Source organism: Rattus norvegicus, chromosome 11 (assembly GCF_021556685.1).
Source record: "Rattus norvegicus strain SHRSP/BbbUtx chromosome 11, alternate assembly SHRSP_T2T, whole genome shotgun sequence".
NCBI classification, from domain to species: Eukaryota; Metazoa; Chordata; class Mammalia; order Rodentia; family Muridae; genus Rattus; species Rattus norvegicus.
In genome coordinates this window covers 16,519,397-16,591,485 of record NC_141544.1, presented here as the reverse complement: position 1 = coordinate 16,591,485, position 72,089 = coordinate 16,519,397, and the positions used below count along the sequence as shown (strand labels likewise).

The following is a 72,089-nucleotide window of genomic DNA, read 5'->3' as shown; positions in this document are numbered from 1 at the left end:
CAAATGACTTCCTGTAAAATTTTCCATGCACACACACACACACACACACACACACACACACACACACACACAGAGAGAGAGAGAGAGACAGAGACAGAGACAGACACAGAGACAGAGAGACAGATACAGACACAATCACAGATACAGACACACAGACACAGAAACAGACACAGAGGGAGATTACTCTTGTTCTATCATCATTTGCTTCCAGGGCACAGCTCTTAAAAAAAAACCCTCAATATGAAGAATGTATTAAGCCTACAGTTCAAACAAGTTACCTCTGCCAGAAATCAGAAATAATTCTTCTCCAGAACGTAACTTCATACACAGTTCTGTTTCCCCAATCCACACTTGTGGATTCTGTTATAGAGAGACCAGAATCACACACACACACACACACACACACACACACACACAAACACACAAACACACACACACGATTTAAGGGGAGTTTTAAGGCTGAATGCTGTAATATTAAAATAAACTTTATTCCCTGTCTCCCCCCCTCCCAAAAGAATTTATAAAAGGAGAGGAGTTGATTTTGATGTTAAAATTTTATGCAGAATTACTTGGTGACAGAATTAACTGTCTTATTGAGGAATAGTTCTACATACAATGATTTTCTCTATTTTTCTCAAAGCCCTGGCCATGTTCCTGCTCCCTATTGAAAACAAATGGGAACAACTGCTGGGTGAACCCTAGGAAACACAGAAAACACCTCATGGCATACCGAGTCCTCCCACTGAAAGCGTTTATAGGAAATCAGCTCATTTTATGGATCTGAGTTTGTTAGAAGCCAAAGGGATCTAAATTGTGTGTGATCCTAAAAAAACTTACATTTTCCCCTCTTTTTTCATTTAAAAAAAAACAACTGTTCTTTTTACTTATGTGGTCCTATAATAAATAAAAATAAAATAATAAAGAAATATAGTCACCTAATCTAAAAACAGCTGATTATGTTCAGTGTCACAAATGAGTTTTCTCTATGAACCCTGTGTAAACAATAAATATTTAATATATTCATAAACATAAGAAAATCATTTAGGGGTAAAAACCGGCAAATTAGGGTTGCATCAGAGACCAGGTCTGCGGGTCAGTCTACAGGCCCAGTCATTCTGGTGCTATCGGTGCCAGGGGCTTGTACCATTCCTATGCTCGCTGGGAACCCAGCACGGTAGTCTCTGAAAACTGAATCCTTGTATGAAGCAGAACGAGGAAGGGGCCCAAGGGAAGGTGAAGAACAGTTCTGTTCCAAGGAGCATGCTGAAGATGATTCGGCCTCCTGTAGCTGGGTCTCTTGCTGGCAGACAGAACGAGTTGCCAAAAGGCTTGTCCAAAAGAAAGCTTTAGGATGACCAGCTAACATCTGAGACTTTGAGCTGTGGTCCAGAAGCTAATGAAAATAGATGCAGAAGCATCATTCAGGAAGCATTTGATCTTATGATTAAAGAAAACCCATCTTCTCAGTATTGGAGAGAAGTAGTAGAAAAACAGAGCAACGCTCTAGATGAAGCACTTAAAGAGAGGGGGAAACTTCATAAAGAAATTGAACAAAGGGGCAGTGGAATCACCTGTCTGAAAAGGGAGAATGAAGGCGTAGCAGAAGTATCAGAACACACAGTACAAGGCAGAGGTAATCCAGAGACGGAGGAATGAACCGTCAGCGGGATAACACTGAATTTGATTCCGCAGAGGAAACTGTTGAGTATTCTGAAGTGGAAGACTCAGAAACTGGGGCGTGTGCTGAAAAGACTATGTCTTCCTCCCCGGATGCCAAGCCACATGAGGTCCTAGGTACACTGCAACCATTGCCCTTCGGTCCAGCTCTTGGTAAATCAGCTACATGACGAAAGTGCTGGAATTGCGGCTAGAATCCTGGGGATGTTGCTATAATGCAGATAGCATGGACCTTTAATCTGCTTATGGAAATAGCATTTTTCATTTTCCCAGTGTCATGTGTGACATGTATATATTAAGTAAACTTCAATGTCCAGTTGAAAAATAGCAAATTATATATTTATTTTATAAACTACATATATGTATTTATGTATGTGTGTCTATAGGGTTGTGAACACATTTATATAACTGCTGAATTTTAAAATTAAATTTTCATAAGAAGACCCTGTATATATGAATTTATAAAATCACCTGCATTCAGCCTATAGTGCACAAATTCATGATACTTATAAAGTTGATAAATCGGGTTTGAGAATGAACACTCATGCTTGTAATCCCAGCACTCCAAGGTGAAAACACAATTCCCAAGAGCTTGAGGCCAGCTGCGATACTACCTCCCTGTGATATGTGTGGAGTGGCACATTGGTTAACAAAAAAGAAAAAATAATAACTGAACCTGAAAATAAAAATAATTGTTAGAAAAGGTATTGAAGATTAAGAATTTTGTCAAGTTTGTCACTGAAAGAAATATTTTACTTTGAATACTTTTGCATGCAAGCCACAGTACAAGCAGGTACAGATCTATAATTTGACCCTTCATAGTTGTGTGTGTGTGTGTGTGTGTATGTGTATGTGTTTGCACATGCAGGCTCATGTGAGCACATGTGTGTACTCCTGAAGAGCTTCCAATAAATATAATTAATCATAGAGAAAAAGAGAGTGTTTTGTTTTGGTGTAACTTTACTACACTTCTATTATTCCTACAAAGTAAAGAATGTAAAATAAAATATCACTACAGTGTACTCTTCAATAAGAGAGAAACTTAATCTTTTCTTTTTTTAAACCAAAGATCACATCTGGGTCCTTTCAAGGCCACTGCTCTGATTGTTATCCACAATTTCAAAGTTGCAGAGGAAACGACAAACGGCAGAGGCAAATTTAGCATCTCAGTAGTTGGAACCCAGTACTCGGTCATCAAAACAAAGTGAACTATACTGGAGGCCATACGTATGACCAACAAAATGCCGCCTTCTTGTGACCTTTGGAGTTGAACTGGGAATTATGCAGAGCATGTAAAAACGCATGATTTGTCCAGATAAAGTTTTCATCTGAATAATGAAAACTTCTCTCTGCCACCATCTAGGTCTTTTGAAGTATCTGAATCTCTAACTCATAGGCATGAAATCTCACTTCATAGATTCCTACAAAATGCAACACGGATCAGTACACACCTATGTAAAATACGTTAATTTCCTAAGTAATATACAAACATCCTACATTCAATGTACCCAGTTTCTTTTCTTACTCTAAGAGCTGCACTTTCATTTCTTCATGTGTTCAGGACTTGGCACAACACTGACAATCAGAAGGCTCATTGCATCATGTCTGTGGAATGATTCATTTAAATGAACAGGAAACAGTCTAACATTTTGCCTAACTAATACTTTTACTACAGTTCAAACAAAGGAAAGACCAACTCTAAACTTTGTAGAGGGAGCATAAATACTGAAAAAAGCTGGACAATTACACAGCAATTTATTAAATGGAAAATGGATGTTTATACCATAAGCAGTTACGATTCAACACTGAAGATGGGGCAGTCTAACACCCTTAATAATAACCCTGGATGATTCTGAGATGACTTTAGGAACATCATATTAACACAGAACAAAGTACTTACCAGGTGCATTCACTAGAATGAAATATTCTCAAAAGATTTTCATATTTCATGGTATATGTATGTATATATTTTTGTGTTTTGTGTGTGAATTTAATTATGCTAAAATGCTATATTTCTTTTTACAATTAAGAGAAAAATCCAGACATTTGAACAAAATATAAGACTTTTATTATCTAAGAATTTTAAAACCTAAACATTGAAAGATTTTATATTCATTTATTGGCTTGGAACATCAATCTATTGACAAAAAAATAGATATTGTAAATAGTAAGACTGAACTGCCTGTTATCAAAAATACACACGTGCACATACACACACACACACACACACACACACACACTCACACACACACACAACTACAAGAACATAGCATAGTTGGAAGATGGCTGGGTACTCAAGTTTCTGTTATACACATGTTATACACACACACACACACACAACTACAAGAAGATATCATAGCTAGAAGATGGCTGAGTACTCAAGTTTGTGTTCCACACGTGTGTAGGACCCTCAGTGTTATAGACAATATACTGAAGGAAGTACAGCCATTGCCACAGGTGCTTTTGAAAATAGCTTACTTTCAGAGGAAAATAGTCGTGCAGTCAGAAGGTAACAGGAAGAGTTTATGAAACACAATCACTCCAACTTAGTCAACAGTCTCCAGCAAGTGGACAGAGAAATGCTACCAGTAGCCCCAATTTAAAGCATCAGGGGCACTGGGGTCCGAATGTTAAACACTATATATGTAGAAAACTTCTATATATGTAGAAAATATAATTATTATAATTGCTCCTGGAAACAGAAAAGAAACTGTTTTATTAAGCAATACTATGTTTAGAAGACTGCATAAGAAAACACAGAAAAATAGATTACAATCATGTTCAAACCACAAAGAAACCCTTTTACTTTCACATTAGAAAGGATTAGAAAGTTTGCTTTGGAGACAGCTATATCAAACTCCTGTCAGCATGTACTTCTTGGCATCCCCAGTAGTGACTGGGTTGGGTGACAGAATGTGTGGAGAAACCCCATGTGTGTTGTGACAGTCTCTGGATGACCTTTCGTTCAGTCTCTGCTCCACACTTTGTCTCCGTATTTCCTTTGAGTATTTTGTTTCCCCTTAAAAGAAGTGCTGAGGCGTCCACAATTTTGTCTTTCTTCTTCTTGAGCTTTGTGTAGTCTGTAAATTGTATTTGAGTATTCCAAACTTTTGAGCTAATATCCACTTATTGGGGAATACATATCATATGTGTTCTTTTGTGATTGAGTTATCTCACTCAGGATGACATTTTTCTAGTTCCATCCATTTGTCTATGAATTTGATGTAGTCATTGTTTTTAATAGCCGAGTAGTACTCCATTGTGCAAATGTACCACATTTTCTGCATTGAAAGGCAGTTGGGTTCTTTCCAGCTTCTGGCTATTATAAATAAGGTTGCTATGAACATAGTGGAGCACGTGTCCTTGTTATATGTTGGAGTATCTTTTGGGTATATGCCCAGGAGTGGTATAGTTGGGTCCTCAGATAGTGGAATGTTCAATTTTTTGAGGAACCTCCAGGATGTTTCCAGTTTGCAATCCCACCAACAATGGAGGTGAGGGAGCACCCTCATGGAGGTAGGCGTGGTGAGTGGGATGAGAGGTTTCCGAGGGGAAACTAGGAAAGGGTATAACATTTGAAATTTAAATAAAGAAAATATCCAATAGAAGAAAAGGGGAAAAAGAAAGTTTGCTTTGATTTATGTAGGCTATACATGGTTTAAGTATATTTTGCAGGTTTAATTCTCAAGATATTCATCTAAAAATAATAAAGGGATTAATATTTTTGGAAAATCCCTTACCTTCCCAGCCTACCATCTTGCAGTGCACAGGGAAGGCATTTAATGGTTTGAATTCTTTCTGTTTTAGAACTGATCCATATATCTGCATGTCTGGGACATTATATACTGTATTGCTTATTGCAGAATCAATAAGGTTTACATAAGTAGTTGATTTCTCATTATTGTGGATAAATATCCCACACTAGATAGCATGCCATTTTATTTCATTAACATACTTTCTGTTACCTTAATGTAATTTTCCACACCAACATGTTGCTGTGCCATTTTATGTAACACAGCAAAAGCCCTGCTCTTAGTTCCCTTCCTTCCATTGTAAACACTCACCTTTCATAATACAAATGTATGTAATTCTATCAATTGATTGATTTGGTTAGTTATCAGTAAGCCATGCCTATACTACATGATTTAGTATTTTAAATATTAATTTATTTTTATAATATTTTAAATATATAATTTATGTTATGTATATATTTGTATATTTATACTTAAATTATTTAAACATATTTTATTGATACTTTTGTATGTGCATAGAATGAATTTTGATTACATTCCTTACCGTGAATATGGATCATGGTTAGTCTGGAGTATGGTTGACCTACTTAATCTGTCTCCCCAAAAAGCTATCAAATATCCATAGAGCCTCAACTAGTGGTGAAGCTCTTAAGCCCCAACCCTGTTTAAGCTTGAATGTTGACTGACTAGACCTGGTGCTGTGGATTCCTGAGTGCAAGGGTCCTGCCATGTTTAGAAGATACTGTTTTATTCTAGTCCCTCCTGATATCTGATTCTTACAACCCTCCCACCAATCTCTTCTGTCATGTTTGCTGATCCTTGGGGACAGGGAATGTGAGATCTCATATTTGTGACTGAGCACTGCACAGATGCTCTTAGCTACTGTGACATGTGAGTTTCTATGTTAATTACAGTCCACTGTGCAAAGAAGCTTCTCTGATGAAGTCTCAGAGATGCGGTAGTCTATGGGTATAGAAATTAATTTAGGGGGCAGTTATTAGGTCTAATTAGCAGACTAATATGATGAGATAGTATTTTTTAAGTTATTTATTGCTTTATTTTTTATTACCAAGTTTTCTTTACCCTGGACACTTCTCACTTACGTGCCATTTATAAAATGTTGTTTCCTCCTATCCAGCCTGTGCTAATTGCACTGAATGTGCACTGTACTGCTCACCTCCACATTGGTGCTGATGTTTGTGAAAACACTTACCTTTTTTTCTGTTTACAGTAGCACCTGCCAGTAGCAGTTTGAGTGATGTTCTCGGAGTAGACATTTGGCACTGATCTGCTTCACAAATGATGGTTTTGCATGTGAAATTCAAATCAGGTGTCCTCCAGTGATTGCACAGTACACCTTGTCAAAACCTAGAGCCAAACTTCCAATGAACTAACAAATTCTGCTTTCCGTGTGGACAAGTGTTTATCTGCTTGCAAGATTTTAGGGTTCCACTCCTCCTTTGTTGGTGGGATTGCAGACTGGTACAACCATTCTGGAAATCAGTCTGGAGATTCCTCAGAAAATTGGACATTGAACTGCCTGAGAATCCAGCTATACCTCTCTTGGGCATATACCCAAAAGATGCCACAACATATAAAAAAGACACGTGTTCCACTATGTTCATCGCAGCCTTATTTATAATAGCCAGAAGCTGGAAAGAACCCAGATTCCCTTCAACAGAGGAATGGATACAGAAAATGTGGTACATCTACACAATGGAATATTACTCAGCTATCAAAAACAATGACTTTATGAAATTCGTAGGCAAATGGTTGGAAATGGAAAATATCATCCTGAGTGAGGTAACCCAATCACAGAAAAACACACATGGTATGCACTCATTGATAAGTGGCTATTAGCCCAAATGCTTGAATTACCCTAGATGCACAGAACAAATGAAGCTCAAGACGGATGATCAAAATGTGAATGCTTCACTCCTTCTTTAAAAGGGGAACAAGAATACCCTTGGCAGGGAATAGAGAGGCAAAGATTAAAACAGAGGCAGAAGGAACACCCATTCAGAGCCTGCCCCACATGTGGCCCATACATATACAGCCACCCAATTAGACAAGATGGATGAAGCAAAGAAGTGCAGACCGACAGGAGCCGGATGTAGATCGCTCCTGAGAGACACAGCCAGAATTCAGCAAACACAGAGGCGAATGCCAGCAGCAAACCACTGAACTGAGAATAGGACCCCGATTGAAGGAATCAGAAAAAGAACTGGAAGAGCTTGAAGGGGCTCGAGACCCCATATGTACAACAATGCCAAGCAACCAGAGCTTCCAGGGGCTAAGCCACTACCTAAAGACTATACATGGACTGACCCTGGACTCTGACCTCATAGGTAGCAGTGAATATCCTAGTAAGAGCACCAGTGGAAGGGGAAGCCCTGGGTCCTGCTAAGACTGAACCCCCAGTGAACTAAATTGTTGGGGGGAGGGCGGCAATGGGGGGAGGATGGGGAAGGGAACACCCATAAAGAAGGGGAGGGGGAGGGGTTAGGAGGATGTTTGCCCGGAAACCGGGAAAGGGAATAACACTCGAAATGTATATAAGAAATACTCAAGTTAATAAAATAAAAAAGAAAGAAAGTGGGCATCCGTGTACACTAATGTCCATAATGGCGCTATTTAGAATACCTCAAAGGTGTAATTAAAAAAAAGATTTTAGGGTTCCAGTAAGTGGCATGACTATTGGAATGGCCTCTTAGAAGGGAGAACAGGAAGATGTTGCTGTGGCAGCCTGAGGCCTCAGTCCCAGCTACTTTGGGAGACTACTGGAGAATCATTTAACTCCAGAACTGAAACCAGCCTGAGTGGCAGTGTGCAAATTCACCTAAAAAAGAAAAGAAGGAAGAAAATGAAGAAAGAGAGAGAAGAAAGGGAAAGCGGGAGGGAGAGGGAGAGAGGAAGGGAACAAGGGAGGGAGGACAAGAGAGTAAAGAAGGAGGAGAGAGGGAGAGGAAGATGGGGATGGGAAAAGGGCTAGGGAGAGGGAGAGGGAGAGAGGGAGAGAGAGGAAGGGATGCAGAAGAGGAGAGGAATAGCCGTGAAAAATCAAAATTGTAAAAAGACAAACCTCAAATCGGGATCTGTGAGAAAAATGAAACCTAGAATTTATACACTTATACGTGTTTTTTTCTCAGTCACCTCATTATAAAAGCCTTTTGGGATCTGTTTAATTTAAAATGTTTTCATCTGAGCCCAGAGAGGTGATGCGGAAGTTAAGATTCCTTTCTGCTCTTCCTGAGCACAAACACACACACAGACTCTCATATACATTTAAATTTAAAACAAATGCTTTTTTAAAAAAGCAACTGTTTCCCCTCTCACAGGAATCTCCTGTTACTACATTGATGAGGTCCCATTCCCTTTCCATTTTGAAGATTGCCTCTCCTCCTATTTAAGCAGACAGCTATTAGATTTATGCCACCTACCTTTTACACATTTCCAGTCTTCCCTTTCAAGGTTCCCTTCTTTCAGCTCGCAAATGTCTCACATTGTGAGGTTTCACACTAATTTTCAAAGACTACATCTCTCACAATCATTTTCAGTCCTTAACAATGAACATTCCGGGGCCCTGTCTCTCCTTGGGTGACCTGTAAGCGCTGCTCATTAAATATATACCCTGATATACATGATATAACATGACACACCCTGAGTATTACAGTATGCGCTCACTAGACAACTTACTTCTCTGAGTTACCTTCAGAGGTAAAATAAGATAATAATAGCTGTTTACTTTACATGGTTGTATAAGGATTAGCATTGAAGACAAAAAAAAGAAAAAAAGAAAAAATAAGAAACGCTCCAAGCGTTCTCTGAGTGTAATAAGCAGGAGCTCTGTGTCACCCATGTCACGATACAGTGAAAATCCCCGATCACACAAGCATGTCTGCGGATATGTCCTTAGGCTTCCTACCCTCAGCAACTACATATACTTCTCCACTTTAGCACAGGCATGTACATAAACCAACTGATGAGAGAAAAGAAAACTCTCTTGGTTTTTCTGTGTAGACAAATCCTCATCAAAGCTCCCAAAAACGTCGCCTCCAAAGCCCTTATTTGCCATGTTGCTGGAAGTGCAGGCGCAGGGCTGAGCCTTTGCCCTCTGTGTACTCAGAGCACGGGGCTAGGGACAACGCGTTGATGCTCTGTCTTCAGCTCTATCCTTGCACCTCATGCTCACATCTAGACAGGGAGCCTATGGAACCGCCATAAACCTCAGGTCACCACATGCTTGAGTTGCTCTGCCTGTTTCATGTGCCTAAAGTATCTCTCTAGTAAAACTTCTCAGTGATTCCTGGTCCCTCCCTAAATCAGTTATGGGCCCACGTCTTATAATTACCTAAATCTTGTCTCTTCTCACACATTGTTTGTGTGGTCTCTTTCATCCCCTCTCTCCCTTACCTCTCTCCCTCCTTCCCTTTTCCCCCTCCTCTTCCTCCCCTCCTCCCTCCCTCCCTCCTTCTCCCTCCCTCCCTCCCCCTCTCTCCCTCCCCCCTCTGTTCTCTGTCTCTCTCTCTCTGACACACACACACACACACACACACACACACACACACACACGCACACACGCACACACACACACCCTATGTCAGTAACCCTTAGGAAGAATATTGTTTACTAAATTCCTAATGATGAAAACATACAAAAAGAAAAAGAATCACAACTTTTAAATCCTTCTGAAAACCCAAACTTTTTTGTAAAATAATTTAGTATCAGAATTCATGTTAGGAAATACACTCTAAGATTACTCCTCCAGAGGAGCATGCATCGCATCTAACAGAAAGATCTGATGCATGTGAGTAAGAGGGTTAGAGAAGAGGTGCTGGGAATTTCACAGCACTTGGGCTGCTCAAAGCTAAGGCTCTAGGAACACCGGCTGCTGCACACAGTGCTCTCGCTGCCATTGCATCCAGAGCACTCTGAGTACACATTGCCTTCACTAAGACGTGGTTGCTCAACACTGAAATGATTTAATTACTGAGTAAGCTCCTGATAAACCAGATAAAATCCTTGGGTGATAGATGTGAGACAAACCGCCTCACTGGGAGGGTTTCTGTCGTGTTAACTAGACAGCTTCTGGCTTACCTGGAATCTGTTCTGTACCTGGAATAATGTCTCATCAACTGTGCATCTCATCTGCCATTCATCCATTATCGCTTGGTGACAGCACAAAATCTACCTATGGTAATTGCATGCTGGTAATTTATTTTTAATGTCTTTCAGTTGGTTTGGCTAGAAATTTTAAATAGATAATAACAGCATTGAGTCTTACAACAATGTAATTTTCCCCTCCTTTTTAGACACAAAATGATTGCCTCTTTGAAACAGAAAAATAACAAAAAGAACTTTCCAAGATACTTTATCACATTAAGGAAAAAAGATATTCAATAAATCATTTCACTTTGAGTTATAAATACATCCTCTGCCTGCTTTTCATGTATATTTTATTGTGTTTCTATCTTACTGATCCAAATAAAGCACTTTAACATTTTTCAAGTCAATAAAATATGAAATCACGTTGATTTTGTAGAAAGTTCAAATTAAGTAACTTTAATTCTCATAGGCTTATTTTGATGATTTTTGTGTTCTTTTAAAATATACAAGCATACAAAGGTACTCATCGTGAACACATGGGAGCCCAATAAAGACAAATGATTAGGTTAGACGACTAAGTGTGTCTGAAAAAGGATCTATGTATACTGTAATCTGAGACTTATTTATGTATATCACAAACAATTAAGACATTAAAGAGAGCACATCGGGGACTGGAGAAATGGTTCCTTAAGAGTACTTCCAATGGTGGCCCACAACTGTGTAGAACTTCTGTTCCAGTGGATCTTAGTAAGTTGTCTGATCTCCGTGGGCACTGTACACATGTGGTCCACATACATATACATAGTCAAAAATTCTAACACATAAGTAAATAAAATCTTTGTGTGTGTGTGTGTGTGTGTGTGTGTGTGTGTGTGTGTGTGTGTGTGTACCATGTGTATGTATGCGAGATGGGGTGAACTGTGAAGACACTCTAATACTTCTGCAACTCTTACAGAGAAGCAGGCCTTTAGTATTATAACAGAATGTTAACAATTAGCTAGATATCATACTGAATACCTCTTTTATTCACTTCATTTTCTCTGACAAGAACATTTATATCATTGTTCATGACTTGAGTGCACATGTACTTAGCACCTGAAAGCTCCATTTTGATATGCCAGAGGTCATCCAAATCACACAAACATGTGCTAACCTATCTCTTCCTAATTTTCCTATGGTTCTCAGGGACAGCACCCCACACATTGGCTTGAGTTAGCAAACTTAAACAATGTGTCCACCGATCATGTCTTATTAGTTATACTTCCTAGATAATTTGTCTACTCCCTTTTCTCTACTCTTCCCTGTCACCATCTTCAACCAAACCTCATTATCCTGTCTACTTTAGTTCTATTCTGATTGCATTCTGGGAGTTTCCTACTCTGATTCTCTCTTCAGTGCAAAATCCAGGGTGATGTTTCTTTGAACTTTATCTTGGTGACCTGATTTCCTCATAGACTTATTGCTCTAAAATATTTATAAAATCGTATCACACCTCACAAAATAATCCACATGGTGTCTATACATTGCCCCGACATCACATCTGTTTCCTATTCCTTAAATAACTAACATCATGACACTTCAATCATATGTACTGGTTTTTGTCCACTGATTAATTTTCATTCATTTTCAAGTCCAATTATTACATTACTCTTTCAAGAAAAGCCTTTCAAAATATCAGTACCTACTTCTCCCAAACTGTAATGTTTGTAATGGCAAAGAAAATCATGTCAGCAGGAACAAAACACAGATTTCACATTAAAGTCTGGTAGCCGCTCAGCTTACACTTCTACTCTATAGGAAACTGCGGTCACTGAGTGTGGTAATGAGAATTTCAAACAGTTGGCTGGCTTGGGAATTTATTTTGCCTAGTAACCTATGGTACATAGACAACTTCTAATTTTCCTGAGTTACTGACCCATATGCTCAGCCAGCTCTTTCCTAGGTATCTGTGGTTGAATATCAAGATATTTTAACGAGGATAATTCTCAGGAATGGTTAAAAGGAACCAGTATTTTGGGTTATATTTTAAGAATGTCAAATACACAATTCACGAAAAATATATTAAAGAGCTTACAAGAATCCCTATGTCTTAAGCTTTGGTCTCCATGCGAGGCCAGAACACTCCATAGTCTTGAAAATATATTTATTGACTATTGATCATCAAAGAAATGGTTTTCAGCATCCCTTGACTCTGAATCTTTAAACAAAAAATGGCTGCAGTCAGTGCAATGGTGGCTTTTGTGTTTTGATGCTACCAGCATCAGAGAGGCAGCATTTCAGAAGATAAACTGCAGAAGACCCTTGGCTAGAGAAATGGCAATGAACTGGTTTTTCTTTTTCCTTTTTTTTCTGAATTATCTTTTTTATTGGATATTTTATGTATTTACATTTCAAATGTTATCCCCCTTCCTGGTTTCCCCTTCAACATCCCCTATCCCTTCCCTCCTCTTCATGCTTCTATGATAGTGCTCCTCCTCCCTCCCACCCACTCCCACCTCACTGCCCTGGCATTCCCCTACACTAGGGAAAGGAGCCTTAACAGGACCAAGGGCCTCTCCTCCTATTGATGCCAGACAATGCCATGCTCTGCTACGTATGAGGCTGAAGCCATGGTGTCCCTCCATGTGTACTCTTTGGTTGGTGGTTTAGTACCTGGGAGCTCTGGGGTGCCTGGTTGATTGATATTGTTGTTCTTCCTGTGGGGTTGCAAACACCTTCAGCTCCTTCAGTCCTTTCTCTAACTCCTTCATTGGGGTCCTCGTGCTCAGTCCAATGTTTGGCTGTGAGCATCCACCTCTGTATTTGTCAGTCTCAGGAGACATCCATATCAGGCTCTGTCAGTATGCACTTCTTGGAACTGATTTTTCAAATCTTCCCCTTAGCAGGATTGAAAGATGTCCATTCTTGTAAAAACCTACGTATCTGTCATTCCAATGTCCCAATGCCAGTTCGTCTCCATCCTTTAATTTGTCATTTTTACGGTTTAACAGAGTATTCACAAAGAGGAATAAACAGCAACTTATGATGCCAAGCACTTTATACTCTTCTTTTAAAATAATATGGGGCTGGAGAGATAGTACAGAGTCCTTGGTCCTCTTTCAGAAGACAAAACCTCAGTTCCCAGTACCTGCATCTGGCTGCTCACAAACACCTGTAACTCCAGCTACAGGGAACCCCATACCTTATTCTGTCTTCCACAGGCACATCCACACGTCCACATACATATGCATATACCCACAAAATAATCATAAGAATAAAGATAATAATAACAATTAAAACTTTAATATAAATATGCATACATAGTATTTGCTAAGCATGTTCTATGTATTTCCATATTGAACTCGATATTGTTTAAACAAAAAGTGAACTTATAAGTTATAATCACTTAGCTAAATTGAAGATTTACCATATTTTCAGTGAGAATAGCAAATTTATCATATAGAATTCCCTTGTAATGTTTGAACTTCATTTATTCAAAAATTTTTAATGAAATATTGAGCTCTTGTTCCTAATGTTTCAAGAGGAATTTTGACTTAATAAATGCATTTTAGGAAGTCATCTAGGATCTTCTGCAAATGATGTCAGTTGGCATTAAAGGCAGCAGAACATAACTGACATGTGTGCAGACTGTGATTACTGAAATAAAAGTGATATGTCCTGGCATAAAACCAAGAGAAACTATTTCAGTAGAAACTCATTTGCATATGTATATTTTTGGATGCCTATAAAATAGTGGGCTTTCAAATTGCTCTCCCAACCATTGTTACAGAAGCCATGCCCTCTCGTCCCTTCTTTATGTACTGACCCCATTATTCATCCTCTTTCCCTTCTTCATGGCCTCTGCCTTCTGCTCTGACCCACCTCCCAACAGCCTCATTCTAGCTTCTACAGCTACTTCAAGGCAAAGACACAAATCTACACATTAGAAGTTCTGATCCACAGATGACAAAGAAGTCGATTTCTTCCAGTTCAGCAATTTACCTGGACATTCACAAGTAAGTAAAATTCTATTGCGTACCATTTTCATTATCTATTGATAGGCATCTAGGTTGTATCCATTCACCAGATATAATGAAGTCAGACATAATTAACATCATGTACATATATAAAGTTCTCAAATAAATAAAAATATTATATTAAAATGTGGGTTCACCTTTACATACAAAAACAAGAAAACACCTGTTTCTGGCTCAGAATCTGCCAATAGCCAGTGTTCCAGTCTCAGGTAGAGGAGCATCTATATGAGCCCATCTCTGACCCACTTTTGACAATGTTTGAGACTCCCAAAAATATGGTTTCTTCTCATTAAAACAAATCACACTTCCCATTATAAATTTAACTATTAGAAATCAGTCTAACTAGTGATTTGAGAAAGCTCATCCTACAGCTCTTTTGAATAGTCCTGTGGCTTTCTTTCACTTTATGTCACCGTCTCTCACTTATACCAGCTATGGTATGTTTTACAGATGGGTTAGGAAATGTCTTTTTCTTCACATTTTCAGAATAACTTAAGGATTATATATTAGGTTTTTTATTTTGACAGAAGTCTAATGCTACCCCATGCATTTTTTTCTATAAGAAAAACTTCAAAGTAGAGCCCCATTATTTTCACAAAATTCTATTGTAAAAGTCATGATCTACCATCCTTGTTGAATCCATCTGTGTCACCAATAAGAGAAATTGCACTGTCATCATCATCTTTACTCACTACTTTCTTGACACTGCCATGTGGATATGATGTTTTTCAAAAAGAAGAAAAGAAGAAGAAGAAGAAGAAGAAGAAGAAGAAGAAGAAGAAGAAGAAGAAGAAGAAGAAGAAGAAGAAGAAGAAGAAGAAGAAGAAGAAGAAAAGGAGAAGGAGAAGGAGAAGGAGAAAAGGAGGAGAAGGAGAAGGAGAGAAGGAGAAGGAGGAGAAGGAGAAGGAGAAGGAGGAGAAGAAGCCGCCACAAGGTGCATTTAATTTTATTTTATTGCTTTCACATCGAAGTAACTACTGATAGCTGATGTCATAAAATTTAATCAGTTTTGCTTCCTAATGGGACAATTAATGCCAGCTAGATTAAACTAGGATGATGTTCCAGAAAATTCCTTCAAAAAGTATGGATTCGTTGCTTTACTGTATCAAGAACATTTTATAACTTTGACCTTCTGGATTTCATAATTTTGATGTTGGCACACAAAAAAAATGTATAAACTTTAGGTTTTTTTTCAAAATGATTTTAGATAGATATGTTTGCCTTACTCTTGTGATTTAAAATATCTCACAAGAGAAATATGAGCATTTGTGTTTAGAACAAATAGCTGTTTTCTGTAAAACAAGAAATATGTGTTTGGGAGAAGTTCAACTTCTGAGCTTCCTTCATATTTTCAACAATGGATGATATTGGTTTTTGCTTAACAGTTAGGAAGCAAAATGTATTTTGCAATAAACACCTATACTAAGAAACATCATGTGCTGGTTATATGAGTTATTCTCATAAATAAAAGTAGGATAAAAGACACACAAGTGGCTGCTCAGAGCAATGTTTGGCACTGGTGTTTCTCTATTATGTCTGCAGGCAGATTTTATTCCACAGTTGAGATTGATTCCAAGTCTCCTTTTCTCTCTTTAAAGAATATTAAAATACTTAGCTTGTCATTTTATATTTTATTGCAAATACTTTAAACATGCCCATGGTAAAAAAAACACAAATTACTGTTCATCCTTCCTCAAGTTGCTAAAATTATCTATATTTGACTTTCCTTCATTTCACTGTCCATTCCTTAACATGACAATAATTATGGTGAGGGATGGTGGTAATAGGACTTCTTAAGTATTTCATTAAACTGTCTCTTACATTTCTTTCTTCGTAGAAGTTCCCCTTGAGGTTATTCATAAATGATCAAAGCATGAGTAAAACTGTGAACCTCCCTTCTCCCTAGGGTCATTGGCTGCTGGCCCACGAGGTGAAGGGTGCAGAGTCCATGAACAGTGTTTCAGACAGCCTACCAGTAAAAACGGAAATGACGACATTCCCGGGTCAGCTTTGGGGAGATAGATCAACTTTACTCAAGGTGAAATGGGGGTTATATAGTTTTGTGGGAGGGGTTAGGAATATCCAGGATGGGCCAAGGTCCTTGGGTACTGAGATGCCTCATTAGTATGAGAAGGCATTCCAGGACTCTCCAGGTACGAGCTGAACAGGTTTCTCTTACCTGGAGAAAGGAAGGGGAACCTCTAATCTCACCAAGCTATGTGATATTCCACAGGTAGACGGTGTGAGAATTTCAAGCTCCCCAGGTAAGCCCTGCTGACAAAGTCCCCCAGTTTGTACCAAGCTTGGGGCTTTCAGGTAATGTCAGACTTTGACCTTAGCAGCAGGGTTTCCCTACGAGAAATAACTATTCTTGGGGTTGGGGATTTAGCTCAGTGGTAGAGCGCTTGCCTAGGAAGCGCAAGGCCCTGGGTTCGATCCCCAGCTCCGAAAAAAAAAGAACCAAAAAAAAAAAAAGAAAGAAAGAAAGAAATAACTACTCTTAAAACCGTTCCAAGCTACAGTATTGTTATTTATTCCAGGATTTCAAATACATGGAATTATTCAGTATTTACTTTTCTTGTTTTTAGTCTTTTTCAATGTTTCGATGATGAAGTTCATATATGTTGATGTCATTAATTCCATATTGTTGATGACTGTTATTCTTTTCTATATATTCAGAAAAAATATTAATTTTCCTTTGATAAAGGGCATTTTGTGTAATTAGTTTTAGGAAACTTCTAGAAATATTCATGAACAACTTTTTCTTTTTTTCTTTCTTTTCTTTTTTTTAAAGAATTATTTATTTTATGTATATGAGCACACTGTAGCTGTCTTCAGACACACAATAAGAGGGCATCAGACCCCATTTCAGATGGTTGTGAGTCACCATGGGAGTTCAATTCAGGATTTCTGGAAAAGCAGAACTCTTAACCCCTGAACCATCTCTTCAGCCCCACAACATTTTTCTTGAAGATACAAATATCTCTCTTAGATATACACTTACAGAAAGATAATTGGTAAAAGCATAGGTGGTTTTGTTTTGTTTTGATTTGTGTTTTTGTACATGTTCAAGTATATGGATGTGCACAGCTGTGGGGGTGTATGTAGAAACCAGATGTCAGCATCCGGTATCTTCTTCAGTCATTCTCCATCTTACGTTTTTTATTAGTTCTTTTCTGTTTCTACTAATTTACACTGTAATGTTAAATAATTTTTGCATAGTCTTGCTCACTATTTCCACTTGTTATTCAATCTGTTTAATTAATATATTTTCACTGTCCCTGTCTATATTTTCCTATTTTACCACATCTACTCATGTTATTTCTTGCACATTAATTGCTATTAATTTCCTGTTTTAACTGTTTCCCTCAGATGAATATTGGAGTTTGGGCTGACAATACCATGCAGTAACAATGCCTGCTGGGTACTGTGAAGCTTGCTGTTTGATATTAAGTGTACAGAAAAGTAAGAACAATGTTGCACTTTGCTCCTCACTGACAAAGCCACTTACTTCACTTGAACCTGAGTGCTGTGCATGTTTAAGTTAGACTGGTTAGTCTTTGACACTGTTTAATCTCCTAAATGATACTCCAGTCCAACATGCTCTCCTATACCTGTGCAGTCACACAGCATCTCAGACACACAAGAGCTCCAAGCTCATCCAAATGCTTTGCTATCATGTTCTTGACATTTTTCTTAATTTTATCATTGAAAGTGTCTTCCTTATTACTCCATGGTTGAAGACAGTTGCTTTTGATGGCTCGCCAAAAGTTTAGATGGTTGTACACAGTGACAGGGCACATCAACTTGTACAGGGTTTTCCATTAATTAATTAATTAGCAATGGATTAATGTATAGAGAGATAAAATAGGTATTTCTTATGAAAGACTAGTCATATTATTAAGTAGTCTCAGAAGTTATTCAGTCTTCTGTATTCTGTAATCCTAGAAATCCAGATTAAGGAGACAGTCTTGGAATGCAAAGGAACCAAGGTGTGAACTCCAGTCCTAGTAACAGACCTGTTAGCCAGCAGAGTCTGATGGCAGGAGAAGAATGTTCAAGCTGAGGAAAGCAGAAAAGCCCCCCTTTTATTTGGGGCCTCAGTGGGTTGGTGCCAATCCATACTAGCAAGTACATTGCTTTGCTTATTGTAAATACTAGTTTCTCTCAGAAACATCGTATAAGGCACATGTGATGGTATGTATATGCTTGGGCCAGGGAGTGGTACTAATAAGAGGTGAGGCCTTTTTGGAGTAGATGTGTCACTGTGGGTATGGATTTTAATACCTTAGTCTTAGCTGCTTGAAAGTGAGTTTTCTGCTAGCAGCCTTCAGATGAAGATGTAGAACTTGCAGCTCCTCCAGCACCATGCCTGCCTGGGTCCTCCATGTTCCTGCCTTGATGATAATAGACAGAACCTCTGAACCTGTAAGCCAGCCCCAATTAAATGTTGTCCTTGTGGGAGTTGCCTTGGTCCTGGTCTTTGTTCACAGCAGTAAATGCCTAAGTAAGAAAACACATTTAGAAAATTACTGGACAGTTGTCAGCGTGTGCCCTGGCTCATTCAAAACAATATTCTTGATAAAATTAATTGTGTCCCATAAGAAGGCCCCTTTAGGCAAGGCATCATGGTACATACCTTTAATCCCAGTACTCTGGAGGCAAGCGCAAGAGAATTGCTGTTAGTTAGAGATTAGTCTGGTCTACATTACATAGTGAGTTCCAGAGATAGCCAGAACTATATAAAGAGACCCTGTCTGTAAACAAAACAAAACAAAAATCTCTTTAGTCTTTTCTCAAAACAAAAACAAAAAACAGGGAATCACTAATATAACAAACTTACTAGATTACAAATATGCATTTAGGTTAGAAAATAAAGAGTCAGAACTGATAACTCCATGTTTCAGAGCCCATGTTCCTGAAAACCTGGGTTTAAATCCCAACACTAATACGATCCTCACAACAATCATAACTTCAGTTCCAGAGGATCCAACACCCTCTTCTGATCTCCTGGTGGTTCACATGCGTACACGCAGACAAAACCCTCACACATACAGTAAAATATATAGATACAAAGAATTAATATTAAACATGGAAAGGTGTCTACTTTTTCACTTTTATTTAATTTTTGAACTGAAAATTCCAATTTGTTTTCATGTGAATTTTGTTTTCTTCCAGCCCCACCTTTCCCTTCCACTTCCAAATCACAAGCTCTAGCCTTTATTTGACCAGTTAAAATGGAGAGGAGGTTCACATGATATCACCTGAGTACATGATCTATTCCTCATTGGGGCACCTCACATAAGGAAGCAGAATTAACATCAGAAAACAAACACCACCAGAGCAACCCACAACATCTTCCCCCTTGTATATGTGGATAATCAGAAATAGCAACTCATTAATTTTTAGTAACATTAACAAATCCATATGAAGTTATTACTATATACTGTAACTCCATTGATATAGATGCAATGTATACCACATACCTATGCTGCTTATCAATGTAAACTAATCTTTGTTGAAACACTTGTGTGTGTGTGTGTGTGTGTGTGTGTGTGTGTGTGTGTATTTAACATAGCCGAGAATGCTGAGGTACAGACCCAGTGATGAATCAAATCTTTAAGGGTCTCACATTTAAGAGCTGATGGGATTATGATTGATTCAGGAGTTTTTTGTGTCCACTTTTTTTAATTTTTATTTATTTTTATATTTTATTCTATTATTGAATATTTGATGTATTTACATTTCAAATGTTATCTCCCTTCCCCCTTCTCATCTGAAATTCTTAATGATAACCCTTGTTGTTCTTGAAGAAATATATTTAATGCAGTTTTTGATTTTTTAAATATTATAAACAATATGGTATTCAGTCTGCTTAAGGAAAATATTTGGTCGCTATTATAAACAAATACACAGTCTTAAACTTCCTGGGAAATATTTTAAACACATTTCCAGTATTCTGAACTCCAAATCTTGACCAGCAGCATGAGAGGAGCTGCATGGACCTTAAGTAACACTAGAGAAAGACAAATTGATTAATGGTTTGTTATTTATACACATTAAATCAGATGTGGGGTTAATTGTGCTATAGCTAGGAGAGAAACTAATTGCACTTTAATTTCATCTATGTTCTTTCGTACACTAATTCTATTAGGATGAGATAGAGGTCTTCTTACCCCAGCTGAAATGGACCGTGAAGAGTACAATCTCAGTCTCTCTTCCGCTCTTTCTCTCTCCTTCTTCTGTTCTCTCTCTCTCTCTCTCTCTCTCTCTCTCTCTCTCTCTCTCTCTGTTTCTCTCTCTCTCTCTCTCTCTCTGTTTCTCTCTCTGTCTCTCTCTCTCTCTTCCTCTCTTCCTCTCCTGGCTTGACACGATAAAAAAAAAAAGAGTACAATCTCAGGCCTTTCATTTGCATTTAATTATTTTCCTATCATGTTCCTCATTCATTTCCATCATATATCATCTTTATAAAATGTCTCAGTCCACCTAGAGAAGGTGTGTGTGTGTGTGTGTGTGTGTGTGTGTGTGTGTGTGTGTAAAGCTGTATGTGGTTCATTCATATAACTTAATATTCTATCTGTGTGTATACTGACTTCCTTATCCTTAAAACTGCTGATTTTCCCCTTAGCAACAAGATGAGGCTTACCTTACATCTCCAAATTATTCGTTGTCCAGTTGGTGTTATATGGAACTCCTCTAAATCCTTGTATCTCCCTTAACCATTTCTACATTCATTCTCACAATGCTTGTTTAGTTTTTATTCATGCCTTCATGTTTATTTTATTATTTATTTTAATTTGTTTGTGCCTCTTGGGTTTGTTCTCCTTATGTAAAAGTTCTAATTTCAGATTTTTTTTCTAAAATTTTCTTGTCAATATTCTCAAAGGTTTTCAGTTTATGCCCCTTAAAGAAATTGTATTTAAATTCACAAATTTCACCAGCAATGTGGCTTTTCCTTAATGTTTGTGATATTAATGGTATTTCATTAGTCGTGCTTTTAGATTTTCTTTTTATGAGCTGTTTTACACATACATGCATGAGTGTCTGTGGAGTATGTGCACAGGGGGGCAGTTGCCCCTGGAGAACTAAAGAGAGTGTCAAATTCCCTGAAAGAAGAGTGACAGACAGTTGTGAATTGCTTTTCATGGATGCTGCAATAGAATTCATATCCTCTGATAGAACTGGTCCTCATACCCACTGAGACCTATCAAGGCTGTCTTGATATTGATTCAATAGAGAATCAGGATTAAGAATTAGAACCATCGAAATATCTATGGAGTCTGTCTCCATATGCACCCTGGAGCTAGGTCTGTCCCACAATCCTACCTACCCAAATCTCCTACCTACTCAAATCTTGCCTGGAGAGAGCTGGCCTTTTAGGAGTGCTCTCACTCATAAGCCCACAGGTGAGAACCCACTTTTGCTTCAATAACTGTCCAAAGAAAGATGCACCAGGAGCACACAGGGCACAGAAACCATGAATCAGTCTGGGAAAAGATTCTTCGAGAGTCTCCATCTGTCCCCAGAGCTAAGGTTGTCCACAATCCTCCATACACAAAGCACACCCAGAGAGAGCTTGTCTCCAAGGAGTGCTCTCACTCTTATGATCATAGGGTCAGAGGCCCACAGGAGGGACAGGCTCCATTCAGAGACAGCAAGACCAACTAACACCAGGGATAAACAGATGGTGACAAGCATCTCAAGAACCTGAGAAACCAAGGCCACATGGCATCATCAGACCCAAGTTTTCCCACCATAGCAAGTCGTGGATGGCCCCAACACACTCGAAAATTAAGATTGGGATTTAAAATCATATCTCATGATGATGATAGAGGACTTAAAAAGGGCATAAATAATTCCCTTAAAGAAATACAGGACAACACAAGTAAACAGCTAGAAGCCCTTAAAGAGGAAACACAAAAATTCCTCAAAGAATTACAGGAAAACACAACTAAACAGGTAAAGGAATTAAGCAAAACCATCCATAATTTAAAAATGGAAATAGAAACAATAAAGAAAGCACAAAGATAGACAACCCTGGTAATAGAAAACCTGGGGAAGAGATCAGGAGTCATAGATGTAAGCATCACCAACAGAATACATAAGATAGAAGAGAGAATCTCAGGGGCAGAAGATACCATAGAAAACATCAACATAACCATCAAAGATAACATAAAACACAAAAAGCTCCTAGCCCAAAACACCCAGGAAGTCCAGGACACAATGAGAAGATCAAACATGAAGATAATACATATAGAAGAGAATGAAGACTCCCAACTTAAAGGGCCAGGAAATATCTTCAACAGAATTGTAGAAGAAAACTTCCCTAACCTAAAGAAATAGTTGACCATAAACATACAAGAAGTCAACAGAACTCCAAATAGAATAGACAGAAAAGAAATTCCTTCCGTTACATAATAGTCAAAACACCAACACTATCGATACAAAAATATTCAATAAAAGTCTTACAAACTAAAAGCACACATCAAAATTATCGTCCATCATGATCAAGTAGCTTTCATCTCGGGGATGCAGGGATGGCTCAATATATATATATATATATATATATATATATATATATATATATATATATATATATATATATATATCACTCAGGATTCCAAACCTCACTGATCCCTGCCCGCAGCTCACTGCTCCCAAACCCTGTGAGACAGAGAGTTCACCACCCGGACTGGTGTGCACTCCTGAGAATGCAGAGCAGAAGAGACCACAAATACTGCCCACCCCTGCCCACATCCCTGGCCCAAGAGGAAACTGTATATGGCCTCTGTGAACCGGTAGATAGGGGCACTGGAGCTGCAGGTCCCCTGTGCCCCAAACAACACCTGAACCTGAAGGGACCGGATCAACAGTTCTCTGCACCCAAATCCCGTGGGAGGGAAGGCTAAACCTTCAGAGGGGCAGACACGCCTGGGAAGCCAGAAGAGACTACACTCTGCCCACATTTCTGACTCCAGAGGAAAACACCAAATGCCATCTGGGACCCTGGTGCACAGGGGCTCCCAGAAAAGGCGGCGCAGGTCCTCCTGTTTGCTGCCCTTGCGGAAAGCTCAAAAGCAACACCCACGAGCAAACTTGAGCCTCGGGACCACAGGTTAGACCAACTTTTCTGCTCCAAGTGACCTGCCTGGTGAACTCAGGACACAGGCCCACAGGAACAGCTGAAGACCTGTAGAAAGGAAAAACTACACGCCCGAAAACAAAACACTCTGTTCCCAAAACTGGCTGAAAGAAAACAGGAAAACAGGTCTATAACAATCCTGACACACAGGCCTATAGGACGGTCTAGCCACTGTCAGAAATAGCAGAACAAAGTAACACCACAGATAATCTGATGGCAAGAGGCAAGCGCAGGAACCCAAGCAAGAGAAACCAAGAGTACATGGCACCATCGGAGCCCAATTCTCCCACCAAAGCAAACACGGAATATCCAAACACACCAGAAAAGCAAGATCTAGTTTCAAAATCATATTTGATCATGATGCTGGAGGACTTCAAGAAAGACGTGAAGAACTCCCTTAGAGAACAAGTAGAAGCCTACAGAGAGGAATCGCAAAAATCCCTGAAAGAATTCCAGGAAATCATAAATAAACAAGTAGAAGCCCATAGAGAGGAGTCACAAAAATCCCTGAAAGAATTCCAGGAAAACACAATCAAATAGTTGAAGGAATTAAAAATGGAAATAGAAGCAATCAAGAAAGAACACATGGAAACAACCCTGGATATAGAAAACCAAAAGAGACAAGGAACTGTAGATACAAGCTTCACCAACAGAATACAAGAGATGGAAGAGAGAATCTCAGGAGTAGAAGATTCCATAGAAATCATTGACTCAACTGTCAAAGATAATGTAAAGTGGAAAAAGCTACTGGTCTAAATCATACAGGAAATCCAGGACTCAATGAGAAGATCAAACCTAAGGATAACAGGTATAGAAGAGAGTGAAGACTCCCAGCTCAAAGGACCAGTAAATATCTTCAACAAAATCATAGAAGAAAACTTCCCTAACCTAAAGAAAGAGATGCCCATAAACATACAAGAAGCCTACAGAATTCCAAATAGATTGGACCAGAAAAGAAACACCTCCCGTCACCTCTCTTGGCATATACCCAAAAGATGCCCCAACATATAAAAAAGTCACGTGCTCCACTATGTTCATTGCAGCCTTATTTATAATAGCCAGAAGCTGGAAAGAACCCAGATGCCCTTCAACAGAGGAATGTATACAGAAAATGTGGTACATCTACACAATGGAATATTACTCAGCTGTCAAAAACAATGACTTTATGAAATTCATAGACAAATGGAGGGAACTGGAAAATATCATCCTGAGTGAGGTAACCCAATCACAGAAAAACACACATGGTATGCACTCATTGATAAGTGGCTATTAGCACAAATGCTTGAATTACCCTAGATGCACAGAACACATGAAACTCAAGACGGATGATCAAAATGCGAATGCTTCACTCCTTCTTTAAAATGGGAACAAAAATATCCTTGGCAGGGAATAGGGAGGCAAAGATTAAAACAGAGGCAGAAGGAACACCCATTCATAGCCTGCCCCACATGTGGCCCATACATATACAGCCACCCAATTAGACAAGATGGATGAAGTAAAGAAGTGCAGGCTGACAGGAACCAGATGTAGTTCTTTCCTGAGAGACACAGCCTGAATACAGCAAATACATAGGCGAATGCCAGCAGTAAACCACTGAACTGAGAACGGGACCCCCGTTGAAGGAATTAGAGAAAGGACTGGAAGAGCTTGAAGGGGCTCGAGACCCCATATGAACAACAATGCCAACCATACAGAGCTTCCAGGGACTAAGCCACTACCCAAAGACTATACATGGACTGACCCTGGGCTCCAACCTCATAGGTAGTAATGAATAGCCTAGTAAGGGCACCAGTGGAAGGGGAAACCCTTGGTCCTGCTAAGACTGAACCCCCAGTGAATATGATTTTTGGGGGGAAGGCGGTAATGGTGGGAGGATGGGGAGAGGAACACCCATATAGAAGGGCAGGGGCAGGGGTTAGGGGGATGTTGGCCTGGAAACCGGGAAAGAGAATAACAATCGAAATGTAAGTAAGAAATACTCAATTTAATAAAGAAAAAAAACTCAAAGAAAAAAGTTACATGTTCATCTTATTAGATGTGGAGAAATCATTTGACAAAACTGAACACCCCTTCATGATAAAAGACCTGGAAAGGTCAAGAATTCAAGGCCTATACCTAAACATAGTAAAAGCAATATACAGAGAACCAGGGGCCAACATCAAACTAAATGGAAAGAAACTTGAAGCAATCCCACTAAAAGCAGCGAGTAGACAAGGCTGCCCACTCTCTCCCTACCTCTTCGGTATAGGATTTGAAATCCTATCTAGGGCAATAAAACAACAAAAGGAGGTCAAAGGAATGCAAATTGGCAAGGAAGAAATCAAAATATCATTATTTGCAGATGAAGTGATAGTATACGTGACCCCAAAAATTCCTTCACAGAACTCCTAAACCTGAAAAACCACTTCAGCAAAGTGGATGGATATTGACTCAAACAAATCAGTGGCCTTCCTCTACTCAAAGGATAAACAGGTTGAGAAAGAAATTAAAGAAACAACACTGACATGCTTCACAATAGTCACAAATAGTAAAAAATAACTTGGTGTGACTCTAACCAAGCAAGTGAAAGATCTATATGATAAAACCATCAAGTCTCTGAAGAAATCGATGAAGACCTCAAAAGATAGAAACATGCTCATGGACTGGCAAGATTAATATTGTAAAAATGGGTATCTTGTAGAAAGCAACCTACATTTTCAAAGCAGCCCCACCAAAATTTCAGCTCAATTCTTCATTGACTTAGAAAGATCTATTTGCAAATTCATTTGGAATAAAAATCCCAGAAGAGTAAAAACTATTCTCCAAAAAAAGAAAAAAATTCTGGGATAATCACCATATATCCCTGACCTCAAGCTGTGTTACAGAACAATTGTCATTAAAAACTGCATGGTAGGCAGATAGGTAGATCAATGGAATAGCACTGAAGGCCCAGAAATGAACCCACATAGCTATGGTCACTTGATCTTTGACAAAGGAGCTAAAACCATCCAGTGGAAAAAAGAGCGTTTTCAACAAATGGGGCTGGTTCAACTGGAAGTCAGCATATAGAAGAATGCAGATCAATCCATTCTTTTTGCCCTGTACAAAGCTCAAGTCCAAGTGAATCAAGGACCTCCCCATAAAATCAGATACACTCAAACTAATAGAGAGATAGTGGGTAAGAGCCTCCAGCACGTAGGTACTGAGGAAAATTTCCTGAACAGAACACCAATGGCTTACACTCTAAGATCAACAATCAACAAATGGTACCTCATAAAATTGTAAAGCTTCTGTAATGCCAAGAATACTGACAATAGGACAAAATGGCAACTAACAGATTGGAAAAAGATCTTGGCTAATCCCACATTGATAGAGGGCTAATATTTAATAGGCACAAGGAACTCAAGAAGTTAGACTCCAGAGAACCAAATGACCCTATTAAAAATGGGGTACAGATCTAAACAAAGAATTCTCAGCTGAGGAGTATGGAATGGCTGAAAAGCACCTAAAGAAATGTTCAACATCCTTAGTCATCAGGGAAACGCAAATCAAAACAACCCTGAGATTCCACCTCATACTAGTCAGAATGGCTAAGATAAAATACTCAGGTGACAAGAGATGCTGGCAAGGATGTGGAGAAGGAGGAGCACTCCTCCATTGTTTATGGGATTGCAAGCTGGTACAGCCACTGTGGAAATCAATCTGGAGTTTCCTCAGAAAAGTTGAGCATAATGCTACCTGAAAACCCAGCTAGACCATTCCTGGGCATATACCCAAATGATGCTCCAACACATAATAAGGACACATGCTTCACTATGTTCATAGCAATCTTTTTAATAGTAGCCAGACTCTGGAAAGAATCCAGATGTCCTTCAACAGAGCAATGGATACAGAAATGTGGTACATTTACACAATGGAGTACTGCTCAGCTATTAAAAACAATGACTATATAAAATTCTTAGGCAAATGGATGGAACTAGAAAATATCCTTAGCAACAAAAAAAAATAACCCAGCAACAAAAGAACACACATGGTATGTACTCATTGAGAAGTGGATATTAGCCCAAAAAACTCAGAATATGCAAGACATAATTCACAGAGCATATGAAGCTCAAGAAGGAAGACCAAAATGTGAATGCTTCAGTCCTTCTTAGAAGGGGGAACAAAATACTCACAGGAAGAAATGTAGGGACAAAGTGTAGCAGAAACTTTAAGAAAGGCCATCCAGAGACTGCTCCCAGGGATCCATCCCATATTCAGCCACTAAATCCAGTCACTACTACTGATGCCAAGAAGTGCTTGCTGACAGGAGCCTGATATAGATGTCTCCTGAGAGGCTCTGCCAGAGGCTTACTGACACAGGTGAGGATGCTTGCAGCTAACCATTGGACTGAGCATGGGGACCCCAATAGAGGAGTTAGAGAAAAAACTGAAGGAGCTGAAGGGTTTTTGCAACCTCATAGGAAGAACAACAATATCAACCAACCAGACACCCCATAGCTTCCAGTAACTAAACCACCAACCAATGAGTACACATGGAGGGACCCATGGCTCCAGCCGCATATGTAACAGAGGATGGCATTGTCTGACATCAGTAAGGGGAAAGGCCCTCATCCTATGAAGCCTTGATGCCCCAGTGTAGGGTGGGAATGGGTGAGGGGGAGGGGAGCAGGGAGAAAGGGCATGGGAGGGGGTAACTGGGAAAGGGGACAACGTTTGAAATGTAAATACATAAAATATTCAATAGAAAAAGAAACTCTAAACCACTATTTTAGGATTTTACTGCTATGAACAGACACCATAATCAAGGCAATTCTTCTAAGGACAACATTTAATTGGGGCTGGCTTACAGGTTCAGAGGTTCAGTCCATTAGTATCAAGGCTGGAACATGGCAGCATCCAGGCAGTCATGGTACTGAAAGAGCTGAGAGTTCTATGCCTTCATCTGAAGGTTAGTAGCCTATTACTGGCTAGGATGAGCATCTTAAAGCCCACATTCACAGTGATACACCTTCTCCAACAGGGCCACACCTTCTAATATTGCCATTCCCAGGGCTAAGCATATATAAACCGTAATAACTTCCTAATACTTTCATATTAGATAGTAGTCTCTACAAATTCAGAAATAATTTTGGTTTTGTAAATTAGCAGCCATAACATAATGACATCTTTAGATCACTAGTATATGAAAAGCATGTGTGTGTACCTACATACATATATATGTATGTATTCACACCATACACACAAACACATACATACATGCATGTGTGCATACACACACAAACACAAACACACACAGATACATACATACATACACACACATTAAAAATATCTATGGACACACCAGAAAAGCAAGATCTAGTTTCAAAATCATATTTGATCATGATGCTGGAGGACTTCAAGAAAGACGTGAAGAACTCCCTTAGAGAACAAGTAGAAGCCTACAGAGAGGAATCACAAAAATGCCTGAAAGAATTCCAGGAAAACACAATTAAACAAGTAGAAGCCCATAGAGAGGAGTCACAAAAATCCCTGAAAGAATTCCAGGAAATCATAAATAAACAAGTAGAAGCCCATAGAGAGGAGTCACAAAAATCCCTGAAAGAATTCCAGGAAAACACAAACAGTTGAAGGAATTAAAAATGGAAATAGAAGCAATCAAGAAAGAACACATGGAAACAACCCTGGATATAGAAAACAAAAGAAGAGACAAGGAGCTGTAGATACAAGCTTCACCAACAGAATACAAGAGATGGAAGAGAGAATCTCAGGAGTAGAAGATTCCATAGAAATCATTGACTCAACTGTCAAAGATAATGTAAAGCGGAAAAAGCTACTGGTCCAAAACATACAGGAAATCCAGGACTCAATGAGAAGATCAAACCTAAGGATAATAGGTATAGAAGAGAGTGAAGACTCCCAGCTCAAAGGACCAGTAAATATCTTCAACAAAATCATAGAAGAAAAGTTCCCTAACCTAAAAAAAGAGATACCCATAGACATACATGAAGCCTACAGAACTCCAAATAGATTGGACCAGAAAAGAAACACCTCCCATCACATAATTGTCAAAACACCAAACGCACAAAATAAAGAAAGAATATTAAAAGCAGTAAGGGAAAAAGGTCAAGTAACATATAAAGGCAGACCTATCAGAATCACACCAGACTTCTCGCCAGAAACTATGAAGGCCAGAAGATCCTGGACTGATGTCATACAGACCCTAAGAGAACACAAATGCCAGCCCAGGTTACTGTATCCTGCAAAACTCTCAATTAACATAGATGGAGAAACCAAGATATTCCATGACAAAACCAAATTTACACAATATCTTTCTACAAATCCAGCACTACAAAGGATAATAAATGGTAAAGCCCAACATAAGGAGGCAAGCTATACCCTACAAGAAGCAAGAAACTAATCATCTTGGCAACAAAACAAAGAGAATGAAAGCACACAAACATAACCTCACATCCAAATATGAATATAATGGGAAGCAATAATCACTATTCCTTAATATCTCTCAACATCAATGGCCTCAACTCCCCAATAAAAAGAAATAGATTAACAAACTGGATACGCAACGAGGACCCTGCATTCTGCTGCCTACAGGAAACACACCTCAGAGACAAAGACAGACACTACCTCAGAGTGAAAGGCTGGAAAACAATTTTCCAAGCAAACGGTCAGAAGAAGCAAGCTGGAGTAGCCATTCTAATATCAAATAAAATAAATTTCCAACTAAAAGTCATCAAAAAACATAAGGAAGGACACTTCATATTCATCAAAGGAAAAATCCACCAAGATGAACTCTCTATCCTAAATATCTATGCCCCAAATACAAGGGCACCTACATACGTAAAAGAAACCTTACTAAAGCTCAAAACACACATTGCACCTCACACAATAATAGTGGGAGATTTCAACACCCCACTCTCATCAATGGACAGATCATGGAAACAGAAATTAAACAGAGATGTAGACAGACTAAGAGAAGTCATGAGCCAAATGGACTTAACAGATATTTATAGAACATTCTATCCTAAAGCAAAAGGATATACCTTCTTCTCAGCTCCTCATGGCACTTTCTCCAAAATTGACCATATAATTGGTCAAAAAACGGGCCTCAACAGGTACAGAAAGATAGAAATAATCCCATGCGTGCTATCGGACCACCACGGCCTAAAACTTGTCTTCAATAACAATAAGGGAAGAATGCCCACATATACATGGAAATTGAACAATGCTCTACTCAATGATAACCTGGTCAAGGAAGAAATAAAGAAAGAAATTAAAAACTTTTTAGAATTTAATGAAAATGAAGGTACAACATACCCAAACTTATGGGACACTATGAAAGCTGTGCTAAGAGAAAAACTCATAGCGCTGAGTGCCTGCGGAAAGAAACAGGAAAGAGCATATGTCAGCAGCTTGACAGCACACCTAAAAGCTCTAGAGCAAAAAGAAGCAAATACACACCCGGGGAGTAGAAGGCAGGAAATAATCAAACTCAGAGCTGAAATCAACCAAGTAGAAACAAAAAGGATCATAGAAAGAATCAACAGAACCAAAAGTTGTTTCTTTGAGAAAATCAACAAGATAGATAAACCCTTAGCCAGACTGACTAGAGGACACAGAGAGTGCGTCCAAATTAACAAAATCAGAAATGAAAAGGGAGACATAACTACAGATTCAGAGGAAATTCAAAAATCATCAGATATTACTATAAAAACCTATATTCAACAAAACTTGAAAATGTACAGGAAATGGACAATTTCCTAGACAGATACCAGGTACCGAAGTTAAATAAGGAACAGATAAACCAGTTAAACAACCCCATAACTCCTAACGAAATAGAAGCAGTCACTAAAGGTCTCCCAACCAAAAAGAGCCCAGGTCCAGACGGGTTTAGTGCAGAATTCTATCAAACCTTCATAGAAGACCTCATACCAATATTATCCAAACTATTCCACAAAATTGAAACAGATGGATCACTACCGAATACCTTCTACGAAGCCACAATTACTCTTATACCTAAACCACACAAAGACACAACAAAGAAAGAGAACTTCAGACCAATTTCCCTTATGAATATCGACGCAAAAATACTCAATAAAATTCTGGCAAACCGAATCCAAGAGCACATCAAAACAATCATCCACCATGATCAAGTAGGCTTCATCCCAGGCATGCAGGGATGGTTTAATATACGGAAAACCATCAACGTGATCCATTATATAAACAAACTGAAAGAACAGAACCACATGATCATTTCATTAGATGCTGAGAAAGTATTTGACAAAAATCAACACCCCTTCATGATAAAAGTCCTGGAAAGAATAGGAATTCAAGGCCCATACCTAAACATAATAAAAGCTATATACAGCAAACCAGTTGCTAACATTAAACTAAATGGAGAGAAACTGGAAGCAATCCCACTAAAATCAGGGACCAGACAAGGCTGCCCACTCTCTCCCTACTTATTCAATATAGTTCTTGAAGTTCTAGCCAGAGCAATCAGACAACAAAAGGAGATCAAGGGGATACAGATCGGAAAAGAAGAGGTCAAAATATCACTATTTGCAGATGATATGATAGTATATTTAAGTGATCCCAAAAGTCCACCAGAGAACTACTAAAGCTGATAAACAACTTCAGCAAAGTGGCTGGGTATAAAATTAACTCAAATAAATCAGTTGCCTTCCTCTATACAAAAGAGAAACAAGCCGAGAAAGAAATCAGGGAAACGACACCCTTCATAATAGACCCAAATAATATAAAGTACCTCGGTGTGACTTTAACCAAGCAAGTAAAAGATCTGTACAATAAGAACTTCAAGACACTGAGGAAAGAAATTGAAGAAGACCTCAGAAGATGGAAACATCTCCCATGCTCATGGATTGGCAGGATTAATATAGTAAAAATGGCCATTTTACCAAAAGCAATCTACAGATTCAATGCAATCCCCATCAAAATACCAATCCAATTCTTCAAAGAGTTAGACAGAACAATTTGCAAATTCATCTGGAATAACAAAAAACCCAGGATAGCTAAAGCTATCCTCAACAATAAAAGGACTTCAGGAGGAATCACTATCCCTGAACTCAAGCAGTATTACAGAGCAATAGTGATAAAAACTGCATGGTATTGGTACAGAGACAGACAGATTGACCAATGGAATAGAATTGAAGACCCAGAAATGAACCCACACACCTATGGTCACTTGATTTTTGACAAAGGAGCCAAAACCATCCAATGGAAAAAAGATAGCATTTTCAGCAAATGGTGCTGGTTCAACTGGAGGTCAACATGTAGAAGAATGCAGATCGATCCATGCTTATCACCCTGTACAAAGCTTAAGTCCAAGTGGATCAAAGACCTCCATCAAACCAGACACACTCAAACTAATAGAAGAATAACTAGGGAAGCATCTGGAACACATGGGCACTGGAAAAAATTTGCTGAACAAAACACCAATGGCTTACGCTCTAAGATCAAGAATCAACAAATGGGATCTCATAAAACTGCAAAGCTTCTGTAAGGCAAAGGACACTGTGGTTAGGACAAAACGGCAACCAACAGATTGGGAAAAGATCTTTACCAATCCTACAACAGATAGAGGCCTTATATCCAAAATATACAAAGAACTCAAGAAGTTAGACCGCAGGGAAACAAATAACCCTATTAAAAAATGGGGTTCAGAGCTAAACAAAGAATTCACAGCTGAGGAATGCCGAATGGCTGAGAAACACCTAAAGAAATGTTCAACATCTTTAGTCATAAGGGAAATGCAAATCAAAACAACCCTGAGATTTCACCTCACACCAGTCAGAATGGCTAAGATCAAAAACTCAGGTGACAGCAGATGCTGGCGAGGATGTGGAGAAAGAGGAACACTCCTCCATTGTTGGTGGGATTGCAGACTGGTAAAACCATTCTGGAAATCAGTCTGGAGGTTCCTCAGAAAATTGGACATTGAACTGCCTGAGGATCCAGCTATACCTCTCTTCGGCATATACCCAAAAGATGCCTCAACATATAAAAGAGACACGTGCTCCACTATGTTCATCGCAGCCTTATTTATAATAGCCAGAAACTGGAAAGAGCCCAGATGCCCTTCAACAGAGGAATGGATACAGAAAATGTGGTACATCTACACAATGGAATATTACTCAGCTATCAAAAACAATGACTTTATGAAATTCGTAGGCAAATGGTTGGAACTGGAAAATATCATCCTGAGTGAGCTAACCCAATCACAGAAAGACATACATGGTATGCACTCATTGATAAGTGGCTATTAGCCCAAATGCTTGAATTACCCTAGATCCCTAGAACAAACGAAACTCAAGACGGATGATCAAAATGTGAATGCTTCACTCCTTCTTTAAATGAGGAAAAGGAATACCCTTGGCAGGGAAGGGAGAGGCAAAGATTAAAACAGAGACTGAAGGAACACCCATTCAGAGCCTGCCCCACATGTGGCCCATACATATACAGCCACCCAATTAGACAAGGTGGATGAAGCAAAGAAGTGCAGACTGACAGGAGCCGGATGTAGATTGCTCCTGAGAGACACAGCCAGAATACAGCAAATACAGAGGCGAATGCCAGCAGCAAACCACTGAACTGAGAATAGGACCCCGGTTGAAGGAATGAGAGAAAGAACTGGAAGAGCTTGAAGGGGCTCGAGACCCCATATGTACAACAATACCAAGCAACCAGAGCTTCCAGGGACTAAGCCACTACCTAAATACTATACATGGACTGACCCTGGACTCTGACCTCATAGGTAGCAATGAATATCCTAGTAAGAGCACCAGTGGAAGGGGAAGCCCTGGGTCCTGCTAAGACTGAACCCCCAGTGAACTAGACTGTGGGGGGGAGGGCGGCAATGGGGGGAGGGTTGGGAGGGGAACACCCATAAGGAAGGGGAGGGGGGAGGGGGATGTTTGCCCGGAAACCAGGAAAGGGAATAACACTCGAAATGTATATAAGAAATACTCAAGTTAATAAAAAAAAAAGAAAAAATATCTATGGAAAGATAAAATATTAAGGAATACTGATTACTTGCTTGCTTTCAAGTAAGCCAATTGACTTTTGGCAAAGCTGAGATGGTCTCCCCTGCCCCTCAGATAAGATCCTTATATCTAGGTTTCTTTTATTTTTTTCAATTTTCCTTTTTATAATCTTGAATGGAAACTATGTTAGTATTTTTTATTTTGTTTAATTATAAAAAGAAATTAAGGCATATGATTCTACATTATTGCTTATATTAAATGCTTCATATTTAAATGTATTTTCAGTGTTGTGGTCTTGCTTCAAAAATGTTATGAAATTTTTGATAATTCCTTAAAGCATTTACATGTATTTGGGCATCTTTAGGAAGAGTTAACATTTCTAACAGATACTTTCTTCCAAAGTCTTAAGAAGACTACAGAAAATTTCTTCTGCTTCTTACAGCTAGTCTTACAGCCAGCTCAGAGCAAACATTTGGGATTCTCCATCTTTGTATATCCACTAAATTTAATTGTATTTTTTATACAGTAACTATTTACCCATTTATTCTTATTTTCTCTCAAAATTTAACATTAAGTTTATCCTTAAGGTAAACATAGAAACAAACTGATACATTAAAAAAGATATTCTGATGCAAACACACACATACACACACACACACACACACACACACACACACACACACACACACACACACAGGAGCGCAGAACATGCCAAGACTCTTTCTCTCAAAACCACCACAGCTTTGCCAAAAGCAAGCAAGTAATTAGTTCTCCCTCTGATTTTATCTTTTCTATAGATATTTCGACAGTTCTGATATTTAGTTCTGATTCTCTACTGAACGAATACCAAGACAGCCTTGATAGGCCCCAAAATATGGTCATAGTCCTACATAGATATAATGTTAAGCCTTTGAACTGGTGGCACATAGTTTAAAGAAACCATCCAAGTCCCTAGAAACTGCAAAGATCTCCTTGCTTTCTTTAACAAAGGGAAGGTCTTACATGCAGAATCAGCTTGTTTCTACTCAGTGTTTTTCCAAAACATGGTTGAGTGGATTCACTGCCCCAGCCGTGCAGCTTTTGTTTCTTCCTGATAGATGTAATCCCAGAAGCTTCCAGTGCAGTGTCAATATAACCAACTTTCCACAGATATTAATAGTGGTAGAAGTAACTGTGCCCTCTGGAGAGAATAATCCAATCTATTTCTAGCACCTGGAGTCAGTTTTGGAAGACTCAGATTCATAGATAATCATTCTTTCCTCCCCATCTATTCATTTCCAGGAAAAGGGTTCTTTGGTTGGGATGGAGAGACAAAGTCTATAACACTAGCAATTATGTTAACTGCGAGTTGTCAATTCCCATCGTAGATACACAATTTTTGTTGCCAAAGGTAAGTTCTATTTACTGCAAATAAGTTATGATTACTATAAATATATGCAAAATGCATTTTCAGTCACAGTGCATAGTTTAAAATTTTTAAAAAAACATGTGAAGATACCAAAATCTTGAATTTCACTTTGCTTTCAGCACTCATTCTTAAATACTTTTATTAAAAAATAGTATGGGGCCATATGAACATTTTGAAAGTTTTAGATATTACTAAATTATAGTTTAAAAATTAATAGGTACAGCAAATATTTTAATTCACTCCCCTTTATTTTATAGTACAACCAGGTTTAATAAAAGGATGGGGGGTATTTTTATCATCATTCAATTGGAAGGAAGAGAAGAAAATTATGTCTAAGAATATAATGTATGTGGTGGCTTGGATACATATGACCCCCACATGCGTGATTCATGCGTTTGAATGCTTGCCCTTAGGAAATGGCACTATTAGGAGTTGTGAGGAGTTGTGGTCTTATTGAAGGAGGTATGGCCTTGTTAGAGAAAGTGTGTCACTGCTGAGGTGGGGGCCTTGTGTCGTAAATATTCAAGTTATGCCCAGTGTGACACACACATACACAAACATACACAGGGAGAGAGAGAAGAGAGAGAATGAGAGAGAAAAAGAGACAGAGACAGAGATATAGAGAGATAAAGAGAGAGAGAGAGAGAGTCCTCTTCTGCTACCTGCAGATCAAGATGTAAAACTCTCAGTTCCTCTAGCACTATGTCTGCCTGACTGTTGCCATGCTTCCTGTCATGGGATAATGGACTGAATTCCTAAATCTCTAAGCCAGCCCCAGTGAAAGCTTCCTTTGTAAGAATTGCCTTGGTCAAACCCAGACACTATTGCGGATGCCAAAAAGTGCATGCTGACAGGAGCCTGATATAGCTGTCTCCTGAGAGGCTCTGCCAGAGTCTGACAAATACAGAGGCAGAGGCTCACAGCCAACCATTGAACTGAGCACAAGGTCCCCAATGGAGGAGTTAGAGAAAGGACTAAAGGGGTTTGCAACCCATAGGAACAACAACAATACCAACCAACCAGATACCCTGAGCTCCCGGGGACTAAACCACCAACCAAAAAGCATATATGGAGGGACCCATAGCTCCAGCCACATATGGAGCAAAGGATGGCCTTGTTGGGCATCAACGGGAAGAGAGGCTCCTGGTCCTGTGAAGATGTGATGCCCCAGTGTAGGGGAATGCCAAGGCGGGGAGGCAGGCATGGGTGGTTGGGTGGGGGAGTACCCTCATAGAAACAACGGGGGATGAGATAGGGGTTTTCTGGAGGGGAAGCCAGGAAAGGGGATAACATTTGAAATGTAAATAAATAAAATATCCAATTTAAAGAAAAAGAATTGACTTGGTCACAATATCTCTTCACATCAATAAAAACTCCTAAATAGACAAAGTGTAATTTACAGAAAGAGAGAGCAAAAAAAGAAAATGAGATGGAAAAAAATAACCAAAGGAATTATCCCAAAATAAATATGGACATTCTTTTCAGAAGAACTCTATTTTAGTACACAAAGGAGACCATTGTTCCCCAAAAGACCCTGTTCCCACTATGTGACAGCCAGATCCTGATGGCCTTGTTTGGCCCAAAAAGGAAGTCTTCTTTTTCACTAGTGGAAGCTCTCAACACCCTCTGATCTACACCATATTAATTCACTTTGTAATTTCTATCCCACTGGTATTCTCCAGTTGGCAGAGTGATCAAAATTGACCACCTAATGATAATCATTTGCCTAGCATCAGGGACAAAGGAATCCTCTCAATATTCTATGATGTGTAACCCAAGAACCCTGGCTCTGTAACACCATCACTGCCGCTTTGACCACTGAGATGACAACTGATTAATCAGAGTATCATTGCCTCTTTCTGATCTCAGTGGCCTATAGAGAACAGTAAATCCTATGAAGATGTTTCTAATGTCCCTATAGGTGTTGTGGGTGTGCAAGCTCTGTCCCATACGCATCCATAGGTGGCAGAAGGAGAGAAGCTATGTTCATGCTTAGAGTTCTGACCTATGAACATTTGAATAATTAGTAGCTTAGAAGATGAACATCCCCTGAAAAGAGCAACTCCTGACCCAACCACCAGGGGGCCTGGAAAGGAAGCTAGCCTGAGCCAACCACCAGGGGTCCTGGAAAGGAAGCTAGCCTCAGACAACCACCAGGGGGCCTGGAAAGGAAACTAGCCTCAGACAACCACCAGTCTGGTGCCACAGAACCGGGAGCAAGGCAGAAAGACTAGAGGAACCATTCCTGGGACTGTGGACCAAGAGTTCGAGAATGACCCCGAGTTAGGCAACCCTCTCACACTTTGAAAAGCCAGGCAAGGAATGAGCCCTAGATGACTACCAGACTGCTGGTATGGGACTCTAACAGGGAGCTAGCCTGAGATGCCGGTCCGGTGCCATGCATGCCTATGGGGATGGGCAGACCATGCCTAAGATGACCCTTGCCTGAATCCATAATGCATGAGCGGGACATAGCACTCCTTAAACTACTCCTGAGAGACTCCAGGCACCACTAAGAAAGTAGTGGAGAAATGGAAACAGAAGGATGCGGGCACAATGAAGAGAGGCAGAACCGAAGCCCTGAGGGTAGTGAGAAACGCCTGATGTTAGTAGCTGGTGATGCCACCAGGGACCATGGTGGGTCTAGTATGTGCTGCAACCAGGAACCATGTCTGAGTCTGTGGTCCTGCATCAGCAGGGTTCTGTTACCAAAGGCCAGAGGATGTACTTGGTCTGGGCTGCCGGACTGGGGCATGTTGATGTCTGAGGGCTGGCACCACCCCTAGCCTAGGCATTCTGGGAGAGCTGGCTCTGAAAGTTTGAGAGCAGGAGAGCTGATCCTGCCATTAGCCAGCTGCGGTACTTGAGAGTATTGTACACGAGTGCTGAAGTTGTGGGTGAATCAGTTCCAAGCAAGGGGTGGTAGTGTGAACAAGGGAGAGATACCCTCCTCTCTACTCCCCCTTCACCCCCTGAGGAAGTCAGGAGACCTGGCCCTGGGATCATAAGTGCAGGAAAGCTGACCCTTGGCATCTCACCTGTGCAGCAGGGCAGTGCTGGCCCCGATTGCAAGGGTAGCGTGGGGGGTAGGGGGGCGTTGCTAGTGAACAACCCTGAGCTCAGGTACTTTTCAAGCCCAGATCCAGGGCTTTGAACTGACCAACCGCAAGACATACCTCATCAATGAACTGCTGGAGTGTATGAAGACGCAGGTCCCACAGATCCAAAAGTACAGGATATCTGAGAGAAGTCTCAGTGAAATTCTAGTATTGATAGAATAGCAGAAGCTAGAGTACTTGTACCAGATCAACAGGTCATTCCAATGAACATTTGCAAGCAAATGTGGACAAAAGGGTATATTGTGGGACATACTGTGACACACTACAGCTTCCACAATCAGCTCTTTTCCACTATGTTTGCAGTTAGGTTTTAGAGGTGGATGGAGAGTACAAGAGGGGGGAAGATGAGTGGGATTGGGGTACATGATGTGTAATTTACAAAGAACCAGTAAAAAGATTTTTAAAAAGAAAAAAAAAGATGTTTCTACTACTACTGGATCCTTATACATGCCATAGGGCATTAAAAAGGGGCCTTTCTTGGAACTGAATCATAACTTCTGATCTACTTGTGGAATAAGAATTTCCTTCTAGGACTTTACACTGTACAGACTTGCATAAGACTGCTAGAATTAGAAAGTCTGAAGACAAAGCACAGAATTTGTCAACTTTTCACTTTGCCAAGATAATTATTTTCTTAGATTTTGTATATTGCTATTTGTGTGTGTTTGTGTGTGTGTTTGTGTGTGTGTGTGTGTGTGTACACATATTCACACACATGCAGTGCCTGTACATGCTATTGCACACACATATACAATAGTGCTCTTCTGGAAGTCAGAAGACAACTTCTGAAAATCTGTTCTCTTCCTGCTTTGTTGACACAGGATATCTCTTGTTTCTGCACAGAATATTGCAGACTAACTGACTCTGGCTTCTTCCCAATCCCTTGTCTTACCACAGGATTCAAAAGAGTCATAGCATCTGACATTTTTATGGCAGTTCAGGGGTTGACTTCACTGAAGGTCACTGGGCTTGCTCAGCACATTCTTTACCCACCGAGCAATCTTGACAGCCCAATATTTTCTTCTTGAGAATTCAAATGGGTCACTTGATTCTTCTGTTTCAAGCTTTACTTAACAAGGCCCTGAATAATCTGGCATTTCATGTGCCTACCAAAACATCCCAAATCCATCACTTTTACTGTCTCCAGTTCTGCTCTGTGCACATTCTGAGAGCTTCGCCCAAACACATTCCTCCTGTCTCTCTTATTCACTTATTTCTGACACGTTCCCCCATGTCTAGTTTAAACATTTTCCTTTCACGTTCAGTGAAAGTGTCACCTCTATATAGACATCCCTTGATTGCTGTCCAGACTACACACCTATCACCACGAAATGTGCTAATTGCACAATTTGCTTGTCATTAATGGCAGTTAGCATAGCGTGGCCTGTTTTCTGTGCATGCATGAGACATGATTTGATAAATGCCTCTTACTTTATAGTTAAACTTCATGAGAGGAAAGTCAAAGCGAACACATCACATCGACTACTGCATTCTTTTTGTCTCAGGAATAACACCTATTTAATCAATACTAAAAATGATGGTTTGGGATGATTGGATGAAGGAATTATAGTTTTACCAACTGAACTTTGCTATGACTTTAAATTATTTATAAGAATAACTTTGGCACTAAAGAGAATGATTTAATTTTAGCACAGTGAATGTTTTAACACTAAAATTCACATCGATTGAAAAAAACTTAAAGCTTTTCACACATAAACTAAAAGTTCTTCATTACATACCTTAAATGAGTAAAATTTATCTTTTATCTGCACAGAATGATTGTCCCATAAATACAGCATATCCGTTTCACAAGAATATGCCTCCGACACCAGCTTGGAAATGAGCTGGAGTGGTTCTGAGATTGATTTTACATCTGGGAGCCCTGATTCCTGGAGCTGAGGACCACATGTTAAAGAAGCTTCCGAGTTTCAAACGGAGGCTGTCATACTTTAGAACTTATTCTGAACATGTCTGTTCCTACTCCCAAATTCTGCCTATAATTTTCTAGATTTATTTTGTTAGTTGACACTCAAACTTACTGTACTATGGGATGAACATTAGGAGATATATGTTAAGACCTGAGTGTGAATATTTGAAACAATATTTGGCATTTGCATGGAGCACACAAATAGGAAGTGACTAGCTGTATTCCCACGTAGAGGGTCCAAACAAGTAAAATATGTGTGTGTGTGTGTGTGTGTGTGTGTGTGTGTGTGTGTGTGTGTGTGTGTATTCCCTAAGACAGGCCCCAAAAGGAGTGGTTGGTGGGTGGTCGATTGTTAGTTGTTGGTTGCTGTTGGTCATAGCATGTTAAGTAGTCATTCACAAAGAAGAAATTAGATATCCTAATGGCAAAGATCAAGTTTGGCCCCAAGGAATTCAATGCTTCTAATCAGCAGGAAGCAGTCTAACAATAATGCTGCCTCTTTCTGACCCCTGGCTTTATTCAGGGATCTTTTTCCTTCCCTTTCTATCTTTCTTTCTGGATGACAGAAAAACAGTGAAGAAGGGTAGGAGAAAGAAGAACCTATAAAGGAACCAAAGATCAGCTACAGTGGTGGTCATTTTTATTATGTTTTATTATTATATTATTTTTATTATCCTAAACACATAAAAAGGCATAATTAAATAATATCTTCTCTGCAATAATTACTGTTCTCTGTTTAATCCTTTGAATGGACTCTAGCTTTGGACCTGGTGTTAATATTTTCAATTAATAATTTATAAATTTAGATACTGACTAAAAAGAATATTAAGAGTCTGCTCCTTATGGGTTTAGACATAACAACCTCCACAGTGTCAATCACTGAGGCTCAAGGAGAGTCAGGTTGGTTTGGAATTTTGAGCCATGTCCTCTCATCATGCTAATGATGAACAATATTTTTTAGTAGATGTGGTTCCATAGACACAAGAGCTGATTGTCATGACAGGCAAATGCCAACAGCCTGCTCTCAAGTTCATATTCTGAATTGTGACTGCACACATGATTTTCTTTTTGGGCATTTATGTTGAATTTTTGTTCTGGAATAGACTTCCCCGTAGATTTTTGCTTTTGTATCTGATTAATAGTCTATATAACCTAACTGTAGACAATTTCATAAACATAATCAAAACAGTTAGGAATGTTGATTTAACTGAAGTCTTTACAAATACTGCCTTAAATAGATACTGAGTGAAACAAACTGTATTCATTTATTGCTTGAATCCATTTTTTTATTTTTGCATTCTTGTATTCATATTATATGTCTTAGAATGTGTCTTAGATAGGGTTACCATTGCTGTGAAAAGACACCATGACCAAGGCAACTCTAATAAAGAGCAAAGCATAATTGGGGCTGGCCTACAGGTTCAGAGGTTCAGTACATTATCATCAAGGCAGGAAGCACGACAATGTCCAGACAGGCATGGTGCTGGGGGAGCTGAGAGTTCTACATCTTGTTCCAAAGCCAAAGATGAGAAGACTGTCTCCATATGTCTAGGAGGGGGTTCTCAAAGCCCACCCCCACAGTAACTCACTTCATCCAACAAGGTCACACCTCCTATTGGCACCAGTCTGGGCCTAGCATATTGAAACCAGCACAGAATATAAAGGGCTATATTAATATACAAATGAATTTCTTAGCCCTGTTGTTATAAGTAAAACACAGGAAAGGCAGATGCACACATTCTCTTCTGTGGTACCCTGCAGCTACTGGAAATTTGAACTATCTCTTTCTTCCAATAAAAATAAAAACAAAAAAGGACTTCAAGCATGGCAAGGATGTATACCGATGGAGTGGACGCTGTCCTGGAATGTTACAAGGACAAAGGTCTCTGTGTAGTTATTTAATGCTCTGAAGTTTACTTTGAAGTGTCTTATAATATGAAGTCCAGGACTCCTCCATTCCTGTGGTACACACTGAGCACAGTCTTTATAAAGAGAAACCTGGGCAGATTTGAAACTGACTGACAGGTCCTGTTTAAACTTTTTGATAATATAATATAATTACATGATTCCCCTTCCCTTTCCCAGTAGTTCTTCCCAATGCTGCAAGCCTTTAATACAGTTCCTCATATTGTGAGGTTAGTCCCAAATCATACCATCATTTTCTCTGCTGCTACATAACTATGATTTTGCTACTGCTATGAATCATAATGTAAATATTCTTGGAGATAGAAGTTTGACAAAGGGTTATGACCCTCTAGTTGAGAAGCAGTGGCACAGGATATCAACTTGGAACTGTTCTTACAGGGACAGCAGCCTCTCCCTACAGCAAACAGGCCATGTTTATCAAGTTCCCACGGAGAACCATTTCCATTTCTCAGCATGTCACTATTGTACAAGGAGAAGTTGGTAGAGAACACATGGAAAAGATTATTAGAGTTCCTGTTTCAATGTCTGCATCATTGGAGTATCTACTCAGTAGCCTTGAAGTCAGATTGAGTGCCTTTCAGCTCCAGTCTGCCCCGCTCTTGGTGAAAATAAAACTTAGGAAGCAAACTTTATAGAAGAGAGCTCAGCGAGGTCCTTTACGGCTGCAACTGTGAATAACTGGCTATGTAGTTCCGCCTATAGGTATTGTGAATGCATTTTCTATGGACATTCTAATCGAGCAAATGACATGTTAATGCTTACTAGGTGCTAGGATTTCTGCATACAAAGAATAAGAGGAAATAACAAACACATTTCTCTTTACACGAAGATCATATCTATTCGGGAAAATATTTTATTAACCAAATGACTTTGGTTATTCTTCCCATTAACCAATAGGAGTAAAAACACATGGTAGTACTAAATTAATTCACAACTTAAGAAAAGCAGACCAAGTAAATCATGAATACTAACTTGAAGACACAATATAATCATGTCAAGAACATAAACATAGGTTTTTTCATTTAATTTTAAATGACCAATCTTTTTTTTTCATCTTTATTAACTTGAGTATTTCTTATTTACATTTTGATTGTTATTCCCCTTCCCAGTTTCCAGGTCAACATCCCCCTAACCCCCCCCTTCCCTTCTCTATGGGTGTTCCCCTCCTCCCCCTCCCCCCCATTACCGCCCTCCCCCCAATAATCACGTTTGCTGGGGGTTCAGTCTTGGCAGGACCAAGGGCTTCCCCTTCCACTGGTGCTCTTAATAGACTATTCATTGCTACCTATGAGGTTGGAGCCCAGGGTCAGTCCATGTATAGTCTTTGGGTAGTGGCTTAGTCCCTGGAAGCTCTGGTTGGTTGGCATTGTTGTTCATATGGGGTCTCGAGCCCCTTCAAGCTCTTTCTCTTTTAATCTGCTAAAATACTTATTAGGTCTATCAGCTACGTTGCAAAAAACTGCATGTTTTAATTTAAATATGCTAACATTTAAGGACCTATATATTAAGGCAAATACTAACATTTCCATAACTTAAAATATACATCATGAATATTTAATTAATTTATACATTATAGTCCTAAAGAAACAGATACTTGAATTTAATGGTTAAAAAACACTGAAAATAAGATCAACAACATGCTTCAAAAAAGGAAAAGAAAAAAGGCTAAACATAAGCAACAGCATTGTGTCACATCATGCACTTCTAAGTTAAGAGAGTACAGAGAGTCGTGTGCGATGATACACATTTGGAAAGCTGAGACAGGAAGATTGAGAGTTCAGGTCATAGTGTGCTATACAGAGAGTTTGAAAGTAGCCAAGTCTATAAGCTAAAGCCTTACTTCCAAAGGAGATAAATAAAAACAATAAGAAGAAAGTAAATACAAACAATTTGTGAATAGCAATATTCCTGATGATAAACATAGAAATCATCTAACTATATTTAACCAAAAAATGAATACCTACAAATATGTAATAATGCATATGCTATGGGAAACCATTAGAGAATAAGGTATTAATTCAGTTTTGGGATACAAATAAGAAAACTTTGGAAGTATTTATTAAATAAAGGGAACTAAATTAAAATAATGTTTGTATGCTTCAGGATAACAACTCAAAGTATGGGACCCAAGATATTTAAGAATAAAGGTATCAGTAAAACACTCATAACAGAAAAATTTTCTAAAGAGCATTAACAATATGCTTCCATCCCTTAGAGGAGGCCTGTACTGGCTAGTTTTGTGTGTCAACTTGACACAAGTTGGAGTTATCACAGAAAAATGAGTCTCAGTTGAGGAAATGCCTCCATGAGACCCAGCTGTAAGGCATTTTCTCAACTAGTGATCAAGGGAGCAGAAACCCAGCCCATTGTGGGTGGTGCCGTCCCTGGGCTGGTGGTCTTGGATTCTATAAGAGAGCAAGCTGAGCAAGCCAAGGTAAGCAAGCCAGTAAGAAACATCCCTCCATGGCCTCTGCATCAGCTCCTGCTTCCTGACCTGCTTGAGTTCCAGTCCTGACTTCCTTGGGTGATGAACAGCGATGTGGAAGTATAAGCTGAATAAACCTTTCCTCCTCAACTTGCTTCTTGGTCATGGTGTTTGTGCAGGAATAGGAACCCTGACTAAGACAAGGCCCATATGTGCAGTCCAGCACTCATAGACCAGGGCAGGACTCCTGTGCAGTCAAGGCCAGCCTGTGCTACACAGGGAGTTTTAAGCCAACTGAGGCTTCAGAGTATGAGCCTGTCTGTGAAACGGCTCAAATCAAAAAGGAAAGAAAAAAAGAAAAGTTAATATAGCTCTAAAGCAAAAATAAAATAACACGACTACCTTTCTGCTTATTTTCAATGTTAATTTAATTGTAGAAAATAACACATGAATGTCGATTCTCCACCGAATACAGGAGCTTTTATATTGAGCTATTCTCATATGTCTGTCTCTAGAGCATGGTGATAAATTAATTATTAATATAGCTGTCTAGTATAAATATTACACATTGACTCCTTGTAGAAGCATTACTTAATGTACACCAATATCATTATTAGAGACCATATTAATTAAGCCCAGACTTAATTTCCAATAATACATAACAGAAAAACAAATTCAAACTCTTAAAGTAAAAAAAAAATCTGTGGAACAACCCAACATATACTAACACTCAAGAAAAATCAGAGCATTAATTATGGCTCTTAAGTACAAAATCATTTTTAAAATACTTTGTATTTTCTCTGTTCACAAAACCTGTCAAGACCTAATATTCAGAAAATTGCATTTATTTTTCTGTTCCTTCATAATCTCAACACACACACACACACACACACACACACACACACACAAACATATATATTCATAGTATCTACATATCTTTCCCTGTTTAAACTATTGTCATTCAAAATGTTCTCTAGGGATAATTCTGTGATTCTTTGGATTTGAAGCAGGTATTTTTTTAGAGGAATCATTGCATTTTAGTGTGAATATTTGGTTGTTATATTCAAATGTCAGAAATTCCCAAAATACTTTTCAGAATGTGACCTGACAGCCACTCAGAATTCATCTCTGTGAGTGCTCTCTTTCGGCAAAAAATAAAAGTAGATAATTGATTGTCTTCTGATATATGAATTGAAGAGAAAGTCTGTCCTGTTATGTTATATAATTTAAACAAATAGTTTGCCATAGATGTTAACTGTCATGTGATATGCAGACCAAACTCTTCAGCTAATGAATGGTACCTATAGCATATTCCTGAACAATAGATGAATTACTTAAGTGTCTAGCATTGAGATCCAAATGCAGTAAGACAAATGGCTCTCTGGGACAAGAAGGCCTTAATGTACAATATAGAAAACAAAATGTGTTAGCCTGTGGGTTGTGGCTTTCTTCCTGTTATGAGGGTGGTGCCAAGAGAGGGGCTCAATCTTCAGAAAGTCACACCTGTGATTTGAGCTACTGCGGGTCAGTGGCAGACACTGAAGCTATTACAAAAGGAATTACAGAAGCTGTAAAACTGTTGACAGCAGAACTCGATTCACGTCCAAGTGAATACGCAAGCGAAGGGTTAACCATTCACATCCCAGTCTGCAGAGACAGCAGGAACGTGAAGCCACAACGTTCTGGCACTTGTTTTGATTTGTATTGTCAATTTTTATTTGACTACTAAACAACCTTTTACTGCCAGGCACAAATGGAATGTTTATACCTCATTTACACGTCACAGGTGAAGTCCCGTCCATGTTTGCACAGTTGCTTGGGTAGGCCTGTTAAATTCAAACCCATGTATGCTATAACCCTTTGCCTAGAAAAGTAACCCCAGCAACAGTGACATCCATCGAGAGCTTGTCAGAAATTCAGAATTCAGACACCCCCATAGACATGTCAGGCAACTATTCTAACAGAGTTCTATAGGAATTGCATGTGTGTTCAATTCAGAAATGTTTTACACTGGGAAAAAAATCAAATGAAACACCACAAACCTCTCTCCTCTGTATGCAATGTATTTGTAAGCACACATGCTCAATTGCTGTGTTCATGCTTCATGTGTTCCCAAAAGGCAGCATCCTGGAAGCATGGCTAGGAACTGGAGGATATCATATTTGTTCTCACCATGAGTCAGGTGTTCCATAATGCCCAAGTCTCATCACCCTTGCTTCAGCAGCGGAGATAATTAATTATAGTGTCATATTTTACATAAAATCAAATGTATTTATCATCTTATTGTACCTTTATCCATTCAACCAATATTTTCTGAAGCTTACAAGAGCATTTTTCAAATGTTAGCTGCTGATAGAAGTAACTGGAGGGTGTGTGGGGCTTCCAACTACTGTGCCCCATTTCTCAACCCTTCTGATTTTTTTTTTATTAACTTGAGTATTTCTTATATACATTTCGAGTGTTATTCCCTTTCCCGGTTTCTGGGCAAACATCCCCCTAATCCCTCCCCCTCCCCTTCTTTATGGCTGTTCCCCTCCCCATCCTGCCCCCATTGCCACCCTCCCCCCAACAATCTAGTTCACTGGGGGTTCAGTCTTAGCAGGACCCAGGGCTTCACCTTCCACTGGTGCTCTTACTAGGATATTCATTGCTACCTATGAGGTCAGAGTCCAAGGTCAGTCCATGTATAGTCTTTAGGTAGTGGCTTAGTCCTTGGAAGCTCTGGTTGCTTGGCATTGTTGTACATATGGGGTCTCGAGCCCCTTCAAGCTCTTCCAGTTCTTTCTCTGATTCCTTCAACGGGGATCCTATTCTCAGTTCAGTGGTTTGCTGCTGGCATTCGCCTCTGTATTTGCTGTATTCTGGCTGTGTCTCTCAGGAGCGATCTACATCCGGCTCCTGTCGGCCTACACTTCTTTACTTCATCCATCTTGTCTAATTGGGTGGCTGCATATGTATGGGCCACATGTGGGGCAGGCTCTGAATGGGTGTTCCTTCTGTGTCTGTTTTAATCTTTGCCTCTCTAATCCCTGCCAAGGGTATTCTTGTTCCCTTTTTAAAGAAGGAGTGAAGCATTCCCATTTTGATCATCCATCTTGAGTTTCATTTGTTCTAGGCATCTAGGGTAATTCAAGCATTTGGGCTAATAGCCACTTATCAATGAGTGCATACCATGTGTGTTTTTCTGTGATTGGGTTACCTCACTCAGGATGATATTTTACATTTCCAACCATTTGCCTACGAATTTCATAAAGTCATTGTTTTTTTGGTTTTTTTTTTTTTTATTAACTTGAGTATTTCTTATATACATTTCGAGTGTTATTCCCTTTCCCGGTTTCCAGGCAAACATCCCCCTCCCCCCTCCCCTTCCTTATGGGTGTTCCCCTCCCAACCCTCCCCCCATTGCCGCCCTCCCCCCATAGACTAGTTCACTGGGGGTTCAGTCTTAGCAGGACCCAGGGCTTCCCCTTCCACTGGTGCTCTTACTAGGATATTCATTGCTACCTATGGGGTCAGAGTCCAGGGTCAGTCCATGTATAGTCTTTAGGTAGTGGCTTAGTCCCTGATAGCTGAGTAATATTCCATTGTGTAGATGTACCACATTTTCTGTATCCATTCCTCTGTTGAAGGGCATCTGGGTTCTTTCCAGTTTCTGGCTATTATAAATAAGGCTGCGATGAACATAGTGGAGCACGTGTCTTTTTTATATGATGGGGCATCTTGTGGGTATATGCCCAAGAGAGGTATAGCTGGGTCCTCAGGTAGTTCAATGTCCAATTTTCTGAGGAACCTCCAGACTGATTTCCAGAATGGTTGTACCAGTCTGCAATCCCACCAACAATGGAGGAGTGTTCCTCTTTCTCCACATCCTCACCAGCATCTGCTGTCACCTGAGTTTTTGATCTTAGCCATTCTCACTGGTGTGAGGTGAAATCTCAGGGTTGTTTTGATTTGCATTTCCCTTATGACTAAAGATGTTGAACATTTCTTTAGGTGTTTCTCAGCCATTCAGCATTCCTCAGCTGTGAATTCTTTGTTTAGCTCTGAACCCCATTTTTAATAGGGTTATTTGTCTCCCTGCGGTCTAACTTCTTGAGTTCTTTGTATATTTTGGATATAAGCTCTCTATCTGTTGTAGGATTGGTAAAGATCTTTTCCCAATCTGTTGGTTGCCGTTTTGTCCTAACCACAGTGTCCCTTGCCTTACAGAAGCTTTGCAGTTTTATGAGATCCCATTTGTCGATTCTTGATCTTAGAGCATAAGCCATTGGTGTTTTGATCAGGAAATTTTTTCCAGTGCTCATGTGTTCCAGATGCTTCCCTAGTTTTTCTCCTATTAGTTTGAGTGTATCTGGTTTGATGTGGAGGTCCTTGATCCACTTGGACTTAAGCTTTGTACAAACCCTTCTGATTCTTAAGGATTCGCAGGTACACAGACTCAGTGACGCTGCCAATCCACAGCCTGTACTTTAGACCCACTGCTCTGAAGGCATTGGGCAATACTGGATGCTCAGAAGATTAAAACTGTGGCTATGATACTATTTTTCTTTACAAACTTAAACACTTAGTGGGTATATATGATAATTACACTAACATGTTTAATATATCTATTACAATCAAGGAACAATGACAAAGGCAGAGGAGATGGCTCAGTGACTAAGGTACTTGCAAATGTAGGCGTAAGGACCTCAGCTCAACCACCATGAACACCACACACACACACACACACACACACACACACACACACACACACACACCGTACATGTAGAAAGCCAGTCATAAGGAAGAGCACTCCCATTGTCTGGAAGTTGGAGAATATTGTGTCATTTTGGCTCTCTGGCCAGCCAGTCCTAGCTGAATCAGGGAGGCCCAGTCCACTACGAAATCATTTTTCAAAAAACAAGAATGACATCTTCTGAACAACAATGCCAGAATTTGACTTCTGGCCCCCACATCCTCCCCACCTCTCTCTAGTACTGTATTTCTAGATAAAAATTGAAGTGGAGCTCAAGCAAAGACAAGGGTGCAGTTGCAGCAAAGTGAGTACAGAATACAGAGCATCAGAATTGTATAGAGAAGAATTTCTTAGAGTAAGATCTGTTATCATAAACTAATGTAGAAAAATATAAACCAGAGAAGGCCTGCTGACTCCAGCAGTTTACAGGAGAGAGAGAGAGAGAGAGAGAGAGAGAGAGAGAGAGAGAGAGAGAGAGAGAGAATAAGCTTGAAAATTTTGGTTATAGATAAATACTAGACTGAATTTCACTCTGATGAGTTTTTATTATAAAAATGAAGTTCTCAGTATCATAATAAAGTAAAGATAATACTGGTTCTGTATATTAAAAAGTTTAATCTGTGTTCTTGCACCAAAATATCTATAGCCAACGTGTTCCAGATATGACATTCGAAGCACAGGCTTCCTGGACTCAAAATTTGTTCATACGTCATACTGTAAGTATCAGGAACAGAAAGTCTCGCACAGTCAGCATGAGATCCACTGATGTCACACTCGGATTGTCTGCAAGGACCGCTTTGGCTCACCACACATCAATGGAGGCTGTTTGTGTTCAGGGAAATGTGGCAGACCCTGATTCCTCTCCTCTGCCTGGCTTTTCCCATCTCCGGTGATGATCTCAGAACTCAACACTATTACATACTTGGAGAGCTTGCTGCAACTCCTCCACATATTCCAGCACTCATTTGGATGTAAGTCAGAAAGAGGGTAAACCCAAATCACAGAAACTGTGCTTTTTAATTATCATTCAGATATATGATTAAACTTACCAGAATTCCCTTTGTATATTTCTAATTGGACAGACATGTTTTATGAAAACTTATACAGTGTACCTAATAGAGAAAATAGACAGAAACAGAAGTAAAGGTGGGGAGAGAGGAGAGGAAGAGAAGGGACTAAGAAGAATGGGACCCTTACAAGCAGAAAGGAAGCTGACAACACGTGAACCTGCACAAACAGGTGTCCTCATAAGACGTCCACTCAATCGCCTTAATTTACAACACACTGACATGAACTTTATCCCACTGTCCCTTGCACTCGAGCCTGGAATTTTAATGCTGAGATTTATCTGTTCTAAGTTTTAAAAATGGTTACATGGATCATGGAAAGGTTGATTAGGAACACCACATGCTTAATGTAGCCAGAAAATTCATTCTAAAGACTTACAGAGGAAAAGTGATAGCCATATAAAAAGAAAAAAAATCTGCCTGCAGAGCTGAACTGAGAAACTTTCTCCTAAGAAGCAGAACATAATCTTGTCTAACTCCAAGGCAAGTGGCTACAGTACTGAGAAAAGGCAGTAAAGAGAGGATGTTCTTAGTAAGCACAGAGGCGAGTCTACTCTGAAGTGTGCACTGAGTACTTTGCTCAGCTGACTGAACAAATCTCCTCTAGACTCCTTGATAAGACACTGGCGTTTACATTCAATTTGAATTTCTCCACCAAATACACGTACAATGTCACAGTCTCCTCAAAGTCCAGCGAATCTACAATTACAGGATCTTTTAACACATAACCTGAGAAGCACAGAGATCAGTAAAGGACAGGAGAGAACAAAAGAAACAGCAGATGGCCGGCCTGAGATATCTGAGAAAACAAATTATTTATTTATCAAGTTAAGAAAACTCATATAGTCTAGTTTCTACTGCAGAAGCTCAACAGTCCTAGGAACCTACAGCATTAGACATCTCTGTAACAAAGTAGGTGGGGAAGCAAAACTGTAGGAAGATGTGGGAATCAGTCTTGTCCTGGGTGAGTCCTCTGATAGCTTATCTAGTCCCAAGTAGCCAGCCCTAAACACTTAGAAGCAACTCCAAGTGGAATTAGCATGGTGTGTGTATACTTTCGCATACATATGAACATATCTAACAGCAACAAAGGAGGGGTCGTGAATTTGAGAAGGCACTGGGGAGATGTGGGAGGAATTGAAGGGATGAACCAGGATGTAAACTATGTGATTGAAAACCTCTGCTCTTGAAGGGGCTCGGGACCCCATATGTACAACAATGCCAAGCAACTAGAGCTTCCAGGGACTAAGCCACTACCTAAAGACTGTACATGGACTGACCCTGGACTCTAACCTCATAGGTAGCAATGAATATCCTAGTAAGAGCACCAGTGGAAGGGGAAGCTCTTGGTCCTGCTAAGACTGAACCTCCAGTGAACTAGATTGTTGGGGGGGAGGGCGGCAATCGGGGGAGGATGGGGAGGGGAACACCCATAAAGAAGGGGAGGGGGAGGGGTTAGGGGGATGTTTGCCCAGAAACCGGGAAAGGGAATAACATCCGAAATGTAAATAAGAAATACTCAAGTTAATAAAAAAAATATAAAATTAATACAGAATTGAAAGTTTAAAAAAAAGAAAACCTCTGCTCTGAGAGTCTCAAAGGAAAAATTTTAAACTTAATTAAAATAATAAAATCAATAAAAATTGTACATATAAAAGGAATCGCTATAATCATGCCAGTTAGGTTTACTATGAAGCAAAAAACAAACAAACAAAAACCAAACATGCTATAAAACAAACAGGCTGTAAAATCAGACTGTAGGCTGAATCTAAAAGATGAAGTCCAGCCACGAGTGCTGGTGGTGCACACCTTTGGTCATAGCGCCCAGAAGGCAGAGCCAGGTGGGTATAGGTGAGTTTGACATCAATTTCATCTGCACAGGGAGTTCTAGAACAGCCAGGACTACATAGAAAAACCGTGTTTCAAGGCAAACAAACAAAAAGCTGAATTCCAGTGCCAAACGGTCAGCCCCGAAACCATATGTACAAGAGACATACGGGTTCAACAAGTTATACTTTAGAATGTATATGTATATATAAATGTATATATGCATGCAGTAAGAATTAATGTAAAAAAGCTATGAATTTAAAAATATCAGAGAGGAGTATATTGAAGGGTTTAGAAGGAAAACAGGGAAGGGAGAAATGTTAATTAAATTATAATGTCAAAAAAATTAAGCAGTAAACGTATGTTTAGTATAAACAACCTATATTAAGCTATAATCAATGGTTGGAAATGAAAACAATTGACACAAATAAATAAAATATTAGCAATATTGTCATAATATAAACAATGACATTCCATTGGAGAAGACTGGCTTTCCTTATGAAGTTGAGTGGATAGAGAGGTGGGGAGGATCCAAGAGGAGTTGAAGAAGGGGAAAAACATGATCAAAGCTTATTATATGAAAGAAATACTATGAATAAAAACAGAAAGATGTATTATCAACAATAGAAAGATGTATTGTGTTGCCGCACTCTTCGGTGTGGGCTCCTTCACCCATAACACATGCTGCCAGTATTCTGGACTCAGAGCAGAGGGAACAGGTATGCAGCTGTCTTATGCTCTGGGCTTCTTGTAGAGATTCAGGCTCAGAAATGGCCTGGGGTTCTGGGGTAATGGGGTTCACACAGCTATGTTACACACTGATATCACCCAGCAAGGTTACTTCCTAGGGTACCCATTTGTTCAGGAGATGGAGCAGTTGAACGACCAACTCAAAGCTGACCAAAAGAATCTGCTACTGCCATCACAAAATACACATATTTTGAAACCATACAGAATAGTATGATAGTATTGGAAAGGTTGTTAAAACCGTACAGCAGGGAGAGAGTCTGAGTACTGCACTCATCAGCAGGAAAGCTACTGCTTTGAAGCATGTACGTCCCCTCAGTGAGGAAGAAACCTGTTTTAGAACTTCATTTCTTATCTAGGAATTTTAATAGGTTGATGAATTTGCACATGTTAAATATTTGCCTTAGAGGAAAACCTCAGAGTGATGTGGTAGGACATGTTTTATTAATATTAGTTAAACATGGCCGGATTTGTGTCTTAATCTATTCCACTTAGCTTTGAAGCCTTGCTGCCTGACAAGGTTGAGTGTTAGTATCGCTATGGAAGTGCATAGCAATGACACTTGATTGGAGCACGTGTGTTCAGAGGTTTTAAGGCCCAGCTGTCTAAGAAATAGCATTTAATTTCCCATAAAAAAAAATGGTGTTAAACATTAGCTGGTTAATCCGCAAAGTAATTGCTCTTGTCTTTTCTCAAAGACTTGATATTTCTTATTTCTTTTGCTTCAAACACATTTCAAGATAAGAAAGGGATGTATGTATATAGATACATGATACAGAAATGGTACAAAAAGAAACCAACCACTAAATGTACATGTGGTATATTCATAATATATATGTAATATATTACATATATACATATTTATTGTTAAACACTGTTAGCTATTAATTTTTCTAAATGCCTTAAAATTCCAGCTCATTAAAGTTGGAGAAGCATTTGCAGAATATACTTAATTCTGGTATATTTTTCATGGTCTTTTCTGTTAATGGTTTCTGACTATTTCTCTAATTGCTTTACCCTTTCAGAACAATTTTATGAAAATAATTTCATGCAACAGTAATATTTCTTATTAGAACAGGCTTGGGGTATTATAGTTACATTTCTGTTTGTTTAGGTAAAGGCATGATAATTGTGTGTTTTCCAAATTTATTTTTATTTTTGTGATTGGGCGTGTCTATGCAATTGTGTGCCAGTGTTGTTTCAGTACCTGCAGAGGGCAAAACACTGTAAGTTTCCTTGGAGCTAGACTGAGACGCAATTCTGAGTCACCTGAAATAGGAGCTCGTGTTTACTTCCCATGGAAGAGCAGCAAGTGCTCCTAACTGCTGAGCCATCTTTCCAAACTCCCATGACAATTCCTTAAAGGTCTTTTGTCATGAGTAATAACATCTCTGACATTGCATTTCCCCCTAGTAGTAATGGCAAAAAACAAAAATACTTTCTACGAAAAATGTTACCTTTGAATATTTTCAAAAGTACAAATTATGCAAGTAGGGGAATACTTCCCTTTTCTCACAGGAAAGGGATGAGAACAGTGAAGGCACACCTAGAGTCAGCAAGTGTTTTCAAATAATTTTTACATTGTACCTTGAAGCAGAGACAGTAACCTGTGATTTAGAGCAAATGCCACACGCAGACTTTCCCAATGACAACCCCAGCCAGCAACTCCCAAGCCTGAGACTTGTAAACATCCCACTGACAAAGCTGTCCAGTGAGGATTTAGGAAGTAATACAGACGGGTAGACGCCCTTTCCAACTGGAGGAGTTTGCATCAGGAATCAGAGGTTTGCTCTGCCAAGGCAATGAGCATGTGAAAATAACATACTTTCTACTTAATTTGACTTCTTCCATTGTTTAACGAAACAGTGACTGTGAAATGACTTGTTGTTGTGCCATAAACAGAGAGTGAAGAAAATACAGACCACAGCACAGCCTAAAAGCTCTAATTAACTATCCAACGGCATACTCTTGCTTTAACTGTGACTTTCCTATAGGATTATATTATTCACACATAATTCACGCTATGCTAATCATTAAAATCAAACCATCTAGGGAAGTTGCTAGAATAGGCATAGTAAGAAACCCCAAAATACAGCCACATAGTGAAAGAAAATTTAATTAAAAATAAGAAAAGTAAATACAGAGTCCAGCTTCCCAGGACAGTGGAGAGCAGCAACAGCTGTAAAAGCGGGTAAGGGTTTATAGCAGGTTAGGTTGTACAGCAGAGGGCGGGGCTGTTTGACCACCGGAAAGGCAAGGTTGTTAGGGGACTATTTTGGACCTGTTGAGGTTAGCAGCGTTCAGTCACCCTTTAAAAGATTCTGAGAAATGCTTTCGGTTTCTGTTTCCTGGGAGAAAAAAAATTAAGGTGGAGGCTAAGCTGTTATGGCCAACAGTACTGTCATTTGTGGGCTGGCCTTGTGACCTAACAGTCCCCGTGACTTGAATGCACTATCCCAAAATTTATATGTTGAATTTTAACACAGCAGTTATCGCATTAGGGCACAGAGTCCGGAGCCTGTCGGGAAGTAAAGAGATTATGAGTAGATAGAGCTTCATGATGTTACAGCCCTCATAAAACAGCCCCAAACAATTGCCCTGTCGTCTCTTCCAACTTGTAAGAACACAGTGAGATGTACCATCTGTGAGCCAAGGAGGGGTGCATAACCGGATGGAATTTCCCAGTAAGTTCAAGTTAGATTTCCCACCGCCAGAAAGAGTAAGAAATAAATTTCTGTATGAGCCACCAAGATTATAATGCTTGCTGGACCACCCTAAACCAGAGATTTACTAGGTGGAATAATATCTCCCTCAAAATTTATGTCCACTTAAAATACACAAATGTAGCCTTACTTGGAAATAAAGTCATACAGCTGTAATCAAGCTAAGATGATATCACACTTCCCTAAGCCCGTAGAAAAATCCGTTTCCATTAAAGGAATGGGGTATTTAGATGTGGAGACACAAAACAAGAAGAGAACTCCATATGAATGCAGAGGTAAACATTAAAAGTATGTAAAAGCCAAAAGTTAAATCATTTTAAGCAAAGATTGATTGCAGCTACCCAAAATGAGGAGGAAGGACTGTGTGAAATCTCTTATTCGCAAAGCATTCAGACAAACCAACCCCACTGATACCTCGACTTCAAGCTTCCACCCTCATGAAATAGGAAGGGGGAAGGAGTTATTCTGTTAACTACCCAGTTTATGAGCACCCCACAAAGCTTACACTGGTGAGGTGAGCAGCTTTGATGATGTTGACAAAGCCTCGCCTTTCATGCAAGAGTCAGATTCTCTTCTCTCACCCTCAGAAGAAAAGGCTGGCAGACTGTTCTGTTTTCCCTGTACCTTTCTGTTATTTTTGCTTATTCAGAAAAAAAAAGGATGGTATTAACATATACAAAATCCCCGGAAGTACAAACTAAACCCCATTTTCACCAACACTTCTTCAAATTCTTTCTGATGGGACGTTTTCTTACATTTCTGATAAATTATTTTGAATAGTAGGTAATGTAAACTTTAATGTCCGCACACTTTATAAGAAGATGTAGAATCTGTCATTGTATGTTACAAACTTACATATGTTCAGCTACAAAGGAAAAGATGCAAAAAACAAAAGATGCTTTGTTTTCTCATCACAGTAGATGCAGAAGACTTGCATCCTGGTTCTACCTCACCCACACTCTCCTAAATGCACCAAGGAGGTCAAGACTGAGCCAAGAACAAACAGAAGCTTACAGTATCTCTCCTTGAAAACCCAAACAGGCATCCATGATGCTTTGTAATTGTACTTCAGAGTTTATAGTGGGTGCTATGATATCTGATGAGCTGATATACACAGTCAGACTGGAAAAAGCCCTATGGCATTAGGAAAGGCACCCATTCTGATTGATGTTAATATTTACATTTTAGGGAAGAAACCTGAGGCACCATGGCTATTGTTATTAGATATACATAAAGATAGTTTACAGGCATGTATGTCTCAAATCCATAATTCATGAACCTGATAATAGTGCATTGATTCTCTTTTTAAACAAGTTCATTTCAAAAGGATTTGTATTAGCTCACGTTAACTGTCATCACACAGCTACCTAATAAAAGACTTTTTTAAAAGCTGTCTTATCGAGAAGACGTATAGACATAGGCAAACAATTTTCTTTCTATAGTTAATTTACGAGGGGAAAATACCGTTAACTTCTTAACAAATATCTGGGAACAGTGATGTACACCTTCAATCCCAGAACGTGGGAGACAGAGACAACTGTGTCTCTATAATTTCCAGGTCAGGATGCTATGTACAATGAGATGTAGGCCAGCCAAGGCTATACACGGTGAGACTGTTTTTCTGCCTAGGATGTAACTCCATCATCTAGCAATTGCTTACCAAATGCAAAGCCACGAGTCTGATCTCCAGCACCGTGAAAAATAATTATTTTCTACATATTCAAAATCACTGCTACTTTTATACCTAAGAATTTAAAAAACATAATAGATAACAAATAGCTTTAAAATAAGATTTATATTCTTATTAAATTCTACTCACACAACCTTTAAGCACTGAATATGACTTTCTTTTGTTCTACTTTAAAAGAGAATAAGGATATTAAACATTATTATACTTCTTTTAGATTTCAGGTCGAACATGGGTTCCAATTACACAATCTTAAGAAAGAAAACAGAGGGGTTATCTTATATTTAGGATCTAACTAAGCTAGAGAATTTCAAAATAAGTGATTAGCTGCATGGTTGGTAAGGTAACTTGTATTACAAGTAATAATCATCTCTCTCATCCTCCTCCTTTCTCTCTCTCTCTCTCTCTCTCTCTCTCTCTCTCTCTCTCTCTCTCTCTCTCCCTACTATTGGAGCCATCTCACTTTTGAAATTTAAGGTTAGACTGTGACTGTGTAGTTCACTGAACTCTGAGACCATTCATACCATCAGCGTTTTGCTGAAAAGATTCAGGAAACAGGAAAAAAATTATAAAAACCACCATCCTTGCAACACAGAAGAATAGAAGGATTCTAAGTAAAACCAGTGAAGATAAAGTATGCTTAGAACTCAAGCTTGAGTGTCCATAAATCCTTTGTTGGTGAAGTCCTATAGGAAGTTCTTCGTTGGTCCGTGGTGATAGGCACCAACCACAATGGCCAGCATCATGCCGGGCCATACTTGACCAACCCAAATATAACTCAATGGTAGTTTGGGAGATTTTTGTCTCATATTGCTCTATTTGGATGATTTTTTTCTTTTCCTTCCTCGTCCTTCATTTATATTTTATGGTTTCCAATTTTGTGCTTTTATAAAGAAAGAGAATGAGAGAGAGAGAGAGAGAGAGAGAGAGAGAGAGAGAGAGATTGATTCTCGTGGTTTCTGTTTGTTCTGCTTTGTTTTTTAGGTTTTTTTTTTTCATTTGCCTATTTGCTTTCTAAAGAGAAAATGAATCAAGGCATGGAGTTCATTGGGGAAACTGTGATTAGAAAATATTGTGTGAAAAAAGAGAAGAAACAATGATCAGAAAAAAATTGTTTTTAATAAAATGACTTTGCAGTCTACAGAAATAGCTGCAAGGGATTTGAAGCTCAATCCCTTCTCTGTATAACAGCAAGGAATCTGTGGCCCGGTCTCTCTGTAGTATTCCTTCCACCTCATTCTTCGCTGCCACAGCCCTCGTCAAAAAACCTGTAACTTAACAGTGTATCATTACAATTATTCAAGCGTATTTGGACAAGACGTTTATCCTGAAAAGATAAGTTACCCACAAGCTTTCCCAGTTTCTTTACTGATACTAAATAATTATCTCTTAAAAACGATAATGGTTACAACAGACATGGGTGGATATAGGCTTGGAAAACCCTTTCCAGAACCACAAGTATCCGCCACAATAATACATCCCGGATCGATTCATTAAATCACAATAAGCTGTAATAAACGGGAGTCTGGAGCCAGCCATTTAACAACGTTCTCCCAACTTATCCCTGCTCTACAAGTTTATTAATCCCTCAATTCCTTGCTTCCACTTGGAGTCCTGCAAAAGAAGCCTGGCTCCCTCCTGTGTTTGACACTCTGTGTTTGCCTCTCAAAGCCAGCACTAAAGCAGATAAGTCAGTTTTGTGCTTTGTTTGGGTAACAGAGGTTGGTCCGGCCTTAAAAGTTTTGTTTTCTTTCCTCCGACTGTAACATCCCTGTCTCCCACAGTGCTCCCCTGCGGCTCCATCTGTTCACTGGTACTAGGACCACCATTCGTCTATAGTTCTCCCTTCTCTTTCTCACACTGGTACTAGGACCACCGTTCGTCTATAGTTCTCTTTTCTCTTTCTCACACTGGTACTAGGACCACCGTTCATCTACAGTTCTCCCTTCTCTTTCTCACAGATTTGTAAATGGCCATCTCACAACTTGATCACTGGTGAACAACAACAACAACAACAGCAGCAAAAAGCCTCTTTATATTTTGGACACCATATTCCATAGCAGCCTGTATCTCTCTCTATTCTCATCTTCTCAGATCAATAAGTTTGGAAACCAGTATCCAAATACTTTTATTTTGCAAGATTTTTTTATTATCATTCAAGTAAATGTGCATTTGCCTTTTTAAATTCATTTCTGGTAAAAGAATGATCCTATCTTGGAATAATATAATACTTTGACTAATTTTTAATCAAATCGAATGTTTATTAAATAAAATCAAATATAATAAGCACTTAATGACATAGACATATATTTTAGAAAATATTTGCAAGAGTTTATCATTGAAATGAGAAGAAAAATCAGATTTGGTAGCCAAGTTCTGATTAAACTTTGCATTCCTTGAATTAGAGACCTAATTATGTCTTTGAGAAATAAACTTGGTAAATATGAGGGTGGTAGAGTTAATATTAAAACTATGAGGGAAGCAAAAGAGCTAACTGGAATGATCAAATTTATTCCTTGTTTTTAGAAATAATTAATACTTCCCACATCGTTCCCTTAGATGTAGACAAGAGGGTTTGTGTATGCACTTATGTGAATGCCAGAGGCTAGCCTCCTGCATTGTACATCAGGAGTCATCCACCTAGGTTTTTCAGTCAGACTCTCTCATTCGTCTAGAGCTCACTGAGTAACTGAGATGACTGGCCAGTGATACCCTGAGACATTCTCAACTCCAACTCTCCAACATTGGATTATGAGTAAGCACCACCATGTCTGCCACTTTTTGGCATAGATGCTGCAGATCAATTCAGGTTCTGTGCTTAGAGGCTGAGCACTTTCCTTAGTGAGAAGCCTCTTGAATCCACCAGGAGCCTACATTTTAAGCACGGAAACTTTCTACAAGTCATGAAATGAGTAAGGACACACTCAAAAGTGGAGATATTGGTAGCTCTTGGTCTAGAAGCAGCTGCTCAGCTCACTCTTCAACCTCCATCTTCAGCTCTCTGCCTTCACTCCAGACTTCACCATGTCCATCAGGGAGACTCAGAAATCCTTCAAGACGTCCACCTCCGGTCCCTGGCACTTCAGCAACCGCTCGTGTGAACCCAGTGCCCGCATCAGCTCTTCCACCTTTTCCCCGGGAAGCCTGGGCATCAGCATGGGACTGGTAGGCTTTGGGGGAGCTGGGGTCAGGGGCATCACATGGGTTACCGTGAACCAGAGCCTGCTGAGCCCCTTGAAGCTGGAGATAGACCCCAACATCCAGGCTGCACGCACTGAGGAGAAGGAGCAGATTAAATCCTTATACAACAAGTTCGTCTCCTTCATTGACAAGGTACGCTTCCTGGAGCAGTAGAACAAGATGCTGGAGACCAAAGGGAGGCTGCTGCAGCAGCAGAAGGCTTCGAGGAGCACCGTGGACAGCATGCTTGAGAGCTGTCTCCTTGGTATCAGCCATCTGCCTGGGTCTCACAACCCCCCTCTCATTCCACAGAGTTGCTGAGCCCTTAGGGGAGGGATTTGAAAATTTTGATCACTAGTTATTTGAGACTGTAAACATTTGTCTTTAAGAGAGAGGAAAAATGAAAATTTCTTCTCTGCTATGTGAATCTAAAACTCTAAAAATAAACCAAACCAGAGACTCTACAAACCTACACCAAAATTGGCATTGCATTATTCTTTTCAAAGCTTAAACCATTACTTGAATTTCTATATCAAAAAAAAACCAAAAACAAAAACTTAGGAGTTTGAACTAAGTGATCACTAATGTGCTGTAAATTTCTAAAAGAATAGATGTGCTTTTGAATACTATATGATACTCTAATAGTGTATTTTAAAGTATTGAGGTTATGATTGTGAGGATTTAGCAATGCCATCTTTTTATCATGTTTATTTATGTTCTGCTGCATGCACTCATGTGCATGTGAATGTCAGAGACCAGCTCTATTCTCTCCTACCCTCATTCCCAAGGACTGAACTCAGGTCATCAAGTCTCTTTATCTCCTTGAACCATCTCAATGACCCCAGCAATGCCCTCCTTTAGAAATGCATTGTCCATATTCTTGTTCCCTGAAGATATTCTGAATACATTTTAGTATTTAGTCATAAATCAAGATTAACATCATTCATTAATAGCCTACTGTTCCATAACACTGATCTAATACATGTGATGACTAATTTTGTTAACATGGTTTCATTTAAAAATGCTTAAAATATTAGTGAATCATACCCTTGGTGTGTCTGTGGGGACTGTTACAGACAAGATTAACTGAAGGGGAGCATCTGTCCTGAATGCTGGTGGCACTGTCCAATGGATGCCTGTCCCAGGCAGAAGGAAAGAGAAAATAGAGATGGCAGATGCGTGCTGGAATTTACCTTCCACTGCTTTCCCACCTGCCAAGAAAGCAGCCTTCACTCCTGTGGCCGTAGTCCCATGCTGCCCTTGCTACCATCATGCCCTCGAGTAATGAGCAACTTAAACCCCTAGCCCTTAGGTTGCTTTCTGTTGGGTGTTTGGATATAGAGAAGTAATTTCTACAATAGATCATTTTTTATTTAAAGCCCCAGAAGGATGTCAATACCTTTTCAAATCTAAAAAGTACAAATGTTTGTTTTTTCAAAAAAAAACCTGAGCTAAGCATAGTGTCTCCTGTCTGGTCTCTAAGCACTGAAGAAGCAAGAGATAGAAGTACGGTGAGAAGTCGAAAGTCAGTCCCAGGGTATGAGGCCAACCCCTGTCTCAAAAAATAAACATAAATTTGGAAATATACTTTCCCAAAACTTACCTCAATCATTGTTAAAGTTGTCCATCAGGAGATTGGAGACAGTGGTTAAGAGCACTGGCTGCTCTTAGAGGTTCAATTCCCAGACCCCACAGAGCATCTCAGGTCCCAGGGGATACAGCAACCTCCTTTGTTCTCCACAGGCACAAGGCATGCACATGGTACACAACACACATGCAAGCAAAACACTCATACACATCAAATTAATTAATTAACTTAATTAACTAAACTTACACAAATGACAGTGAGATTCTTGTTGATGGAGCACAAGGGCATCGCCATTTTAAGATCTGAAAAGCCGTGGCCAGGAGACTGAAGTGAGCATGCCTATGTACTCTCCCAGATCACTGTCTGCTCAGCCCCCTCCAAAGATGTGCACAAAATTGTGTGTCCGCAGAGTAAGTGCATTCCCTTGGCTCATTACTAGAATATAGAGCCAGGTTATAAAGTTAAAGGTCTAGAGTCTTCTTTTGGATCTTTGACAGAAAATGAAAGGAAGTAACAAATATTGTATGCTACTTCATTTAAGTCTGCTGGCTCATTATTTAATCATCTTTTCAGACTCATTCAAAGGAGGATAATCCTTCCTAGAACAACAGTTCTGTACACCACTGTCATGGTATCTGAGAGAAAGAGACAAAATATCTACCTAGCATTGATTTGGCAGTCTCTCTTTTTTTCTCACGTTCATTTTGTGTGGAACCCAGCCCACACGATGATGCCACCAGCATTTCACAGTGACCTAAACACTACCTTAGTTTCTACTTCGATGGCCTGTCATTGGAAAGATGAAGAGAACAGATTGGGGGTAGTAAAGAAATGATGCTTTGAATTGTCTGACCAGCATAAGAATGACATTTTCAGATGGAAAATCTCTGTTTTGAGAGTAGTAACTTAGAGTATTTTACTAAGTGTGCAAAACAAGACAGGCAGTTACTAATCTGTGTTTCCATGACATCCTTTTCATGGAATACAAGGTGCCCTCAATGCCTCCCTCAAGCAGGCATTGCTAAGGTCATTGAGATGGTTCAAGGAGATAAGGAGACTTGATGCCCCGAGTTCAATCCTTGGGTCTGAGGTGGTAGAAGGAGAGAACAGAGCTGGCCTCTGACATTCATATGCACATGAGTGCATGCAGCCAAATATAAATAAACATGATAAAAAGATGGCATTGCTAAATCCTCACAATCATAACCTCAATACTTTAAAATACACTATTAGAGTATTCAAAACACATTTATTATTTTAGAAATTTATAGCATGTTACTGATCACTTAGTTTAAACTCTATTCTTTTTAGATGTAGACATTTAAGTTATGTGTTGTTTAAGATTTGAAAAGAATGATGGAATGCCAATTTTTGTGAAGGTTTGTAGATTCTCTGGTTTAGTTTATTTTTAGAGTTTTGGGTAGGTAATGTCGATGAAAGAACCATCTATTTTCTGTCGTGGCTTTGGTTTTATTAACTGAGAATTATAAACAATCATTTAAAGCCTTTGGGTTGTGACTCTGAAGCAGTTTCATTAGAGTAATGGCTTTGCTTATCTGTGTACAATTAAAAAAAACATCAATAAGAACTTTAAAAAATGCTCTGGCCTTCCTACTACAACCCCCACGCACCTAGAACATGCTTTTAATATTTTCTCTGGGAACGAATTAAGGGATCAGCCTCTTAATATATGGAAGTCTCTTAATAAGCTGGAAGTTTTTGTAAAAAGTCATTAACTACCAATAAACGATCCATTACGTCCCCCACTTAAATCTGCCCTTCTATGTCCCCGCCAGCGGGGACCCAGTTATTCAGGGTCCCGAAGAGGCTTTCTACCTGTGAGCCAAAATGGGGGTGAAGAGAAGAAGGAGACCAAGCAAAAGTTCTGTTGTCAAGGTCTCATTTATTGGGATGAACGTTACAGCTTTTAAGGCTTTCAGGTAGGGGGAGTGACCTTTGTGAAATATGAAGGAGGGGGAGATGAGGGTATAGGCAGTGATAGCTGGAGGCAAAGAAGTCAGGCGATGAGGTCAGGTGGTGGAGACACTGGGTGTTGACTGAGTAGATAACTGGTATCTGCTCGAGCTGAGGCATCCCTTGAATGTTATCTTCCTGTGCCGTAAATTCATGGGAGAGGCTTTGTCCAACAATCTTAAGACTTATGGCAGTCATCTTAGGGATGAGTCTCTGTGGCCAAACAGCCCAGAGTCACCTAGCCACTTTGAGCCAAGCAGTTCAAAAAGCAGCTAGGCCCAAATCCAATATGGTTCCGTGCACTTCTAACGTCCTCACTACTTTCTCCTCTTAAACTATTTCTAAACTTCCTGCCATCTTATAACTTACTTCCCTGGAGGACTCCACGCTACTCTCACTAGCCCTTCATGGGATTGCATTTATCAAGCACAGAGAGGTATTTCTCCAGAAGAGTTGGTAGAACCCAAAGGTTTCTTGAATATCAGAGGCAAGGGAGAGGCAGTAGTCAGAAGTTAGCTACTGTTGGGAGTCTCGGTGGGATTTGTTCTTACCAGTGTGAGGCATTTGCCACACAGCTTCTTTATCGACACATTGCCGCCAGCCTAGGTTTTAGGATCAGACTTTTCCCACTTTCCTCAAATGCTAGAGAAACTGCAAGAGATAAATCAGAGTTTTCTAAATAATCCTTTTCAAATTGTCCATTTGTTTTTTTATGTTATTTGCCAATATAGTCCAAATTTTCATCTCATTTCTGATTCATTGTAAAAAGTCTTTTCTACCAGATATTGGTCATGCACTTAAAACTAGAATTGAAGCGTTTTCACTGGAAAATATAATCTTTTCTGTGTTTATGCTTAAAAATTATGCTGGCTGGTCCAACTTGCATCCTGTGGTAATGGATATTGCTTGTTAGCTATAAATGGAGCCCAAAATAAAACCTTAAAGTTGCTTAAAAGATTATGAGGGCCAGTGAGATAGTTCCAAGCTTGCCTGATTTGTAAACACAAGGTTACGAATTTGATGACCAGATGCCACATTTTTTTAAAAAGCCAACTATGATGGCATGTGCCTATCATCCCAACAACGGAAAACAGAAACAAATGGATCCTGGATCTCACTGGCCACCCAGCCTAGCCTATTTGGTGAGTTCTGGTCCTATGAGAAAACCAGCTTAAAAAATAATAAATAAATAAAATGAAAGATGAAACTATACCTCTAGCCTACACACACAAACACAAACACAGACACACAACTATGACACAACCACCAACACAACCACCACCACCAACAGCAACAACAAGCAGACAAAGCAAACAACCAAAAAAAGTATACATTTTTTAAAACAATAGTGATGGAATATAGTGTTACAATGTCAAAAGATTGGGTACACCTATTGAAGAGAAAAAGAGAAAATACTTTTTCTCAACCTTGAGTCTGATAAGCAATAATCTAGTATGATGCCAGAATGATACTAAGGACTGTGGGTTAGATCAGTGACCTCCAAAGAATTGTAGCATATAGGAAGGGATGCGATGCTAAGGCTTAAGCTTCCTGAATACATGCCTGCCCTCAAAAGAGACTCCAGGACTTATTTGTATTCTGTCTTCTCCTCCCCTTCCTACCTCCCCTTCCTCCTCTCCTTACCCATCTCCGTCTCCCTCTCTGTCCCTGTCTTGACACTTGCTCCAGCAGATTTTGTCACCACTCTCACCAAAGACCACCAAGCCAATAGTGCCACCCAATCTCAGAATTGAACCTACAAAGCCAGGATTCAAAGTTCTCTTTACTTCTTAAGTCAACTTTGCTCTCCGAAACTAATGCATTTAGGAATTTCTCAACTAAAGCAATTAGAGAAACGTTCCTGCCGTCAAGAGGTTCAAATTTCAAGCATACACACTGTAAATAAATGTTATTAAATATGGTAGATACATGCCTAAAGGAAAACAATTTTAATTAGTGATAAAGTAACAAATTCTACCTAAGGGAGGCACTGACTCCAAGGTAGTGATGGTCCTACCTATTTTTAATCAAAACACAGAAGTCTTCATGAGAGTTTAAAGATGCAAACAGATGCTATGTTCAGCAAATGTCCTTTACATCCATGTGTATAGAGAATACACATACACATACATATACATCCAACAGTATAGAGAATATCCTGCATATGATAAAAATGAGTAAAAAGTCAGGGATGCTGTGGTACATGCCTGTCATTTCAGCACTTAGACAGTAGAGGCAGAAGAAACAGGAATTCAAGGTATTCTCAATTAACAGCTTATTCAATGGGTACTACATGTGGCCTTGCATTGAATGTAAAGGGGGTTGCAGTATTTTGGTAAGATGACCTAGTCAATTTAGAAACAACTCTCAGCAAATACTGAGATATAGTACCCTCTAGGAGTCACATAAACGTTTCAGAGAAATATGTGATAATAATTCTATCATAGAAAATTTCCCAAACTATAAGAGTAGAAAGATTTTCAAAACGCCAAGACTGAAGAGAGGGCAAGCAGTTTAGAAGTGGCCACTTCCAGAACACATATTTTTAAGATAAGAAGGATGAGCATGCAAGATGGCTCAGTGGGTAAGGTTGCTGGTTACCAAGCCCGAAGACCTGCATTCAAACCCCACAAACTGGGCTGTAAAATGAGAAAACTGATTTTTGTGGATTGTTCCCTGACCTTCACATCTCTGCTGTGGTGCATGCGGACACATGTTCTCTCCACCATGCCCATACACACACAAATTTTTAATGCAAAATAAACAACTTTTAAAACAAGTACAAGCAAAACAAAATTGTAAAGCCTAAAAGCTCAGGAACAGTACGGAGGCTCTGCCTTTTTAAATCAGAGCAGCACCTGCCGCCTGTCCTAACTTTAACCATTCCAGGCTAATAATAAAAGCATTCCTGACTTGAAGGACCTCGTTCTAAAAGACACAAGGCCTCCAAATACTCCAGTTTGTTCTCAGTTTATTTCCACGAGGTACCAATGTTTTCTTTGCCATAAATAAAATTTTGAGCGTCCTTACAGCTCTATTGATTTTGCTCTCCATAATACCTGTAAATAACACATGAAAGCATCGCCGTATGTTTTCACCTTGCACTGACTACCACCATCTGCCGCCATTGAATACGCCCCCCAAGAATAAACTCCTCACTTTCAGTTAAATATCTTAAATTTATGAAGCGTGTTACAAGACCTCACAATTAACACAAGCAGATAAATTCCATACAATCTCCGTTTCCGGAGAACATAAATAATTATTTGGAAATCACATAGGCTCCTATCCATTGGTAAAATCAGAAGAAGAAAAACACATTCAAGCAAGCAAGGGTTCTTTTTTTCTAGTTAGTTATTTTGTTTATTTACATCCCAAATGTTGCCCCCAGTCTATCCCTCCCAGATCTCTGAAGCACCAAGTCTCTACAGGATAAGGCATATCTTTCCCACTGGCACCAGACAAGGCAGTCAGTCTTCTGTTACATATATGCCAGGGGCCTCGGACTAGCCCGTGTATGGTCTGGTAGGTGGCTTAGTTTCTGGGAGCTCTCTTGGGTTCAGGTTAGTTGACACTGTTTATCTTCCTATGGGGTTGCAATTCCCTTCAGCCCCTTCAATCCTTCCCATAATTCTTCCATAGAGCTCCTCTACCTCAGTCCAATGCTGCCTGTAAGTATCTGCATCTTTCTCAGTCAGCTGAAGGCAGAGCTTCTCAGAGGACAACCATGGCAGGCTCCTGCCTGCAGGCACATCATGGCATCTGTAATAGTGTCAGGGTCTGGAGCCCGCCCATGGGATAGATCCCAAGTTGGACCTGTCACTGGTCCTGCATTACTTCAGTCTCTGCTCCATTTTTGTTCCTGCATTTCTTTTAGACAAACAGAAGCAATTCTGGGCAAAAATTTAGAACATAGGCGGTATCCTTATTCCTCCACTGGGTACCTGTCAAACTCCTATAGGTGGTCTCTTCAGGTTCCCTCTCCCCACTGTTGGGCATTTTGGCTAAGGTCACCCACATTGAGTCCTGTGTGCCAATGTTTCATGAAGAAATTGCATAAATTATAAACTGAGTCTTTGCTTTTATGTAATTAAATCATGGCAGTCACAATTCTCACCCATTATTTTTTCTTCTATAATGTCCCATAATCATATATACAAAAATTACAGCTCATGATTCAATGAATACCAGTAAAATGTCTCAGTTTTTACATAGTATGCCAGAGAGGCCTTGAATCCCTTCAAAGTTCAAGGTTACTGAACTTTCCTCATAACAGATCAATATGTTTTATCTTTTAGGAAAATAACAAAGAAAAATGTCACTAAAGTGATTACAGCCTATTGAAAACAAATTATTCTCAGTGAAATAATGGTACCAGGTATGGGTGTCCTGTAAGTGAGACTCACATCCATTCAGAAAGTGCTTGCTTACTCCCATGATGGTTGTGTCACTACTCCCTGTCTTGCCAGCACAAATCATTTCTGTAGCTCTAAAGGTTCGCAATTGATGATCAGGTAGACGGATGCTTTTCTCCTCCAGTAGAATGCTTAGCAACTTCCAAAAATAAAAACTGGTACCAACTTAGTTTCTCCATGTTTTGTTTCTAGTAGGTGGTGCCCTCAGTAATAGGGTCTTACCATCAAATTCTTGACGGTAACCATGAGCATTGTCAATAGCCTAAACATTTAAGGATTTGGGGACTGAAATTCAAAAGAGGAAGCCTATTCTTCAAAGTGGGCTTTTCATATGCTAATCAATAGAATTAATCTGAATGGATACTCATTGTTCACCCAATATAGGATAACTCCATTTTATCTTTTTTAACAAGCATGTTTGTGTATGTGTGTTTATATATGTACATATTTATGAAAGTTTCTACAATATTAGGTTCCTAATGAAAGGTTTTTAGTGTTTTTTATCCCTTCCCATACTCCCTCCCCTACACTGTCCTCCTCCTACTACCCTAACAAACTATAAATATTTTGTAATACATTGCACATATAACTACAACCAGAACCTTTTATGGTACATCTCCCATTTAGCTTATGTGGTTGTTAAAATATAAACTGTACTCTAGAAAACTTTTTAATTTATGCTATCATAGTGTGTCCTCTACTGATATTCTAGTATGCATGTGTCTATTAGGAACAGACTGTACAATACACATAAGAAATCCATTTTGTAATGATGTCCAGTTAGTGAGACTTATTTTCTTACATGCTAAGTGTAAAACTGGAAATGACTGCAGTTCACAGTAGAAATAAAATATCATCAGAGAACTGCCTCTTTTACTTCCCACTATGCCTTCTTTAGCACATTAATTTACTTTATAAATACAATAACAATTTGTCCACAGATATTCTGTCTGCTTTAGACAAAGAGACAGGAAAAGGAGTTGGAAGGGATGCTGGTCACCACTCTGCTCTAGCCGAGAAGCAAAACTCCTGTATACATGATCATGATCATTGGTCCTCATTTGCAACACGGAAGATCAGAGCAAAGAACAGACATCTAGTATTGATTGGGCCTGCACCATTATTTCTCAGGTCTCTGTCAGTTTTTGCTTCAAAGAAAGAAAGAATAAAATTACAAAAAAAAAAAGATATAGAATTTGTGTAGGCAACAGTATCTGTACAAGACTTAAAGCATTCTCTACCATGACTCAAGACTTTTCTGGTTCACTTTTCTGGTTAAAAAGTTTAAGAAGTAGCAGCTTTTCTATAAATTCAAAATGAGGACTATGGTTCCCTTATACTTAGTTAAAACAGATTTTATATGTGTGTGTTTATATGTATACTTATGTGTAATGTGTATATACATAAATAATATTCACCAGTAAGCACTCTCAGATAACAATGGTGGAGAGTTGGTTAACTGAATAGCTGAGTGAATTCGTGTATACATTACTGACTTTCAAAATCAGGAATGCCACGGCACTCTCTGCTATTAATAATATTGAATAACAGATGATAGTTTATAACACACTGTGTAGCAATGATCCTCCTATTCTCTTAATCTTTGAAAAATCTACAAAAAATCAAAAGGTGGGCTCTTCTCTCATAAAGACTATCACAGAGACATTTGTACATATATGTTATTTTTAGCACTCCTCATAATAGTCAAGGTACAAGACCAGCCTAGATGTCACACACCAATAAATGGATAATGAATATATATATATATATATATATGGATGTGGGTGTGTATTATTTAGCAATAAAGAAGTATTCATGCTGCTATCAAGAAAATGTATGCAAATGGAGGTCAACATGTTACATAAAGTAAGCTAGGCCTAGTAGTGAATACACGTACATTCCTGTATAATGGACCCAAGTTAAGTTCCCAGTACCCATACTAAGCACCTCACAACTGCATATAACACCAGCACCAGTGTCACTAGTGTATCCAGTGCTGCCTTCTTTATTCTACTATTTTACTTATTTAGATGATAGACAGATAGATAGATAGACAGATAGATAGATAGACAGATAGAGGTAGATATTAACAAGTAGATATGACTATATATAATGTAATATATAACAAACACATATATAATATATGCATTATGTGTATATAATGAAAGAAGACAGAAAGGAAATGGCCTAAAGAGTAAACAAGAGGAGATAATAGTGGCTAAGAGAGCAAAATAAAACTTGTTTCCTCAAACACACATAGTGTGCACTCATTGATAAGTGGCTATTAGCTCAAATGCTCAAATTACCCTAAATGCACAGAACACATGAAACTCAAGACGGATGACCAAAATGTGGATGCTTTACTCCTTTAAAAGGGGAACAAGAATACCCTTGGCAGGGAATAGGGAGGCAAAGTTTAGAACAGAGACTGAAGGAACACCCATTCAGAGCCTGTCCCACATGTGGCCCATACATATACAGCCACCAAACCAGATAAGACGGATGAAGCAAAGAAGTGCAGGCCGACAGGAACTGGATGTAGATCTCTCCTGAGAGACACAGCCAGAATACAGCAAATACATAGGCGAATGCCATCATTAAACCACTGAACTGAGAACGGGACCCCTGTTAAAGGAATCAGAGAAAGG

The 72,089-nt window shown here is 39.3% G+C and overlaps 1 non-coding gene and 1 pseudogene across 1 annotated transcript; both read left to right on the top strand.

The window, feature by feature from the left end:
* Nucleotides 1-1,185: 1,185 nt before the first annotated feature.
* Nucleotides 1,186-1,847, top strand: Gmnn-ps1 (geminin, pseudogene 1; annotated as a pseudogene).
* A 36,162-nt stretch (nucleotides 1,848-38,009) lies between these two features.
* Nucleotides 38,010-38,140, top strand: LOC120095754 (small nucleolar RNA SNORA17). The gene has a single exon (XR_015633806.1). It is a non-coding gene; the product is annotated as a small nucleolar RNA SNORA17 (small nucleolar RNA).
* Nucleotides 38,141-72,089: the final 33,949 nt, after the last annotated feature.